The following is a 72089-nucleotide window of genomic DNA, read 5'->3' on the forward strand; positions in this document are numbered from 1 at the left end:
TTCTGAATTCATATTTCATTTTCTGATTTCATATTTTCATATTTCATTTTGTTTTCATTTCATCCCATTTAAATATATTTCATTTTGTGAAGTTGATTCCAATCAATACAGGGTTAATCTGTTTCCCCTAACAGAACAAACTGACACAACTTGTGTCCTCTTTTGGTGATGTATCTAAACATTTCAATTCAATTTCTATATATAAATACCTTATTGCCTTACATTATGGATTGATTTGTCCCTGTCTTTTCCCTTGTCTTACAGATAAAGATATTTTGAGATGATAATTGAGAATGAGTTGACAGACACATACTTCACTGCATGTCTGTCCAAAGTGGAAATGTCAAAAAGGATGAGTGAAAAATCCATATGTATTTCGTGAGTATGAAACTGCATCGCACACGTTTTCCCGCTGTAAAGTTTTCTTCCAGACCTTGACTCGGACAAAAGCCAGTAAGGAGGAATAGACAGTTGGCTTTAAGGCGGCTCCGGTTTGACACCTCACTATAAATGTCCCCAACCTGCAGGGACAATTAAGACCACTCATTACCTAAAGGTAACCTCGGAGGTGTACGAATTATGACCGCCAAACGGCTGATTTTCGGATGCTGTCTAAATACATTTTGAATGCTTTTGTCTTTAACCTAAATTATGGTAAAGAGTCAAGTTCGTCTTGTTTGGACTAAAATCGGCCCCAAATTGTAATAACCACCCGGGAGCGTGATGCTGATGTGTTTTTATCTTGCTTGACATGGATAATTTCCAATCAATCTTGGACACATTGAACCTTTGTAAAATACATATATATAATAATTAATAATTAAGACAATAAAAATCTTTTACCTCTACTTAAAAAACAAAAACAAAAACAAAGTTCAATTATGATATTCTGATTTAAATACCTTTGGAAATATACAGTTCTTTTGACTCTACTCTTCAAAAACTATCGAAATGTTTTTGACTTAAATTGTTCAATTATTATGTTCTGTTTCAAATACCTTAAAAAAAAGTTTAACCCATGTTTTCTTCCCTTGTTGTTTATGCTGCCTTGACATTTAACACTTCAAATGCTATCTCAGGAGGGAATTGATAGTACAATATGTTATTGTTGTTTAACATGGTATAGATATCATTCTCAGTGTTAAAAGTCAATGCCATGATGTTTTGATCTGATAACTAATGCACGAGACGAGAATCTGCCCCACTCCAGGGACAGAAAGATTGACCAGCGAAATGTCAAAGTGTCCCGGACACTGGATAATGAGAAACCAAAACATTCTACATCCTTGCTTCTGAGTTCACGAGACTCAGTCACAACACCATCTCATGATCCATTGTTATGTTTAATTGTCCAATCATAATGTGACTAATGTATTTTATGCTGTACACATTCAACTATATATGTGGAATCATTATGCTTTGTACTCAGAGAGCTTACGATGGGTGATTTTGCTATACTGTACTTGTACAGTACTTTGAACTCTGACTAAACTTCAACACAAAAACGCATATTCTCCGGTGTGGTCTCATTCATTGTGTGGAGTATTTTATTATGATTGGGGAAAACTGTTTATCCATATGGAATATGATCCAAAATTCCATCAGGCTTGGTGCACTGACAATGCCCGAATCGGTAGCTGTTCTATTCTAAAAACATTGAATATCTAATGGTCAAACGGGTCTTCAACAGGGGGTCCCTCAGAGATAATGCAGGCCCTTGCAGGGGTTCCACCAAATCAAGCTTGTAATTCGGCTATATATTTTGGCGAAGAGGTTTGGTGAACACTGTACAGCATAGAGTTATATAAAATCCCACCCAGTGGCAGGGAGCGGTGCCTTAGCCTAAACCATACCATAGTACACAGTATCACTACAAACTTGAAGATTGGACACCCAGCAATATTGCAGCTGTTGAAGCCGTAGGCTACTGATACGGACAGACATATAGACATATGGACAGACATGCCATCATTGTGCCGGTACCGAAACACTGCTCTGCTGTAAGTTTGAATGACTTCCTGTCACACTCACCTCCGTCATCATGAAGTGCTTTGAGAGGCAGGTCCTGGCTTATGTGAAATCCACCTTTTCACAAACATTGGACCAGTACTCTCATTGTTGGGTGGAAACCTTGTATGTCCAAAACCGTTTGTTTTGTATTTATCATTTTAAAAATGATTTAGTGAAAACAGCCGATCTACACGCACTTGTAGTGTGCTTGTAGATCTGCTGTTTTCACTACTTTTGTGCGACGGCCTTGTTTGATGAAGCAGGGCTTTGCTTTACGAAAAAATGTACAAATTTGAGGAGATACGAGGTTTCTGCCCGACAGTGACGAGTTCCAGTTTGCCTTTCGTGAGAACAGGAGCAGAGGATGCCAGGGGCCGTTACTGGGAAACATAGGGATGACCCTGGATGCCATTGCTACAGCCCTATATTTTACTCTTTCTCACCTGGACATTGACAACACCAGTGTGAGAATGATATTCATGGATTTTAGTTCAGAGTTCAACAACTGGATAAAACGCTTACTGACCCATGACATTGACCTGCTCCTATATATAACTGGATCCTTGACTGAAGTCAATAGACCCCAGCATGGCAACATCAACTCTTCAACATCACCCTGACCACAAGGTGTGTGCAGACAGCAGAGTCCTCTCACTTTCGACTGCACACCTGAACATGGCTCAAACTACATCATCAGACAACACTACAGTGATATGGAGGCCAGTTGAGGTGGTGCGCTGAAAACAACCTTGCCTGTTACACAATAAAGACAAAAGAACTGGTCATGGACTTCAGACTGAGCTGGAGAGGGCAGCATGCTCCTATCCTCATCGATGGGGTGGAGGTGGAGCGTGTCACCAGTCTCACATTTTTGGGGGAGTCCAGTCCATTTATCAGATCCACCCTGGAACCTCTGGAATACATCTTATGTGATAAAGAAGGCCCATTGCTTTTTCTTGAGGAGATTGAGGAAAGTCAAACTATTCCAAGTACCCTCACCTATTCACAGCTTGGTATGGAAATTGTTATATGCTTTGGAACGGAAATCACTGCAGAGGGTGGTGAAAACGGCTCAAAAAGTGGGGTGATGGCCAGGGGGCCAAGATGGCCAGAAACACCATACTGAGTGAGTCTAGCTATGAACATGTCAATGAGCTAACCCTCTTCTGTGGTGCAGCTAATTAAGCCTCCTCAAATGACCTCTGATATCAATGTATTGATATCTCCAGAGAAGGAGGTAGTTATCACTTCTCCCATAGACAGTGAGCACCCCCCCCCTACCTTAGCCCCACCCCCTTGTTTCCCCATCCTGTACATATAGTGTAGTGTTTTTATAACTGCAACATTATTGAATGTTTTCTTTGCTTGCTATTTATTATGTCCATGAATTAAATACAGAGGGCTTCCAACGTAAAAAAGACCGTAAAAGGTCTTATTTGGGATGTTCCTTTTAGGCAGGGTGTTCAACTGTACCTGTACTGTACTACATTTCAATTGTATTGTACTGTTCTCCATTTTTGTCTAATAAAATAATCAATCAAACAATCAATTACAATGAATTTACTTCCACTGTCCCCATATCACACACATACCAACAGTAGTGTTCTGTGTTTCTAACAGGGAAAAGGGCTTCAAGTAGACATTGAGCTCTGGCTGTTGCGATGCTATTGAATAATGGGTTGAGCTTGAATCATGTAATTCATCGTTATTGACTGATTTGAATTGAGCACAAGAAATATGATGCTGCTAATTTAGCTGCAAACAGAAAGAAGCAAACTCACACAGTCTGAATGAATGAATGAACAATAAGTAGGAGCAGTAAACTGCAAGTCTAAAATGTTACTTGAGAACCAAGAGCGCCCTCTTCAGTCTGTAGCAGGACAACACTGCTGCAGCCTTCAGGTGAAGTAACCAGTGTTGTATTGACTAAAACTATATGTCACCTACCTTTTTTCACTGGGGAAAACTAAATAAAAACTAAGACCTGATGGCTAAAACTAAGACTAAATATACAAATAAAAAGTAGACTAAAATGTTAGGGAGGGACTAGTGGAGAAGAGATCCTGTAGAACTAAAATACACTGTAATGTTTTGTTTGGTTGCCTTCGGGTGTCTGAAAATAGCAGATCTACAAGCTCAGAACGCATAGCAAGACACCATCAAGGCCTGCCAAAATACATAACGTCTTAATACAATTTAATAGCCAAGCATACTCAGTAGTCAAGCTGTGGTTTATTGCATGTATTTAATGTCCAAGTACCTTAAAATGATAATGACACTAGTTAGCAAAAAGAAACAGGTCCAGGGTACCACATGTGCTAGTTGGGCTGCTGGTTGATGACACAATAGTACATATTTACAAAGACAAGACTCACTATAGACAAACATTTAAACAGAATTTACTTTGCACATAATGAAAATAAGTACTGTGTAAAGCTAGTCCCTGGTAATTGATCTGACTGAAAATCCCTTATAGCAGACATCATTAAGATTGTAATAAAGGCACTCTGATGTTTATTATATACATTTTCAATGATCTTAAATAAGGGAAGATCACTTTTAGGGGATTTCACAGTAATCATTTCAGATTTGATACCCTCTGTTTGGAAAGGAATACTGAACAATAAATCAAATGATCAAACGAGAACAGATTATTGCTGGCCGATAGAAAACTTGTATCTCCATTTTTTAAATGTATTTTTTTCCCTCTTCATAAATTAATGCCCCATTTCATACTCGCATGACAGTGTTAGAGAAAATAGCTGATCTACAATCACGTTTGCATTGTGAGTTCGTAGATCAGCTATTTGCAAGAATTTCTTTTAATCTTTTAAACAAACAAACAATTTAGCCTATGATGTTCAAAATATGGACGCCAGGTTGAATGTGGTCACGTCTGTGTATTTTATAAATACAGAGTTATTTTTGCCATTTCTTGAAATGCAACCGTTTTAGACAAACAAGTTTTCCACCCGACACAGACAATAATGGTATCCACATTTAAAGGAACACTCCAAGTTCTCCAACCGTACATCATTAGACCTTATTAATGTCATTTTTTTTTTCTACTGGAATTTCAAAAAAGTTGCTAAAGATGCAACAACTGTGGCTACTGGTTTAGTGTGCTAACATCCCCGGACGAGAGAGGCTAGTGTAGTAACTGTAGTTTCCATTAGCTTGAAATCCTGACTGAAGTCATCAGCAGATCTACACTGCAGGGGTTCCCAAACCTTTTAGCTCAAGACCGTACTATTTTCACTAATTCTTTGAGAAAATGTACGATTTTTTAATTTTGAAAATCTTTTTAACCCATTTAGGCCTAGAATTATTGAATGCTTTAACCAGTGAAAAATAGCAGATATACAAGCTCACAGCGCGGCACCGAGTGCCGCGCTGCAAGCTTGTAGATCTTCTATTTTTTGAAAAAGTCGTGAAAATGTGTGCAAATCTTTGAATATGTATTTTCAAAGCGAACGTTTGTAACTCAAATTTTGCTTGCTTCTGGGGGGTCCCTGGAACTAAATATTTTGAGATGGGGGTCCGTGGCCAAATACATATCATTTTGGGGGTCCTTCACATGAAAAGGTTTGAGAACCACTGACATAGTAGTTTCTCAAGAACAGACTAACTGAGCTCCAGTTAAGTGAAAAGGACCTTTTCTTTGACGATGGCTGGCCAGATTGCTGACATAGAAACATAGGTTTCTTCAAAAAAATCTTAGAAGGATTAAAAAGACACTTATAGAATCTGGTCAAAATTCTAATTTTCATGATTTTTCAAAAATAGCAGATCTACAAGCTCACAGCGCGGCACTCGGTGCCGCGCTGTGAGCTTGTATATCTGCTATTTTTCAATAGTTAAAGCATGAAATAATGATAAACAATAATGTGTACCCGTTCTAAATGGAATTGGCCTATTTTAAAACATTTAAGAAAGATAAAAAAAAAATAATACATTTACTCGTGACCCACCCGCTGTTTGGGAACCACTGATCTACAGCATGCCTCTGAGATAATAGGGCAAGAACACTGAGAAACTGTACCGTGCTAATAGTGCGCATTAGTGGGGGGAAAAAAGGTGAAGTGTTCCTTTAAGGTCTCCTCTTACAATCAAACAAACAAGGTTTTCTTGCAATGAGAAGTGGATGATAATGCACTATACTGTATGTTAAAGTTATACAGATAAAGAAATGTGCTTCTAAATAAATACAAAAAGAAAAAAAAAAACAGCATCAGAAAAGGAGATATTCCTTACATTGGGTATCTATGCAACACAACACCCAACAATACAGCACTCTGATTTAAAGGTCCACTCCGCTCATAATACCTATTATTCCACTCTAATCACAAAGACAATTAACTACCACATTCCTCATTGCGGACTCCAGCACAATGGGTAAGGTGCATAAAATGGCAGCCTAGCGGATTGACATAATGTGGTCATCTAGGATCTATAAGCCCATCCTTGTGTTGAATTTGCAATCGGGATGCAATGTTATGAAAAGCTACCTACAATGCACCAGTGGTTCTCAACCTTTTCAGGCTGCGGCCCCCAAAATAATCATATTTTAACTGGGGACCCCCCCACCTGACGGTTCTATTGTGAAAATAGCAGATCTACAGCATGAGCATGTAGATCTGCTATTTTCACAATTTCTGCCTCTGGTATTTGACAATTTGGCCAATGTTTAATTTGTCATTTCAGAGGTATTAAAAAGTCCTTAAACTGTCACTTTAGAAATGTGATATACACTTAAACTTTATGTTGGTTTGTTTACTGCTGATTGAGAAAACAGTGTTGCACATAAAGGTAATCATCTGAGGACCCCCCAAAATAATTTGGGGACCCCCTTGGGGGTCCTGACCCACAGGTTGAGAACCACTGCAATACACCACCCATGTATGCAAAAAGCTATTCTATCCCTAACCCAGTGTTTCGGGAGGTTTCTAAATCGGGAAGAAAATTAAGTAAATCAGATATTAATGTGAATCCAATTTGCAGTGTTAGAACAGGTAACGACGTCCAAGCAGGAGGCCGTCATCTTATGCACCTGAACCATTCTTTAAAACATTCTGTCATTCTGTGCAAGAGCTTTGACTTTGACACAAGGATTTGGATAATCAAAGAGATCAAGACACAATTTTTATCACAAAATGAAGAGTGTACCCAGGTGACAGGGTAAATAAAGAGAAATAAGGAGACACGATTATTAATATCAACTAGCTTTTACTACTGTTTTCTCTTTGGTGTAATGTGACCTATTAAAACAAAAAAAGATTATTATTTTACACTAATAATCAAATCCTGCCAGGCACCAAATTTAGCTATGTTAAGCTAAAGGTTAAAGGCTAAACGTCACAAATTATTTTGCATTATGAATTTAGGGCTACACCCTCTCAATTGACCCATCAATCAATCCAATCTCAGTTGATTATCAATTTGTTTTTGCATTCTAGAACTCCCTTCTAAAGGGAGTATCTCCCCTCTTGCACCATTAAAGTAATATACATTACATATTGATATTTGATAAACCCAGGATCTTTTCATTGTGAATCATTGTGCATATAAGCATCAATTTACAAGGACAGTAACGTGGGAAAAGCCAATGTAAGAAAGGCGTTGGCTAATTGGCTTTTTAAGGTGGATGACAATTTTCTCTGGCTGGGATCAGCCATACAAAAACAGACAAACACAATTGCTGAGTTTCAGTGTCTGGTATACGCAATTAGTGAAGGAATTACTGTTTCTGACCGTCAGTGTATAACACTTGCTTACACTTCAAATGCTTACATTGCACAAGCATTTCACTTCTAAATAGCTTTTTGATGATACTTGCTGGCACACATGAACTCTCTATAATAAAAAATAAAATAAAACATTTTTGAGCATACTGTGCAGTGGTGGACAGTAACTAAGCACATGAATTAATCACGTTATAATGAAAATAGCTGATCTACAAGATCTGCTAATTTAACAATTTAAGATTTAAGATATTTAATTTTTTTAATTTTCTTTTGAGGGAAATGTTCTACTTTCCAATATAACAATGCACTTCATAATTTGTACCTTTGAATACTTGAGTATTTACTTGAGTATATACTTTGTCCACCACCACCACCACATGAACAATACTGAGCTTGGGGTAATCTGTATACAGTACATGAGTTCACATTCTGAACTTCAACTTGTGTCATCACCTGGCAAAACAGGGATTTAAAAAAAAAAAGAACCACAAAAAGTAAAAACAAAGCACTACACAGGCATGATCATTGAGTGGAGGGCATCCTCGAGAAGTCATTTATCATATCGTTGTTGTCGGGTGGAAACCTTGTATCTCCAAGTTTCAAATCTGTACGTTCTTTCGCAAAGTAAAGCCCTGCTTCATCATACAAGGCCGTCACTCTAAAGTAGTGAAAACAGCAGATCTATACTTGTAGATCAGCTGTTTTTACTAGTTTAAATCATTATTAAAATGATAAATGCAAAACGAACGATTTTGGACATACAAGGTTTTCACCCGACAACGACGATATAGTTCCATCGACGCTGACTATGCTTACATGCACCCGATTATAGTTTCACATGTGGACTTCAGTGCTTGCTGAATGAATGCCTCAAAAGAATGCAAATATGCTATGAACACCCATGGAGTAAAGACTGTATTAGTACTACACATTACACTTGTATTCTTTTTTGCAGAAGTAGCAATGTTTCAATATGAAATGTTTGGATGTTTTTCTTTCACACCTTATAGGCACGATTATGTCATTTTGATCAGGAGAAACCGTGACATTTCTAAAGCGCCAGACACATTTGTTCATTTGATGCACAGTTGATAAAATGTTTTCATGTTATACTTAAATGGGGAAAAAAAGAGAGCGAGAGAAAAAAAGAAAAGGTAACTTCCGATATAAAATGTATATAAGTCAAAAGTAAAATGGAAAGTGCATGCCCAGATTTTGGGCACAAATGTGCTTATATTATGTCAGTCACAATATGATTTTGTTGTACTCATTAACATACAATTTAACCACATGAACCCTAGCATCCACACTCATGGTTTTATCATAATAATGAGCGAACATTAGGCAAAAAGTGTAGATCTACAAGCTCACAATGCATGGCAAGGAGATTTGGAGAAGGGGAAAAAAGGAGAGACGATTAAGTATAGACCCCTTGGGGACGCCGGTTAACAAAATATATAGGGTTTAAGTGGTTATGATCATTTTCTTTCTGCTTCATGTGGATTGGGTACAGAGAATGGCATGGGACGTAATGGTGTTCATTGGATACATTTGCATACAACCTGTCGTGACCACCAGTCCTGATCCATCTGAAACCTCATAGCAATTGCAATGTTTTATATATATATATATATATATATATATATATATATATATATACATACACAGTATATATCTCGTCACTGTCCGAGAGAACCCTTGTATCTCCAAGTTTCAAATTTGTTTGTTTTTCCGTAAGTAAAGCCCTACTTCATCTTACAAGTGTCGTACACAAGTAGTGAAAATAGCAGATCTACAAGCGAACAACGCCTCGCGATGACAGGCATTGTGTGCTTGTAGATCGGCTATTTTCACTACTTTAACTTGTTTCTAAAATAATAATAAAGAAAGTAGCGGTTTTGGACATACAAGGCTTCCACTTTACAAAGACGATCCATATATATATATATATATATATATATATATATATATATATATATATATATATATATATTCATTGCAAAAACTTCTGATGACATTCCACTGGGAAAGGCAGATAATCCAATTGCAGGTTACATGTAAACATAGTCAGGGTTGTAGCCTATCATACAGTGAAAGTGCCACATGGCTGGATGCCACTTAACAGAGTACTGAAGTTGAGTGTTAAATGCACTTGGTATAGCACGGACAATATAGTTCCTGAAGGCCGTCACAAACTATATGAAAAACCATCCCTATCAAAGGTCGTGATCACGTTGAATTGGAACTGTGCCAGTGCTTTTATAAGATTGAAACTGACAGCTTTTTTAAATACTTAAATAGATATAAAACTTTGTTATTTTTTTAAACAGACAAACTGTACATATCTGGTACCAATACATATAAAAATTACAAGCGTGGTTACATTAGAAAGGATACCTTCTGATAAGTCATATAAAAAATATGCAGCTTTAGTAGCACTTTCGTAGTCCATTTTTATCTAGTCAAACTTTACATTGCTACATTACACTCCAGACGAAGAAGAGAATGAGGTATTTTCTTCTAGTCCAATGTCTTGTAGTACTCAGTATAATGCAACGGCACTGAGCATATTTAGAAAAAGACTACATACGTATGTCTTAAAAGTCACAAAGTCACCCACTGTGGCCACATGCAGGCCCTTTCTTATCCCGCTGTATTTCCTCTCCAGATCCTCTTCTACTTTAGCACTTCCTTTTCCTGCCACTGCCGGTATCCATTCTGAACACTTCCTCGTTTTCCATCCAACCGCTCCTCGATTCCACCCAAGACAGATTTCTCAGACCAAGTCTCCTTTCCTCTTCAACCAAACACGTCAATCTATTTTTTCAACTTTCCCGATAATCTTCTCCTCAAAGATGGGCAAGATGGCGTCATCTTCGCGTACCTCTTCGAACACCACTCCACAGTCAAACTCGTCACTTACCTTCTTGAAATAATACCTACAATCATTTACAAGAGGAAGAGTAAAGTTAAGATCCACTCTACATTAGAAAACCACTTTTATATTTATGTATTTATTTACCATGGTAATTATACTTTATCTCTTTTCCTGTCCACTCAATCAGTTTTATTCCTCAAAGTAATTCCCCCACCATTATGTCTCTGTCTTTCCTGTCTGATTTTCTTACCCGTACAGTATTGTAGGCCAAGTGACTGTTTACAAGGTTTTATCTTGTAGGAATGGAGATGTCTGTGTGGTTATATATGAAATATAATAATAATAATAATAATAGAAATCCATTTGTAATATGTGATCCAGACTTGTGACTTCTCTAACACCGTTATTGGATTGTTTTTGGACTACTGTAAGTATATTTAAAATTAAATAAATCCATTGCAATGACAAATTCCAAACGAAAGCCTGCACTATTCTAAACAGAATCGGTTAGATGGCATGCTTGGGAAAAGAAAACATTGAATGTGGTGTTAAACATTGCGCTCACCTGTAGCTCCCTTTCTTAGTTAGCAACTCTTTAAATTGGCCCAGTGTGACGATCCTCCCTTTGACAGATGTCCTGTATGGTATAGGTTCTCCACAGAAGTAGTAAGCCACTGTAATGTTCTCACAAGGGGACTTTTTAGTTGCTTTATGCCTGCCAAACAAAAAGACAAAGACATAAAACAAATAAATACACCTTTTAATATTTCATGTCCATAAAGTTAGCATAAGACATTTTTAGCTGTCTTCAACATCTCACTAGGAGTCCTTCTAAGGCTAAGCTTAGCTCAAACCAAAGATTTTAAGGCTGATTTGTACTTTGTGTTATGGAAAATGAAGCATGATGAAGTTGCAAAGACAAATCACAGTCTGAATTTCCCCAAAGACAATAATTCTTGAGTAGAGGATCACATCCAGGGGCGGAGCTATAGGCAAAGCAGCCAGGGGCCTGGGGGGAGGGGGCCCGCCACCGCTCCGGAGAAAAAAAAGAAACAAAAAGAAATAAAGCTTTTATTTTGAAATGCCTACCGGATTGAGAAGACACTCTATTGCCCCTCTTGACGAGTGCTACGATTGCCCAATGAGATCAGTTGCTTGAGGACAGCTGTTTCCTGTTTACTTTTAGCGGTAGGCATGAGAATCTTCTCTATGCCCTCTGTTTAGGGCTGTTATCGGTAGTTTTTTACAGCATGGCTCTGAAACTAATATCTGATTTCTTTGGTGGGCCCGCCACCCAATTAAAAAAGATAAAGAGTTGTAGGCTACAGAAGCAAGTAGGATATTGTTGATTAGTCCGTAACTCAGAGGAGGAGGATTAGGAACAGAATTTCCACTCAAAGGTAATTAATAGCATTTATACCAGGGGTCTTCACTCTTCAACAGGGGGTCCGGGACCCCTAGGGGGTCCTCAGACAGAGTTACTACAGGGGGTCCTCCAAATCTTCCAATCCTTTTTATATTAACCACTTGAACCCTAGTGTCCATATTCTGAGAACTGTAGCCAAAAATAGCAGATCTACAAGCTTGTGAGCTTGTAGATCGGCTATTTTTGGCAAAGAGGTTTGTTGTAGAGGGGAAAAGGACACACTAAGTACAGAGTAAAAGGTCAAGTTTATTAGGTATTGACGGCTCAAGTGGTTAAATACCCGAAACACAAATTGACATGAATCCAAAATACACTGATGATTGTGCTGTCAAACGATGAAACTATATGGAATCTCTGAAAAGGTTGTGGGGGTCCCTGCTTCATCTCTCTCTCAACTAAGGGGTTCTTGGCCTGAAAATATTGAAGGCCCCTGATTTATACTGTACCTATATTGTGTTCTGATGGCCGCTGTTGCCTACTGTATTGTATTGTGTTGGCAGCCGCTGTGATGCGCTGTTTCTGACCAATTTTGAAGGATCGGTCCGTCTGTGGCGGGGGGGGGGGGGGGGGGGGGGGGGCTGTGGTGAAAACCTCGCATTGTGGCCCTGCAGGGGGTCGCTACGCTACTGATCACATCTGTAGTATTTCCACAGTTTGTCAGGCATTAGTTCATCAAAATGCCATTTTGATCATGGCATCTTGAAATCATTTGACTGTAGGGGAAATATTGATGTTACATCTAAAGAAGAAGAAGAAGAAGAAGAAGAAACAACATAGAAATAAAAAAATAATTAAATCTAAGTATTGTTTGTTTTCCCTCTCGACCAAGCCGAGTAGAATTTGAGGTGAAACAGCATTTGTTTTAGACTATTTACTTCCAAGTCAAAGTAGCTGTGGCCTTAATAATTGAATATAATAGACTGTCAGAGAGAAGTGAGGAGATACTGTACATACGTTACAAACAAAACCGAGCAAAACTATGCATAACCATGAACTAATAAGACTTGACGTAAAAAAAAGAACTATAAAATAAAAAGTGAAGATTCAGCAAATAATAGATGTACAAGCTCACAATGCGTTGTAGACGATTGTAGATCAGCTATTTATTTTTGGCAAAAGTAATTGGTTTAAGTATAGAACCCTTGAGGGACATCGGTCAAAGTAGATATGGTTTAAGTGTGGTTAAAAGGTAAAGGAGCACAGTATGCTTGCACCCCAGTGAAGCGCAGACAGTTCAGGAAAGGGGTTAGTGTAGCCAGGTTCTATGGGCAATGTTGGGTAGAAAATAATATCATGAGAACAAATGATTATTCAAGATGTTCCTCCAGGCATCTATGGTGCCGGCACTAACACCTGCTCTCAGTTACCATTACACCTCATCAGCTCCGTGGAAAAAAGCAATAACAATTTCCTACAGCACTGTGTGTACCGTTATTTTCTACTAGCTCCCTGGCTTGTTTTGTATCCTCCGTAAAATTGCACTCTTTTGCCGCACATTATTTCCCTGTTTGAGACTATGTTTGACATGAAACCTTCCACTTGTTTTTTGAGCCCACTGTGAGGGGGATATGTCCAATTAGTGTGAACACCTATTACTTTCACCTACAGTACACGGCCGTAACCTCGACACCAAACAAACAATATGGCAAATGAACAGGGCATTTTGTTTAAGAATTAACAATTCACGACCCACACGTTTTCTATAATATCTCACAACTCTACAGAGTTCAGGTTATTCAGTTAACGGTGCCTCCCATTTCAAAAGCACTGCGATGTTCCTTGAGGGCTACATTAACTGAAGCCAACAGGGGGCCGATTGCAGTGTTCAAGAGGCATACAAAGTACTCAATCCCAATCCTCCTGGGTCTAATGGACTGATATATCCACGGGCAATGCGAGGGTATCCGCCTTTCATCTGCTCCTCAATGCAGCTCCCTTGTTCCCCTGCATCCCCAGACTACCCTTATGAAGAGGCATGGGAACATCAAACAGACACAATGTTCTGAAAGACGGCATCAAAACCTAGCCCACTCCCTAGACAATCTGCACCATGTCTCCATCAACCAGTACACACTCTACTGTGCAATCTTTACACTACTCTCTCTGCTCCCATCTCTCCACCGAAAACAACAACATAATAACTAAGACGCCTCAGGGCGACATGCGACCTCGCCCTTTCAGGACGGAATTAGCACAGGGCGGAATTCATTTGCAAGTGTGAATCGAGTTGCTATTGGTTGTTTAAGTTAGACAAAATGTGGACAAAATATTTTCCCAAATATGGATATGATTGACGTCTGTCATCATAGATGTCTTATAGACCACATGAGACTCACACATTCCAAGCTATGGGCTTAATACTGATGACATCAGGGATCTCCATGTATGGGCATACATGGGACATGTGATGTCACAATGCGATGTCACAACAATGTGATGTCATAGGTCAGCTATAGACATATATGGAGATCAGGGATCTCCATATATGGGCATACAATGGGCATACAAGGGACAAGGACGGAATGTGATGTCACAACGATGTTATGTCACAACAGGTCAGCAGCTACAGACATTGAGGCGTTACAGACAAGAAACAGACAATCATCATCATTATCATCATCACTCTAAGTGAGATGTATCAAGGAATACATACAGTTCTTTGACATTATTACATAATGGCTAAAAATCTATTTCCTTGCCCTGCAATGGGTAATGATTCAATGATTCGATGTAATGGACAAGCCACAGGGTTGAGGTGTTAAAGAAATCAAGATATGAATCTAATCCACACACATTCAGACATAACAGACACAACAATTGATTGCATTATTAAAAAAACAAACAGGGACTCTGCTTGGGACACTACAAGGGGATACCGACTACTTCCAACAAAGCACATTTAATTCACCAGCAGTAATTATGCATTATATTGACTACTAAATAATCTGGGGTTGTGTACACAACACATAAAAGCATACAGTGTCCGTTAGCCCATACGCACAAACACACGCATACAGCATTCTACTCTGCCAGAGATGGGCATGGGAGGGTAAGATGGGGTGACCTTTGACGTGTCTATGGGATGGGACTTGTGGGAGGTGGGAGGAGGGAGGAGGGGGGGCTGGTAGGACACAGTGGACATACTCAGACTCGGAGAGCTCACTGTCAGAGACGGCGGGCACCACGCTGAGCGGAGGGAATAGTGCAGGCCTGACGGCAGTGCGACCCCTCTGAATCACCTCCATCACATACCTGAGGGACCGGACAATCCCAGCAGTTAGACACATGGACTGCTCTGTTGGGGTGGGGGTCCGCAGACTAGATCTAATATACATATTGTCACTGTCGGGCAGAAACCTCCTATCCCCAAGTTTCACATTTTGTATGTTTTTTCGTAAAGTAAAGCCCTGCTTCATCATACAAGACTGTCACGGTGCGAGGCGTTGTGTGCGTGTTTTCACTATTTTAAATCATTTTCCACCCGACAACAACAATATCATAGATAAGTCCTGCGATTATATCCAGCAACTCAATAGTTTATTGACCAAAGAGTAAATGGAATTGAGGGACATTTGATGCCAATTAGACAGTGTCAAACTTCCCACCGTTTGTGTGTTTGTAGATGTCTCATGACACAGAACCCTTGTTAAAGTGAAACAACTTGCGTTGGAAAAATGTCACCGGCTGGAATGGAAGCCCTCACACATAAACCTTGAATAATGGAAAATGTCGGCCCTTGGCCCCAAGAAAGACCTCACCTTTGCTTGGGTTGCAAGGTTCCGGACTTCTTCTTCTCCTCTTCGAGACGTCGCCGTGCCTCCTCCAGCTGGGTGAGGGGGTTGGGGGCCGGGTTGGGGGGCATGGTGGGATCCTGGATGAAGGGGTGCGAAGGCTGCACGTTGTTCCGCAGCTGGGCGCTCACCCACGGGTGCACTCCTCCCGGTCTCTCCACCGAGCTGAGCCGGGACGTGTCGTGGCCCGGGGTCTTCTTGGACCCCGTGGTGCTCCTGAAAAGACAACAAAAACATATTTAAATTGGTCATTTTCAATGACGCAACAGAATCCAACAATTTAACTCAACAGGGACCGTTTGCATAACGTTTACTTACCCGTATGGACTCTTCTTATGGCGCCCGCTTTCTTTCTCTCCCTCCATCATCCACAGAAGGATCTTCTGGTTTCTCTCCATCTCATCCGGGGGCAGTGGCGTCTCGCCGGGCCGCGCCTCCTCGCCTTTCTTGAACGTTCTCTTACACGCCGTGCCACCTTTGCTGCTAAGCGGACAATGAAAATAAGTTACAGACAATTAGAGAAAAGAAAAGTATGTAATACAGTGTGCATTAATACAAGCGTTGCGCTGCGACACATTGTAGCTTGTAGATCCGCTATTTTCATCTATTTTTGCCAAAGGTTCTTGAGTGTTTTCCCAATGTTGATTATGACATGCGCAGAATAGGGATGCTAGGACTCATGTGGTTAACCAAAACGATTGAAAAAAGAAAAAAACAAGACCACAGTAGGCAGCGTGTTCATACCTGTAACCGGCGGGGTCCGCTGGGTTTGCGCGCAGGCCATCCGCATAATTACGAGACTGTGACCCATAATGGCTCTGCTCCGTTCCCCAGGGGAAGGCGCCGTGCACACGCATGGCAGCCTCCGCCTCCACCTGCTCTTTGGGCTTCCCTCCTCCCCCCGTGTGATGGATGTGGTGCACGTGCTTGTGGTGGTAGAGGTGGCTGGTGTCTCCTCCCTTCGGCCCGTGCCTGGCGGGATGTTTGCCCTGGCCCGAGTTGGACAGGGGCACTCCGTTCCCGGTCGCCTTGCCTCCGGGGAAGCCGTCCGGGGAGCGGGACTTGGGGGAATGGCGGCCCGTCCCCGGCGACTGGCAGCCGGGCGTCTTCATGACGCGCTGGACATGGTCGTCCAGGATGCTCTCGGGGTTCTCCTCGTGGGCGTCTCTCTGCAGAGGGCCGTTGTAGCTGAGTTCGGCGTAGCGTGAGCTGTAGTGCTGGGGGTACGCCGCGCCGGGAGGAAGCCGGTGATTGGACGACGACGTGGCCGCGGAGACGTCTAGATCGTCGCCATCCTCCTCCTGTTGACGGAAAAGTAGAACGTTTAGGGCGAGCTACCGACCATGTTTAGACATCATCGGAATGATATTGTCACTGTCGGGCAGAAACGAGTTTCAAAAATAGTATGTTCTTTCGTAAATTGACGCCCTGCTTCATCATACAAGAGTGTTGCACGAAAGTAGTGAAAATAGCAGATATACAAGCACACAACGCCTTTCACTAGTTTAAATCATTTCAAACTAGTGAAATACAAAACGAACCGTTTTGGACATACAAGGTTCCACCCCCGACAACAACAATATACATTTCAGAATAGTGAATTTATCACCCAGATTTTGGGGGGGGTAATAAGTTTTTCTTTTTTTTCTTCTCACAACTGCTCATTTGTTTGTTTGTTTTCAACTTGTTGGGGTTAAAATAAGGACACAAAAAGGTGTAATGTGTTATAGTCATTCCAACCTGCAGATGGCAGGTTTTAACCACATGCTAATGAGTTGCTATACTGCAGAGATTATGAGCTAGAGAACCGTTTTTTAATTATTATTATTATTTCAAAACATTAAAAAAAAACATTCCCAAAAAAGCAAAGTTTTTTTTGTCATTTCATGAAGAAATAAAAGAAAAATAGAAGAAATTCTATAAATAAAGAAGTAGATAAAATAGCCTCTAATCTAATGAAAATAGAAGATATACAAGCTCACAACACGGCGCGAAGCGAACTGCTATTTTCAGTAGTTTGTGTCCAGGGCAAATGTCTAATTTCTCTTTTGGGTTATGGGCTAACAAGTTTGGGAACCACTGAGGTAGAACATGAATAGGGTGGTCAGTCAAATTGGCAGATGGCATGTACTGTATGTACAGTATGTGCAGCATAAAATAACGTGTGGCATTTCAGCTATAAATATAGTCACTGTAATCATTTTTGAAAAGAGTGATGAAATACTGTTCTTTTCATTTTTCCCTTAGTTGAGAGGGGGGTTACAGATGTGATTTCATTGTTATACAGAGAGTGTGTGCGTGTGCGTGCGGGACAATGTACAGCTCATTCTTTGTACAAATGTGTTGCTCAACAACAGATTTTCAACAGAGAAACCATGGAGCGATTTGCCTATAAATCAGGCTTTAGAACATATTTCAATTAGGCTACTGTATTTAGGATTTAGTAATAATAGTGTAATGGTTACATTTGTACACTCTCACAGTTAGATTATCACTCAGGATCTTTGTGATCCACTATAATCTGCAGCTTCTCAATTCATGCAAATGTCCTTCAACATAACCCCTATTTCTGTGCATATCACTACCCTGTCTACGGACATCTCACATCTGTATTGGCTGAACGCATATCGCTGCCCCGGGTGTCTGTGGACATCTGTGTTAGCTGAATGCACTGAGAGCTATTCATGGAGCTATTACACCTTCATTTCTAAAGGCACATTTCAGCCCTGCTTGGCTTCTCAGCCGCCTCTCCCTTTCCAAATGCTTTTGATGGCATTTCAACATGGAAACCCTTGGCAAACCACATTGGACAATTTATGAGCGAGGCTTTGATGCTCTACAGGTAGCAGATTCCCGGGTGGTTTGGAACCCAGGACTTTCTGATGGGGATCTAGCAGAGATCTGCAGCATGCAACTGCCTTGTGTGCACTATGGTGTGCTCTCATTTGCCTCTTCTACTCTTCACCCAATGAGAAATAAACATTAAACTATGGCCCCAAAAGCAAGGTGAATACTCCGAGCCAAGACGGCAACATCGGTCGATGAAGACATTTTTGCCAATCCTAACTTGCTCCCAGCCTTCAACAGAAGACACCTCGAGTTCTGTGATGGCAACTTCTCTGCCTGCAGGGCCAAACACATAAATTATCCCTCTTGAGAATTAATACTTGGCTAGGTGCACTGACGGAGGTTTCATTAAACGGTACAGGCAAGCAGTTTCATCACTGTCCAACTGACATCAAAAAGGCATTTCACTGCTTCAGCCTCACAAGTGGCTCCAGTGTGCAGGTGTTCAGAATGATACTGGAGAAAAAAGGGATGTCAACAAAAGACCAAGTATGGAATTCTCCAAAGGATGCATGAAGCCATTTCCTACTTTTACTGCTGACCTAGTTAAATTAATTCAGCTCTGATGAATTAATAAATCACAAACTTTACTTTCCAAAGTTATTCATGGTCAGAAATATGAAGCTGTTGTATCCCATTGTAGACATAATATTAATATTTAACATTTGAAGTGCACAAAAGCAAGCCACATTGGAATACATTATTTTCTGTGATGAAACAAATGTGTGTGTATATTTTAAGTGAGGTTATGTTATCTATTTCATGAGCGACAAACCGCTCTCATCGGGAGAAGGAGGAGTTGGGAGTTGCTTCTCTGTGGAATAATACATAATTATTCAATTCATTCACAATTATTATATAGCTTCAGCACTTCTGGGTGGCTTTGAAACATCTTAAGTTTTAGTTCATCATTTTTGGGGGGGGTTTGCAAAAATGTAAGTTTTCGTTCTGGTGTTAACCGGGTAGCATTTTAAAGGATCGCCCAAAACACTTCCCACTCCTGTGCATAAGATATAAATCGTCGTTGTCGGATGGAAACCTTGTATGCCCAAAACCGTTGTTTTGTATTTATTATTTTAAAAATGATTTAAACTAGTGAAAATAGCCCATCTACAAGCACACAACGCCTCGCACCGCAAGGCGTTGTGTGCTTGCAGATCTGCTATTTTCACTAGTCTTGTGCGACAGTCTTGTATGATGAAGCAGGGCTTTACGTTACGAAAAAAAAATTGAAACTTGGAGATACAAGGTTTCTGCCCGTCAGTGACGAAACGTAGCCTCTGGAGGGCTTTGGAGATCAGTAAAAGATGGTTCAGAGATGAGATAGTTGCGTACCAGTCGTACTCTCTTCAGCCTCTCCTCTAGTTTCTCCTGGGCCTCCCTCTCCCGCAGCACTCCTTCCAGCCTGCTGATGAGCTCTGCTGCAAACTTCTCCGGCTCCACGTGTATATCCTTTGGTATCCGGTTTGTGCGCTGGGGAGAGATTACATACTGTAAGACCCACAGCATGGGCTCCCCAATGGATGGTGGTGACTGATTGTGTTATCATCACCATCTTATTTTATAGTGCCGACTCATGTCCTGTTGCTGCTATTAATAATGATAGGGTAACGCAGTGATGAAATGTTCGATTCCCGGCTCAGTATAGTACTAGGTTATCCTTCTGACCTTCTCTCTTTGATGTCGCTCTACAACACTGTCCTAACCTAATAAACTAATACCTTAACACAATTCTTCTTTGAACAGAAGAACATACTCTAGGATGAAAACTGCTACTACAAAAAATGTATTATTCTGATGATTTTATTGCATCTGAGAAATCTGTTTAAAAGGACCATACCGGTGGACTGGCATGACTAGCCAATTGACTCATGGAACAGTATAATTGAGAGACTACCAACCATTTTCCAAAACATGCTGCTGTTTGTTTGTTGGAATCAGGAATAATCCCACTTCAGAATTCTCTGCTTCTCCAGCTGAGAATGATGTGGGTGTACTAACTAGTGGACATTTGAATTTAATCTATAAATCAATATTGTTTTCCAGGCATTCTTTTTGGCTAGACATTTTGAATCAATCTGTGCTTTAAAAGGCAGCAATAACATAACTACGAACAGGAAACAACAACAATCCATTCGTTTCGTTGCATTACCCATTTACATTTAGCACATTTTAAGTCACAAGTTTATTTTCATTGTGTTCTGAATTATGGAATCAATCCAATGGATTCTTAAAAACACACAAGTTGCAATCAATAGGCTACAGACCACCACCATGGTCCTTTTAGGAACCTTCTGACAAACTCTAATTCTCCTTTTGAGAGTATTTGCTCATTTCATACCAGTCACAAGAGCAAAAATGAACAGCCTGCCAAAACACAGCAACGATGTCAAGTAGAGATTTGATAAGCATTAGCATTTATATTGTTGCAAGTGACTGAGCTTGAGTCATGGATCATTTGCTGGGGCAAGAAAAGGGGCAGGGTGACGCTTGGGAGATTTCACTGTAACAGACGTTCGATCCATGCATCCTAATAGGATGCAAAGTGTGTCATTTTAATTTGACTCCTGACTCCAAGGCCCCAATTAGGGCTGGGAGCTCTCCTTGCAAGACAGACAGCGAGCTGCAGCAGGAAGGCATGGGGGGCTGTCATGGAGGAACACTCATTTCTGCTAGGCTTCAGCACACACAGCTTAGAAAAGCATCAAGCAGCGTTTAGACAGGCCTCTCTTTCACACCATCAGCTATTCTTACGCTCCATCACAGGCCCTGAGACACCGAAGGTCTTAAACACACACTTCTGCAATGGTGGAAAGTGAGGAAAAATAAGGGGAAAGTAGAAGGACAGAGAGATATCGTCACTGTCAGGGCAGAAACCTTGTATCTCCAAGTTTCAAATTAGAACATTTTTTCGCACAATTTAAATCATTTTTAAAATGATAAATACAAAACAAACGGTTTTGGACATACATGGTTTCCACCCGACAACGACGATATAGAGGGTGTGTGAGAGAGAGAGAGAGGAGAGAGAGAGAGAGAGAGAGAGAGAGAGAGAGAGAGAGAGAGAGGGAGAGAGAGAGAGAGAGAGAGAGAGAGAGAGAGAGAGAGAGAGAGAGAGAGGAGAGAGAGAGAGAGAGAGAGAAGAGAGAGAGAGAGAGAGAGAGAGAGAGAGAGAGAGAGAGAGAGATGTAGGAGCAGAAATACTGAAAGGAGAGGGAAATAACGAGAGAGAGAGAGGGAGAGAGGGAGACATACTGAGATGATACTGAAAGAAGAGGGGAAATAACCCAAAATAACTTACCGGAATATGAGGTAGAGAGACTCGCCCATTAGCTTTGGCACTTTCGTGCATCTCCCGGCGATGCTGTTTGCGGTATCTGTAGGGTGGAACCCCATCTCTGCAATGAACAACAAAGACATTTTCATAAAACGTACTCCTCATGAATAAACAACATTAGCAGCTTTGAATTTATATTTCTTTTGGGGGGAGGTCTAAACCGAATACTTAACCCATTTAGAACGGGTACACATAATTGTGTACCATTATTTTATACTTTAACTATTGAAAAATAGCAGATATACAAGCTCACAGCGCTGCACTCGGTGCCGCGCTGCGAGCTTGTAGATCTGCTATTTTTGAAAAATCGTTAAAATTAGAATTTTGACCCGATTCTATAAGTGTCTTTTGAATCCTAAGATTTTTTGAAAAACCTATGTTTCTATGTCAGCAATCTGGCCAGCCATCGTCAAAGAAAAGGTCCTTTTCACTTCAAATGGAGCTCAGTTAGTCTGTTCTTGAGAGACTACTATGTCAGGGGTTCTCAAACCTTTTCATGTGAAGGACCCCCAAAATTATATGTATTTGGCCACGGACCCCCATCTCAAAATATTTCGTTCCAGGAACCACCCAGAAGCAAAATTTGAGTTACAAACGTTCGCTTTGAAAACACATACATTCAAAGATTTGCACACATTTTCACGACTTTTTCCAAAAATAGCAGATCTACAAGCTCGCAGCGCGGCACTCGGTGCCGCGCTGCGAGCTTGTAGATCTGCTATTTTTTCACTGGTTAAAGCGTTCAATAATTCTAAGCCTTAAATGGGTTAAGTGAAATGCGACATTCCCCCTGCAACGGCAGTGGTCTGGGCAGATTGTGCACGCGTGTTGACAACACAGTAGTCAAATGGCAGTGGTCATGCTGGGCGTGATTCTCCCGCGCTCGCAGCTCTGGAGCAATTAGCTGATAATGGCCTCTAATCCATTCCACTTCAAACGCGCTTCTCTGTGTGCAGGTTTTTTTGTGCAGTCGCGCCCGGCTTTGATGTTCCTTTAGCATGATTCCCCAATGCCATCCCTGAACTTGGAAAACAGATTTGTTATCTTCCGTTGCCAGAACATTTTTGAGTCTGCTCGCTCAACTGAAATTCTGAAGTCCTGCCAGCAAAGTAAATCCCGATGAAAAAGATTTCTTAAGCTTTTCATATCAAAACGTGTGGGGGGGGGGAGACACACACATTTATGTATAAAAAGAGACAAAGAAGCGATGCTTTCTTTGTTCCTAATGAACAGCTGAGACAAAAGAAAAACCTGAAAGGAATGTTAAACATTCTAAGCTCGACTGAGAAATCAATATAAAGCAGCTCAGGCTTTTCTAAATGACGATCATATAAACTGTACACCTCTTTATGTAGTGAAAAGAGACCGTTTTTTCCACGATGATGAATAAATATTAACGATAAAAACAATATGAATCTGGCTTTACGCTACTGAAGATATGGCCGTGGACGGGGTATGAGCAGGTGTAAACACAAGTGTACTGACGTGTGTGCAGTGCACAAGTGTGTGGAAAAGGAGATACGTACACACTGCTGTCAGTCAGGGAGAGAGTGTCTGCATCACTGGACATGCTCTGTTGCTCACTGTCGTTGGCACTGGTGGCTGGCGCTATAGCATAACCGGTGTTGACATAGTATGGGTTGACGGGCTCCCTCCATGGTGCATGCCTGCAACACACACACACACACACGCACACGCACACGCGCACGCGCACACACACACACACAAACACACACACACACACACACACACACAGAAAACCATTGAGGAACAACATTCACAGTGAAATCCAGAGTGTTCATTAAACTGTGAGTGAAGAAGAGCATTAACAACATAGCAACACATAGGGCTGTCACAATTATTACATAATCGCCTAATCGCAATTATTTGACATAATCGCGATTATTTTTCATAATCGTCATAATCGTTTCCATGTTGAAAAATGTTCTGATATTTTTTTTAAAGTCAAAAATAGTGGAAATAGCAGATCTACAAGTTCACAACGCGTCGCATCACGACGCGTTGTGAGCTTGTAGATCGGCTATTTCCACTATCAATGTTCTTTTTTAAGTATAAAGTTGTCAAATATGTAAATTTCTTTGTATATTTAGGTTATGTGTCATATATACCATGTGCAACTTCAAAGCCTAAAAGCCAAACAGAAATGTAATTGTCAACGACAAAAACACAATTAAATCGTTAATCGCAATTATTTGAGTGACAATTAATCGTCATGTAAAATGTCATAATCGTGACAGCCCTAGCAACACATGACTATGGTCAAGAAGAATTACCATTTAAGCTAAACACATCTTTTTTTTCTACCCAAGTAATGGGCAGGAATGATGATTCAACATAAAAAAATAAATAGAAAAACTAGAAAAATGTGCTCCTCGGAGCACAGGTCTCCTCTCCTCCAGGTAGGTGCCAATCAAGATGGAATGTGAAAAATCGGATACTTCTTGATCACATGACTACAGAGATAATGTGTACCAGTTTGTGTGATGTTTGGACAAAATCTGTAGGAGCAATATAAAGAAACGTGTTTTGCAAAAATCGGCCTGCTGGTGGCGCTATAATAGGCCAATGTGAAAAGGGTGGCATTTCTTCCTCAGCCTAGTAGTGGGAACATGCGTGCAAGGTCCAGTTATAGGCAAAAATGTGAATCAGACAGTTATAGCGCCACCAAGAGGAAGATTTGACAGATGGAGTAATATAAGAAAATGTGCACTCTAGGGACGGTGCTGGACTCTATAGGATCCATAGTTGACTCAGGCATTTCTTTTAGCTGCTCCCTGTACATGAATTATAGATCACAGGAGGTGTCTTCCTCACGTCTCTGGGGTCGTTACGACATGCTGCTCTTTCAGGTTCATATGATTAACCACATAAACTCTCTAGACCAGGGGTCTTCAACGTTTTCATGCCAAGGACCCCTTAGTTGAGAGAAAGATGAAGCAGGGACCCCCACAACCTGTTCATAGATTCCATATCGTTTCATTGTTTGACAACACAATCATCAGTGTATTTTGGATTCATGTCAATTTGTGTTTTCAGATATTTAACGACTTGAACTGTCAATACTTATTAAACTTGACCTTTCACTCTGTACCTAGTCTGCTCTTTTTCCCCTCTACACCAAAGCTCTTTGCCAAAAATAGCTCACAACGCCTCGCTGCGAGGCGTTGTGAGCTTGTAGATCTGCTGTTTTTGGCTAAAGTTCTCAGAATATGGACACTAGGGTTCAAGTGGTTCATATAGAAAAGGAGAAAAAAAGCTTGTATCACACAAAGATTTAAAAGGACCCCCTGTAGTAACTCTGAGGACCCCCTAGGGGTCCCGGACCCCCTGTTGAAGACCCCTGCTCTAGACTTATGAGTTGGCTCTGTACTTGGACCACTTTTTTCAGACGACACGAAATCGCTTCGATCTAAACGTTTGGTTAGATATTATATATACTCTAGATATAGTCAGATTATAATATTGATAGCCTGTAGATCTACTACTTTTGGCTCATATTCCCCCCAGGATATGGATTCTGCAGGGTTCAAATGGTTAATGCAGGAGGTACAAAACAAGCTCAAAACGAAACCTTTGCTTCTGACTGATGTGATGACCATTAGCCAGCAGGTTTCTACAGCAGCGAAGAATTAATTAAAGGACAACTTTGTTTTTTTACAACAAGGGTTCATATTTTAGATAGTCATTAGAGAAAATAAAAGATGAGTGTTAAAATGTTTTCATTTACTTCTTTCTAACGTTTTAGTGATTTTAACGATTTTGCTTTGCATGCATGCAAGTTGCTAAATATGTATTTTTAGACACAATGAGCCCATTCCCAAGATGCACTGCAATCTTTCATGGGCAGATGTGACTTATGGGGGCTGGTGTAAATAGTAACAAAGATATTGTCTGCTTATTGTGTCTAAAAAGACCATATTTAGCCACTTGTACGCATGAAAACAAAAAGAAACGAAAGAAAGCAGTACATGAAAATGTAATCTATCTATAAATGCGACAAATCTCTGTCTGTTTGTTTGTTTGTTTGTAATCTGCGTATCTCGAGAACCGTTCGTCCCACCGGCTTCAGATTCGGCACGCGCGTTCCCCGCTGCGGCGCGGAGTGCAGTGCCGGGCCTCGGCCCGACTCGGCATGCGGTTTTCCCGAAGCGGCGCGAAACGTTCGGAATCTCCTTATGCGGAGCTGATTGTTAACATCAGGCTGTTCCTGAGGAAATCGGCACAATCGCTGACTCATTGTGACATCACTTCATAAAAGGCTCTGACATCACGTACGCCAGGAGTCAACAAAAAATCTCTGTGAATGTGTATGTATGTATGTGAATCTCGAGAACCGTTCTTCCCACCGGCACGCGCGTTCTCCAGATATGGGCATAAAATGAATCCCCGAATGCGGAGCTGATGTCTGACATCAGAGTTTTCCGCAACCGGTACTGTGTGTGCAGAGATCTCCATATATTGGGGTTTGCATTAAAGGGTGGGGACAAAGGCTAACAGAAGGCAAACAGATGGTCAAAACGGGTCCTATGACAACATGACAACAGGTATATTGGGGTTTGCCTTAAAGGGTGGGGACAAAGGCTAACAGAAGGCAAACAGATGGTCAAAACGGGTCCTATGACAAAACGGGTCCTATGACAACATGACAACAGGTATATTGGGGTTTGCATTAAAGGGTGGGGACAAAGGCTAACAGAAGGCAAACAGATGGTCAAAACGGGTCCTATGACAACAGGTATATTGGGGTTTGCATTAAAGGGTGGGGACAAAGGCTAACAGATGGTCAAAACGGGTCCTATGACAACAGGTATATTGGGGTTTGCATTAAAGGGTGGGGCAGGCATAAAATGGACGCAAATAGACAGATATCTCCATATATGGGCATATGGGCATAAAATGGACCCAGAACTATATCTGCAGTGATCTCCATATATGGACATAAAATGGACGCCGACAGACAGACAGATACAGATATCTCCATATATGGGCATAAATGGACACAGGCAAACAGATGGTCAAAACGGGTCCTATGACAACAGGTATAATGGGGTTTGCATTAAAGGGCGGGGCATTCATTCTCTATTTACATCGTTCCCGAGTTGGCCAGGTCGCCGACTAGACGCTAAAGGGCGGCCCAGCTTCTAGTACTCATAAACAATCTTGCAACAATTCTCTAATTACAATCGAAAATATGAACCTTGTTGTAAAAAACTAAAGTTGTCCTTTAAAATCCCAAATCCTAACTTGGTAAATTAAAGACCCAATGAAATTACTATTTTGGGTATTTTATTTTGAAGTTTCAGTTTGAAAAGGAAGCCTGTGTGTTTCTGAACCTATCCGAGGGGACCAGCCCTTCAGGCGATGGGATTTAAAATCTGTGTAATGGGAGTAATGGGAGCCAGCAATGGGAAACAAACAGGTGAATGTAATCAAAGGTTCATTTATATTCAAAAACTCTATCTATGTCATCACTTTTTGAATTTCTGTTCACAGGAAGTAATTAAGAATAGCCTATTTAGGGACCTTTGATATAAATATACACACAAATTGTTTATTTTCTATTTTTTTGGCATCTAGTGTTAGGTATGGCCATATTATCACTACAGATATGCTCTAAAAGTGTGAAAAACATCTTTTTGATTTCACCCCGTCTTTAATTTGAATTTCAAATGGTTCTCAGTCTCTTTCAATCTCTCCCTCAAAATTCTTAGGTCTGAGGTAACCTTTTGGGAACGTCTTCTGATAGCAGATTTAAGGCTATATGCATACTATATACTCCCACAGAGTTTGTAGTGGGATACGGGCGGGGGCAGAGCCATCTGTACTTTGCAGACATTACTACTCAATACAGATAGGCTAGTGGGGTGATACTTTTAGCATGCAGTTTAGCATGTTAGGTGTGCAGACATAGCAATGGGCTCTTTTTGTTTTATTATTTCTTTCTCCAATAATTAAGAGTAGGCAATTCTTTTTACCCTTTTTGTCCCGTATTTAGTCATTAAGCCAGTGAATTCCTCCCCACACGCACATTTTTGTGTTGTCAACTGCTGTTGTACCGGTCCCTACTGGCTCACCTGCCAGCGAGGAGCCCCCACTGAGAGGACGTAGAGCTGAGCCTTCGTCCTACTCCTCCCGGCAAACACACCCCGCTGACAGGCACCGGGGTGACAGGCGGACGATCCCCATCCATACAGCGGTAACACCAATACATGGCACCAACGGGTGGTATTAAGCCTCTGAATTAATCTTGGTTGTGTCTGGTGTTACAAAAATTAAATCAATCCGAGTGTCTGCTGCCATTACATTAAAGAGCAAGGTTTGTGCCTGCTATGCTCAATGCTTTTTAGACGATTGATTGGAGGAGATGCAAACAAATCTTGTGATAGTGTGGGACCATCTAGCAGTAAACTCATCTGTGATATCTTGACATAACGACTTAATAAACAGCGTCTCATTCACAGTAATGTTCTACTTTATTTAAACCACCTACTAATGCATGACAAAGACGTGCGTCCTGTCCTGTGTGCCCTTGTGTCAAAGCTATATGGATATTGACGATCTTTAACTGCAGACCAAGAAAGCCAGGATGCAATGGGTTTATGACATTTTTACAAGATGAGAGGTATATGAAGATATTGTAAAAAGGTGTAGGTTACTACCAATTTAAATAAATTAATCAATTTCGATCCCTTTCTCTCACCAACACTCTCTTCACCACTGATCTTAATCGAAATAATACACTAAATAGTAAGGAAATGTCTGTGCTGTCACTGCAACAGAGTTACGACTAACTAAAAGCTGGTCTAAATGCAAAGCGTAGCCTCGTTCCCAGCCTTTTCTCATATCCGAAGAGAAAAGCCTGTTAACAACTTATTGTAGAGAACGTCTATAAGGCGGGACTTCTGTACTACATCCACTGGAGGCTGTCTTTTTCAATCAATCACAACACAGGTTTCATGCACAGGGAATCTAAACAGCTCTGTAAAGCCTCAACTTAAAGGAGATTTCTAGAGGAGTGCTTTTCTTTTTTTAAAGATATGTTTTGGGCCTTTTCTGCCTTTATTCATAGTATAGTAGGTAGACAGGAAACAGGGAGAGAGACGGTGAGTGACATGCAGCAAAGGTCCCCGGGAACAGGATTCGAACCTGCGACATGCTGTCATGCAGGTGCTTTTCTTATGGTAATAAATGTTATTCCATCCATTAACCAGTGGTAGAGAAGAAAACAAAAAAAGTCAATTTCTAGCGAGTTAGCTTTGACCGGAGAGGGTGGGATTTAACGACAGTTTGCCTCTTTACGGTAGTCCATTATTGACAACACTATGTGGATATATGTCCACCATATGTAAACAAGAAAAAGTAATTGTCGACCGATACAAATAAGTGATTTTGTGTAAAATCCCACCACTTGCGGAAGGAGCTGCAGAGGAAAAAACGTACAGATTGTTCTGGGATACCATAACATCAGATTAACGTGGTAAAACGGCTAGCCCGGAATTCTCCTTTTAACTTCCTCGGGCGGTACTTCTACTTCCACCAAATTACAGTACTTCCGTTTAGACACTCAACAGGCTACTGTGGGTCTTGCCCAGCGTGGGCACTAATTAGGCCCAAGATCATTTGTTATTTATAGAGCATGTGGGCGCTGGGTGAGAGAGGACATGCAGGTGGCAGGAGTCACCCAGGAAGACGCAGAAAACAGAAAACATGGCTATGCTGTTAACGCTCTTCTTCACTCTGAAAGAAGAAGAATGGCACTGGGTCTAGAAATGACGACTGCGTTGGTCAATGATATATGCTTCTCAAACTTGGGATCGGTGGGGTCCCCAAATTATTTTGTGGGGTCCCCAGATGATTAGCTTAATGTTATTGTTTTTTTCTCTCACTCAATGGTAAACAAACCAACACACAGTATAAGTGTATACAGGGTATCTGCACATTTATAAAGTGACTATTTAAGGACTTATATTAAGTAAGCAAGAGGCGAACATTGTGAAAATAGCCGATCTACATGCTCACAACGCCGTATCTCGGTTACCGTATCTGTAACCGAGTCACATCAAATGTAATAACTACAATTCCAAGTGCTTGTCATGGTGGGGGTCCCCAGTTCAAATATGTTTATTTTGGGGGGCACGGCCTAAAAAGAACCCCTCTGATATATGCGTTACTCGTTTGTGCCGACTAGCACCAGAGGAAGGTAAGGCCCAATGTCTCAATGGTTGTACAGAATGATAGGCTAGATGGCTGGATAGTCTGCACAAAGTATTGCCACTGCCCTCTGGTGAATGAATTGGTCAATGCTCTATATAGATGTAAAGTACATAAGGGAGTATGTGGGCAAATATCGAGAGCCCCCGCCTGTCTCCGTCAATGAACTATGAACTTTGTAAGAGTTTATTTAGGCCATGAATGGGATGAACACTTAAAGGGGAATACCACTCATTTTCAACATTGAACTATGTCATTAATAAACCTTGGAGTTGTTGTTGATATAAGAAATAAGTCCCCCCCCCCCCCTTCTGTGTTGCCTAGAACTGGAGGATTGATTGTGGGGTTTGGCTTGCAAAGTACACTTTGATGATGTCATCAAAGTGTACTTTGCAAGCCAATGTACTTTGCAAGCCAATTTCCAGAAAACGAGTGGTATTCCCTACTCATCTATGAATAAGCGAGCACTGTAATGATGTAGCCAAATTGCTCAATAAAGTAAGCCACTAATAATGCTAACTAAGGTCAAGACAACCAAACCACGCAGACTTGTTATAATGTCAATGAACAGCTAGAAACCACACATACTATGGGTGATTTCATTACATTACGTGTTCAAATGCAGCATTTGAACACATAATGATGAATGAATGATGATTAAATGACAGGACCCCCCCCCCCCCACACATACACACACAATAGGATAGGCCATATGCCATTGCGTCATCCAATCTTTTAAAAGTGATCTGAAAGACTATTTAATGTCCTCAGTTGTCTATCTCAGACACAACTAATGTAACATTTAGTTCAATAAAAGCCCAATGGGTAATGCTGAAAGGCAATTTAAAAATGAAGTGTGACTTTCTGCTATTCCAACCAAATGCTTGATTGATGAAATAATCATTTAAAAATAGCCTCAAGTGTGCTGCGCTCACTAATTACATTTCATCATGTCGAGGGCCATTAAGGGAGTAGTAGTACTTTGATAAGTGAGGTGCAGTTACGTATATGGGTTTTGGCAGCAGGAGAGAGAAACCCATGTCTTAAATGCTGTCACATATAGCGCCCAAAACGGCAACAGGCCAAACTCTTGATGAGAGGACTGAATTAAGTAACATGAAAGCCTTTGAAAGGCCCTATTAAATAGTCAGAGAATTGAAAAGCGGAGACTTGAAAGCTAGTTGTCCCTGATACCTGCTTTTCTGGGAGGGAAGGGAAAGAATTGCTGCATCTTAAAGTCAAGGTTTGTCTGACTGTTGTGTAAAAAGTAGGTCAACTTCTTGGGATAGAATAACTCAACTAAACTCACTGCACCATATATATATATATATATATATATATATATATATATATATATATATATATATATATATATATATATATATATATTAAGAGAAAAGCAATAACATACTTCAGCTATTTTAGATGCAAAATCTTTACCCCTATGCAAAACTCAAAATAATTTTGACATCTTCCACATTCCAAGTTCCAACACAACTGAAACTTATTTGGTGAACTAAATTACTAGAGAATTTGTGCATGCACTTTGAGAGAGGATTTTAGTTTTTTGCACAGGCAGCAAAGGAAGGATTTATAGCAGCTGGAGTGTTTTGGTTATCAAATCACACAGTCTGACTATTGGGTGAAACACCTCTTTGCACGGATCTATACGTACACACAGGTGTTTTTTTAGAAACGTTTCCATGTGGTTTGGGGTATTTTATCCACAGGTTTTTGGCCCCTGAAAACAGACTTTTTTGGAAAACTCCGACCACAATTTAGTTTTCGGGCTGCCCACGTCATAGTACTGTATGTACGTGTGCCGCAGTTTTTAGCTTGAGGTCATTTCTTTGTGCCGGGAACCCAGAGGGAAAAAAAAGGTAAAGAATGAGATAGAAAATGTTATACTTATAAAAGTAATGTTAGGCAAACCAGAGCCGTGATGGAATGCATTGGAATGCTGTGTGGAGTCGACTAGTGTATGAAACACTATATGAATGCAAACTTAGTCCAACTAGAGGTACATGTGGCAAGGCCTGTCACAATTATTACATAATCGTCTAATCGCAATTATTTGACATAATCACAATTACTTTGTCATAATCGTTTCCATGTTGAAGATTTTTCAAATATTTTCAAACATTTTCAAAAATAGTGGAAATACCAGATCTTCGCAATGCGACACGTTGTGAGCTTGTAGATCAGCTTATTTCCACTAATATATCAATGTTCTTTAAGTATAAAGTTATCAAATGTATGTAATGTGTATTTGGAACATCAAAGCCTACAAGCCAAACAGAAATGTAATTGTCAACAACATATCGCAATTATTTGAGTGACAATTAATCATCAACTTAAATTTGTAATCGTCACAGCCCTGCATGTGGCCTATATCTCTCCAATGTGGCTAAAAATCAAAACAAAAACTAAAAACGCCTCACTACAACTTATGAACAGTCACAACTGTGTACACCCTGCCTACACATCAACAGATCTTTGGCCACTGACGTTGTCCAACACATCAATGCTGATGTGGAGGGCCTTAGTTTATAAAGACATTTACTATAGGACACCACCACCGTTCAAATGTTCAACACTTAGGCTAACGACAAAACCTCAGCCGGTCTAGATGAATGAAGCATTGAAACGGTTCAAATGCACAGGTTTTACTGAACCAAAATCATTGAAAATTCAATAAAAAAAAAAGCCTTTTTCTGTACCAATGTACCAATTGAACACTTTTTGTGGAATTGGCAGGGAAGATAAGTTCCCTATAATGACTCATTGTTGGATTGATAAATCAGCCTACTGTCTATTGTCAGAGAGTAGCCTAACGTAAAGCCAAGAGAAGTCAGAGCAGCGTCTTCACTGAGATTATGCTGGGTGTATCAGTTCACATGAATGTACTGAGTTCAGTACAATTTGGTAGTGTCATGTGTTTTTGACATGGAAAGAGATGCCTTTCCATTTATAGTACATTTATATTTATAAATGTACCTTCTCGTTCGTTAATAGATTAGTTATTACATTCAATTACTTAACACGATTACCCATGACTCTGGATATTCATCCGACAACAGTGGATTTTCTTGATCTCCTAACTCCTTTAAACAGGTTATAGACTACTTTGTATTTAAATTTCAGGTGATTCAATAAATTGATCGTATTGCCTTGTGATACAGATATCAATGTTTAATGAATCTTACACAATGTTTGTTTTTGTTCCTCGGCGGACTCGAAACTTAAGTGTTTCCAAACCGCTGAATTGGTTTTACCTTTCTTGTTGACCAAAGGCTCTCTTTCCATCCTCTTGGCTGGAGTTGAACTAGACATGCCACTAACTGAAAGGGACTTTGGGCTAGTATCAGGGTGGGGCAACAAAAGTAGGGATGGGACAATATGAAAATTGCGATTTATGATATTATCGCGATAATCTAAATATCCCCAACAGCCATTATCCTGGGGCGGAATATTTTCTGAAGAAGCTGATCTACAAGCTGTCAGCTTGTAGATCGACTATTTTTTGGAAAAGAGATTTGATGTTTAAGTGGTACCAGATATGCAGCTCGGCAAATAAAAGGTGAATTGATCCCAGTGCATGATGTAGGACAGTTTCATGATAAATTTAAATCTCCACGATACAATTATTGTGTGTGTTTTTTTTATCACGATAAACGATAACAACGATTATTGTCCCATCCCTACTAGTATGGGAGGGGCGACAAATGTGCACCGCTGTGACGAAGGAGAGGTGTGATCTGGATTTAAACGAAAGCATCATTGTGAAACTGAATGCCATACAATAATAATGTTATCAATTATAATTGAGACTTTGAACGTTTACAATTATGTTTAGGGCTTTTTAGAGAAGCCCTTAACCAATATACACATACAGTACGTCAATAGAGTCTGATATCTGTGGCCATAAACAACATCCCCATCACTGCAGTGGTCTCCTTGGCTCTACCTGAATCAGCAGAATAAGGTATGGCCCTGAGGGCTGCAGAGTCCCTTTCATATTCCTGCACCTTGTTTTCACCATTTTGTACCGAATGTCACACTGGTGTCAAAGTCACATGTGTGTACCCTATCTTTGTTGAACAGACATCACACTAGTTTTATTCATGACTTCTTGTGCCTAACCATCACACTCATAATCTATAGATCAACTAGAGTGCTCCTATCGAGAATGTAGAAGGTTAAGAGCATTTCTGCCTCTGGCTGCTACAACTAAACTATTACTTAGCACTGGTGCTGCTGCTAGTTTGTTTTGCATGTTGCAGTGAAATGAGTTGAGTTGTCTTTCTCAGAGTAAAAAGGGGCTGTCTGGTTCACTTTTTTTCAATGTTGCCTCGTGAGTAATGTCAATTTTGGAATTGGAAACCTGAACACTGACTAAACATTATTCAAAATGCATAATGCTACACGCTGAAGCAACTTCCTCACACCCTGACAATGTCTTCTGCTTAAACATAGTCACAGGCTCGCAGCCAAGATGATCTAATAAAGTCTTTTTAACTTGTGTAACACCTGAACTGTGAGTGCCTTGTGCCTTGGACGTTTCCTCTCAGAACACAGTTGAAATAGTGAATAGTGAATGGTTAAAGAAAATACATATAATATTTTGCACCAAAGCATTGCGCACGTTCACAGCTGAGGTAGATATCCCTTCCAGTAAACAAGCACCATCAATAAAAAAAACTGTTCACTGCATTTTTCATTTGACTGCAAACTCTTCACTCTCTGATATCAAGAACAACTCCCAACCTATACACTAATGCACAGTAGAAATCCAACAGAAGACAACCAGTGGTATTTTTAAAGAAAATTAGTTTCCAGAAATGGATGAATTAATTGCTTTAATAGATTCTTTTTTTATGATTAAAAGAAAACTTTTATGTATGGTCTACATTTATAGGGAGTGCATACAGTATATTATATAGTACCATTAAATCAAGGCAAGATTGTCTTCCACCTTTTCTTCCTTACTTTTCTCAGTCATTTATAAAGAAAATCATCTTCAAAATCTTGCTCACCCACGGAAAGATATGCGTATAGCATGCATAGACATAATAATACACAGAGCCCCCTGCCTCTAACTTCTAAAAGCAAGCGAAGGAGTTCCTGTAACCTCTGACACTTTCTCACAGATACACAGCCACAGATACTTAAGAGTATCCTCCTGTGTTGCTTAAGCTGTCCGTTGTGCAACATCTATGCTCTTTTCATCTCAAACTTCAGGCAGCACTCATACAGAGGTTGGAAAGGAGGTGTGTGTGTGTGTGTGTGTGTGTGTGTGTGTGTGTGTGTGTGTGTGCGTGCGTGCGTGCGTGCGTGCGTGCGTGCGTGCGTGCGTGCGTGCGTGCGTGCGTGCGTGCGTGCGTGCGTGCGTGCGTGCGTGCGTGCGTGCGTGCGTGCGTGCGTGCGTGCGTGCGTGTTCATATCTAATTCAGCACTTGAAGAGAGTAGCTGGGTAGTTAGAGGCTGAAGGCTTTTAGATGGCCGGGAGGATTTACCTGTACTCTGGAGTGTCCGGGAATCTCTTCGTATTGGCAACGCGCTGGGGCGTCGTCTCCATTAGTAACTTCTGTGTGAGCCTGTTGCTAGGCGTCGGATCGCACTCGGGCAGCTCCTGCAGCTCTTGGTCGCACCTCCACTCCTCATCTTCATTTAATGTCGGTAGATAGCCCGACAGAACCTTTCCATTCCCAGAAACAGAGCTCTGGTCACTGTACAACTTAGGGCTCTCTCCGCCAGTCCTGGTGTATTCCAAATATATGTCAGACTTGAGAAATAAAGGGTAGGTGTTCTCCTCCATCATAGTCTGAATCTCAGTCTGAGCCTGGTCAAACATGGCCGGATCAATGTGTAGCTTCATCACGCAGTCTTTAATGAAGCACTTTGTGGGTGGCTTGATCTGTCTCGAGACAATTCCATTGTTATCCAAGATATATTTCTTATAAATTGCTTTTGCCAGTTTCAACTTCTTCTCCTCGTTACCTTCATTGGCCTCGAGTTTGCGGAAGCCGCTGCACGCAAACCAGAAGTCTAACATGTCTGCACACTCCTCTTGCTTGAGGAACGTCCTAAACAGATGGATGCCATCCTGATCATCCAGAAGTGAGTGCAGAGATTCTGCCCACTTCAAGTAGGGTGGCGTAGGGGAGGCACTACCCTCTGGCTCGTAGCCCAGGTCCAAGTCAGGCCGCCTGGGTGTAGCAACAGAGGCCTCACATTTGAGGCTCTCGTTCTTTGAGGAATAGACACCGCTGCCGTACTGGCGCCCATCGCTGCACACCAACACACCTTCTTCCCCGGGGACTGGGGGTCTGGGGGCATCCTCAGTAAAGCTGCCTCCCAGGTCCACTAGGTAGCCCCCCTTGTCGCTTACGCTCATAGTCACAGCGTCCATACGCCACGTCCCCGTGGAGCCCACACCGCACAACAATTAGATCCAGACCTCTACTTATGCCACTGCGAAAAAATGTCTCCTGCAAGGGGGGAAAAATACATAATGAGATGCAGCTTTGTTAAGTCATCAAAATGCAGCCCCACTCTTATAGCTTGTTTTCAATGTACCTAACATACAACCTACATACAGTGTTACGATAATACTGTCATAAACCATGTTAAAAGTGGAGTAATACCACCTGATATTGTGAATTAACTGGTTAGTGCAAGATCTTAGTAAACCACTGAAATGAATGTAATAATATGGGGCCAGCAGTAACACATGAGACTTTGTAAATGTAAGCTACACAATTAACAAGCAACAACAAGCTGCTAGAAAATACAGCCCTGGAGCAACAACATTCACCTCACTCTCTGCATCACAATAAATCTGATGTGTAATTCATGTGTAATTAGGCCGAACATTATGACGCTAACTGAATCAACACATACAAGCGTATCGTAACAATTATCCCCCATTAATCCATGTCACACAGCAGTGATAAAGTTATATTAGTCAAGATCAATAAAATCCACGAACGCAGTCATCCGCCACGTCCTGTTAGCTCTGATATGGTCAATAGTGCGCCTACTGTAGTCCCCATTGTGTATTGGGCTCTCTCGCTGAATTAAGAGTGACCTTTAACCCCAACTCCACACTGACCACATGAAAACTTCCTTTGGCGAGCACATACACCTATGGGGCACACAGTTGACAGGTGCATTGTGAATGATGCTGGGTAATTAACCACACCTGTCAGTTGTGTGCCTCTTGTGCTCACCAAAAGAGGTTTTCTTATGTTCAGTCCTGCAATCATTTTGGCGGTTGAAGCTCATCGAAAAGTGGAGATGTTTTACTAAACCCACATTTTCTGGCAGAACTTTCAAATGGATATGAAACTAGATGACCCCCAAGTCACAGCGATTGATTATTGGGTGAGTACACTACACACGCAGAGCTACAATCTTTAATGCTGCTGCGATAACTACCCGAGACAGGAGGGCAAAGGAGTATTCTGGCTGTGTATATCCATGAAATGTAGGCCTATGTAATATCACAACCATTCTAAGGCAGCCTACAAGCTCATAGGAGATGAGATCCCTGTCAGACATATAAATAATACAAAAAGTAGGTACAATATACTGCATACTTGTATGTAGGCTACTATAAATTCCCGTTTATCGCAAGGGGCGGAACAATCTGTTCTTGTCGAATTACTACCAGTTTTTGCTTTATTATTACAGGACAGAACAGTAAAGGACAGTGACCTTCAATTTCAATAACACTGAACTAGGGATATTGTGGTCATTGATGCTGTGTGACTATCTATTACACTATTGTAATAGTGTAATAGTTACATCAATCACTACATCAATCACTATGCTAAACAACATGCTAATGTGGGGGTTAAAACTGTTAATTTTTCTTCCTTTACCTTTTGAAATTATTCGCAACTATATGGCCTATGCCCAATGTAGAAATAATTTATAAATAATAAGTCACTTCCTATTTAGGCCACGCCCACTTACGCTATTGTCCAATATTACAGGTAGATATTTCCTAACTAAATTAAACCTATTAATATACCGCTACCTTTGCCTAACAATAACGCACGGGCCGCGCGGACACATGCACGCCACTGCATTTCCCAGTTGAGAGTTTCTGGGAATCTGTTTGCCCTTGAACTGGACCGTTTTGATCCCCCTCCCTTCCCATTTCCAGATTTTTTCCCCCCTCGTTGCAGTCAAAATGCTATGGGATAATCCCTCTGGTTGAGATATAGCACTAGCTTACTGTACACTGCATGGATTTCCTATTCAACATTCTTTTGCACGGCTAAAATGTAGCGCTGTGTACAGCGTACTGCCCACGAATATGGGAAACCCTGGCCGAAATCACTTCCAAATTGCAGCCTTGAAGTAGAACTGCAAATGACACTAAAGCCATGGGGACAACAGCGATCCCATGGCAGCATGCCCTCCTCCTCGGACTGTACCTTATGCTGTGTGTGTCTATTGTTTATTGTACGTGAGCAATGGTTGTGTTTCGCAGGGCGACCTGTGTGTGACTGTGCGAGGCGAGCAGGCTGTGTAAGTACAGCCCGTGTGTGTCTCCTTTGAAGTGAGCCTCACATCACATTCATGTCTTGGCCTCTCCAGAATGAGCAGCACAGCGGCGGTACGGTACGGGTGGGGGAGGGGAGCCAGAAACAAACTCCGTACACACACTACAGCCAGGCCCTTCAGCAGAGCCCACCGACAAGTGCACAACTTTGAAACACTATTTACCCGATCGTTCTCCTATTATCCGCGCGCACGGCCGTCCAACTAGACGAACAACAAGCACAACACACGTTTCCCCCTCCGTTACGAGGCGCAGAGAGGGAGAAAGATCACACTCCGATTTCGGATTTGACTTACATACAGCAAAAAAAAAAAAAACGATGGCACATATCTCCGACTATACCGCAATCCCAATCCCTGAGCTGGGTGGAAAAAAAGTGATCTATACTTCACCTGTGAAAATCTTCTTGCCGCTTTCGGGTGCATCGGGGATATGAACCGACACGGGTCACTATGAATGGTGTCATAGGTGCGATTTGCAAGAGTTTAAAAATAACAAAGAAAACAGTCCGCTCTCCACCTTTCCATGGCTGTCTCTCACTGTCTGTGTAGCAGAGGCTACAGAGCAGATGATGCACAGCGCCTCGCGTGTTCACAGCACACATTGCCAGTCTTTGAAAGAGGGAGAGGAAGGAAAATATATCCTTGTACTTGTATTTTCTGATTTATGAGGTCGACAAACGCACACAGCACAGGTAACGGTGGTATAGTCCGCCAAATGTATACTGTGTATAAATGCAATGGCTCTGACGCTGTTACCCAATTTAGCCCCGTGTCCTCATCGTGTGATTACAGTGGAAAATAGTTTCACGCGTCCTCAGGCCAGTTTGTGAGCAAACGGCGTGACATTGAATCATACAGCAATGCATTGAATGCTTTTGTCAGGAACACAATGGGCTACACATTGTGTTATAGACGCAGTCCCAGTGTAATGACTATGGTTGCTGTGCATGTAAACGGTCGATCATGTGGTAAATGAGTAATTACATATAATGTGTGGATCTATATTGGCTTTTGTGATTGTATTAAAAAACATGTGATTTTGATCGATCAGGTTTAGAGATTAGCCTATTTGAGAAAATAATGTAGGCTATCATACAAGATAATAAGTCTACTGAACATCACTTTATAAAAATGTAAATCATTACAAATAAGGTTATTTTTGGCTGTTAATTCTGTGGCTCGATCCACTAAAGATAAGAGCAACCATGGCTAAGCCTAAGATATTGCATTTAATTAGCCTATATTCATATGTTTTATTACATTAGAATCATTCAAAAATAAGAATTTGATCAAATCTAAGCACAGCTGTCACATTGCATTGATTACTCAACCCTACCCTACATAGGAAGGACCACACACACAAGCACGCACACACACACACACACACACACACACACACACTCTCTCTCTCTCTCTAGGCTATATATATTGTGTGTGTGTGTGTGTGTGTGTGTGTGTGTGTGTGTGTGTGTGTGTGTGTGTGTGTGTGTGTGTGTGTGTGTGTGTGTGTGTGTGTGTGTGTGTGGTATACACACATATACTAAGTATGCGTGCATGTATAATACAATAAGCCTATAGTCAACAAAAATGACAATTGAAATTCCTTCTTTACTGCATTATATTCCCATCTAATCTGTCTACTAACATTTTCTCATGATATGTTCCTTTCATTGTCCTATCAAAATAAGGTAGATGAATGAATGAATGAATGAATGAATGAATGAATGAGTGAAACGTGTGTATCGAGCAAATTGTCCACGCTAGAGATCTAACCTCTCACTAACAACAGGAGACGAGAACATGTGTTTATATCCATAACCCCAGTCAAGTGGGTCCGGGGGGGTCAGGCATATAGCTGACTACCACATAGGCTCTGATGCATGACAGCGTGTTGCTGGTTCGAGTCCCAATCCCGACGACCTTTGCTTCATGTCATTCCCCGTCTCTCTCCCTGTGTCCTGTCTACTATACAGAAAAGCCCCCAAAACATATCTTAAAAAAGAATTGCCCCTGGGCCATCTTTTCAATGCCCAACCTCAGATTGGAAACATACAGTAAAATCTTGCAGACACATAAATACCCTGTTACACACTAGCCTCATTCAGTTTGACCCATAGATTTAAATGTCTACTCTAAGCACGTAAGCACCCTACTTCCATGTTCATACTCACAGCCTTCTTTGTTGGGAAATTTTGATATGAATACCTACAGTAACCATCACAGCATCATACTGAACAAACAGAACAAACGAGAGTCTCCGTCATGGATTGAACATTGTTATCAATGGAAATATCCATGCAGTCACAAAACGACGTACTACAAGAACACTCTGAGCAGGAGGAGGAGGAGAAGAGGGGCGGGGGCCGGGGGGGCAGTGGTAGAAAAAAGTACTCAAATGTTTTATTTAAGTAAAAGTATCAATACAGCAATGTAGAAATTCTCTGTTAGGCTGCTCCCACACCAAAGTACCTGAGAGAGTGGATTCCCCATTCCTCCAATGCATTTCAATGAGAATGGAGCGTTTTTTTTTTTGTTGCAAAAATCCTCCAAGGAAGTTCCTAGGTAGTTTGGTGTGGGTGCCGCCTTACAAGTAAAAGTCTGGAATAAAACATTTACTTGTGTAAAAGTATGAAAGTGTCAAAATGTACTTAAAGGTGATACACCATGCATTTAAAAAGTATTTATGTCATATTGTTTATGTCCCAAAAACGTTTTTCAAAAGGTTTGAGGCTAAATTACCACTCCTGAATAGAGAGCCTCTCTCATTTTTGAATGGCTCTCAGAGCATTTCAGCTGCAGTACCACCTTTGGCCTGAACTGCGCCACCCCCCCAAAATCTTTTTGAAAAAAAAAATCTTTTTGAAAAAGATTTTTTTTTTTTTTTTTAAACATTTTTCTTTTTTTTTTGTGATGACGTCACAATCGGCAGATGACGTCACAATCGGCAGCAAATCTGGACAGCCTGTTTTGAGAACCCGTGGGATACTTTTAACCTTCGCCTTCTCAAATCCAGAGAAAGACACAACGGTCAGAAATGGGACTTTGTGAGGATAGAAGGTGCTAGTGGGACCCCAAAAAAAGGTTTAAAAATAGGAAAAGTGAAATTTCATGGTGTATCACCTTTAAAGTACAAAAAGTGGAAGTACAAAATGTTTGAAAATAGCCACAGTATAAAATAGGGCTAAAGTGGTCAATGTATGTTTTATAATATTATAATTGTATCTGCAAAGTAACTAGTAATAGTCAGAGGCCTTAGGGAGATAGAATGGTAATTTCGTACTAATCAGTCTAAAAGCACCAAATCTTGCACAAATGTAGCCCAGGGCATGCTCTAATAATTTAGCTAGGGTGCCCGAGTCTGCAACCTTCGTGGTCACCACAGCGGCCAAATCAAGTTGGGCTCCCATTGACTTTCTATACACTATACTCTCACAAAACTGTGAAAAGTGATGACTCATCACTAAACCATCGTTTTGTGGGGCCATTTATACCCCAAGGATTTTTTTTGTGCAAAACAAATGCTTGCAATGGATTCAGAATCATGACAAACCTCTAGTTAGACCCCTCACATCCTACTTAAAGCAGATGTTTTTCTGTGTATTTTCCTTCTGCATAGAAAGTTGATGGGAGCCCAACTTGATTTGGCCGCTGTGAGGTCGCCGACTCGGGCGCCCTAGCTAAATCATTAGAGCATGCCCTGGGATACATCTGTGCAAAACTTTGCGCTTTTAGACTGATTAGCACGAAAAAACCCTAAGGCCTCCGACTATACGTTTTAAATTAAATACATTTGAGTAAAGTACAAATACCTCAAAATTGTACTTACAGTAAGTAAAGTATTTAAGTAAATGTACTTTCCACCACTGGGGGGGGGGGGGGGCGTGTAGATCTATGTAAACAGACAGAATTTACCTTGATTATGACCTTCTGCCTCATGCATCCTCCAGTCCTTCCATTTAGTGAGGTTTCCATTGCAGGGTCATATAACAAGTCAGACTGCAGTAATGATAATATTCCTCTCAGTCCTCTCCACTGGGAGGTCCATGCCAATGGAGAACGCTGCCATGAAAATGTATCTTTTCCATCCATTTGGTCCTTAAAAGGGAAGCACAAGAAACATTTGTTTAGTGTCAAGCGTCATATTTCAGTGCATTATTAGACCTGTCCCCCCCCCCCCGGGGAACCGTTGAACTATACACACCGTGAAACAAAGCAAATCTGTATAATGGGTGATGTGATTTAACCATATGGACCCTAGCATCCTTCCTTATTCTGGTCTGGACGAACATTCAGTGACTATTGTACGGTAGATCTGCTGTTTTCGGGAAAGACATTTGGCGTAGATCTCTACACAAAAAGTGCAGACCCCTGGCGAACCCCAGTCAACTATCCCTATAAATTAAGTAATAATTGTAGAGATAATCACTACAACATACATGTATTTCAAAATGTTATATTTTTTACAGCAAGGCTCAGATGTATTTACATCAGTTGCTGCTCATAAACAAACTAGCAGAGTTCACAATATGGCCATCTCATTTTGTCATTCCTGTGCTTGTTGTTATATTTTCTGCAAAATGTGCAGTTTTTTATTTATTTATTTGCCCTAACCCATGCACTGTGAAGGTTACATATATTACTTATCTGCAGTGCACGTAACCATCCCCAACAGAAGCTGCCAAATTTCCTATTATGCCAGGAAGTCAAGGGATGAGCTTTATTTGGTATTGCTCTGATTTAAAGGTTTTTTACAGTGATAAATACAATTCTGTGAGGAAAAATTTAAAATAGCAAAAGCAACTGATCTACAAGATCACAACACATCATGTGTCATGTGCTTGTAGATGTAGATGTATTATTTTTCTATTTTCCTTTTTTCTATGTCTATTTTCAGAGGACTTTAAGAAGAAGATCAGCTACTACAGCAAACAATGAGCAGCATTATAAGTGACACAAGATCACGCTGAAGCATCCTATCAGCAGTTTGAATGAGAAGGTCATGGTCACCCATGCAAGACAAACGCTGCAATACAGTGAGTTGAGTCATCCTGACTATGGTCTCTGTGGCTGAAACTGAAGTGACAAGTCAGAGAAGGTGAAGAGTTCACAAGCAGGTTGTCACAACATGCTAGCCAGCAGCATCCAAACTGACAGAAATCAGTACATTTTAAGCAACTTGCAAAGGCTGACGTGGACTCCTACATTAGGAAATGTAACGGTGGGCATTGATTTGCATCATCTCCATGAGCTCTTTTATTTTTTTTTAATTATTGAACAATGTGCTTAACCATACTGTATCCCAACACTTGCAGATAAAACATTTAATCAATTACAACTATGAAAAAAATATGCCCCCAAAACAGTATTTAATGCTCTTGAAGGAAGCTCAATCCACACTAATAAGCTAACATTTCAATTATGGTCTTTTACCCAGCTAAAACTGTGCTGTGGTAGATTCATTTTATTTTTTATATTTTTACATGGTAACTTGTACATGAACTACTGTGCAACTTCAATCTGTTCACCACGGCCTGTTCTCTCTCTCTCTATCTCTCTCTCTCTCTCTCTCTCTCTCTCTCTCTCTCTCTCTCTCTCTCTCTCTCTGCTGCTGTCCCAAATGCTGTCATTAATTAGGTATTCCTGTTGTGCATCACTTCCACTTTTTATTTCCTGCATCTAATGAGAAGTGCATGTCATGGGCAGAGCTTTAATTTATGTTTCATTTATTTTTAATGAAAATCACACACACACACACACACACACACACACACACACACACACACACACACACACACACACACACACACACACACACACACACACACACGTACATAGAGAGAAAAATTCTCAAACTTCTCCCCTTACTAATAGCCTAACATTTGTGTGCGTGCGTGCATGCGTGCGAGCATGTGTGCGTTTGTGTGTGTGTGCGTATGTGTGTGTGTGTGTGTTACAAGTAGGTATCAGGAATGTCTTGGGAAGAAAGTTGCTATAATATGGGGTGGCAGTAGCCTAAAGGCTAAAGAAATGGGTTTGTGACCGAAAAGCCCCAAGACAAACTGGGAAAACCTAAGTGGAGTGAGAATGGCTAATGATCTCTCCCTCCTGAACTGCACAAGCACCTCTGTGATGCCCTTGAGCAATTCACTCCATGGAGCTGCTTGGAAAAACAGTAGGACAGCAAAGCCTAAATTATATAGGCAACTTTGTGGTACGAATGTGTCAGCCACTCAGTCCTACTTCGAAGCAGAAATGTGCCATATGGTTGTGCATTACAGCTCCTAAGAATGGCACTGCAAAAACAGTATTATCACCTAATAGGATTGTCAAAATAGTACAATAATTATAATGTAGTCTAGTGTTTTAGCTATGTTATTACTCTTGGTTATTAATGTTATTTATTTTATCTAATTAAAGAAAAAGGCATGATTCACCGATAACATATCGTCACTGTCGGGCAGAAACCTTGTATCTCCAAGTTTCAAAAATAGTATGTTCTTTCGTAAATTAAAGCCCTACTTTATCATACAAGAGTGTTGCACAAAAGTAGTGAAAATAGCAGATCTACAAGCACACAACACCTCATAGTGCGGTGCGGTGTGAGGTGTTGTGTGCTTGTAGATCGGCTATATTCACTAGTTTAAATAATTTTAAAACGATAACGTTTTGGACATACAAGGTCTCCACCCGACAATAACAATATAATTTGCTATAAGAGATATCAAAAGAAGTATTTAAAAGTGTAGCTTGTATTTAATAAATGCTTAACACTTAATGATGTGATCTAGTGACATCCTCCCAGTGGAAGACTTCATATTTCCCAGTTCATAGTGCGACGATTCGTAAGGATCAAAGCCAGTTCAGAGGGCGGTCCCAAGGGAGCGCGCGCGCGGAGGGGGGTGGGTCACTAGGTCCTGCCCCCCCCTTACCCATAGTTCTTAGGGAAGTCAGATGGTGGGACTCAGTCTTGTTGCATAGCACTGCTGCTGCTACCACGCTGCAGTACACACACAAGTGCCACACTTGTTGCTTGCAGGTAGCTGTGCTGCTGCCCACCGCTTGGACAGGGTGTCTAACTTGGCTGAGTATTTCTGGCTGTTTCTGCTATTTTACTATCGCTCAATTCATGTTCTTAGCTGCCAAACTAAGAAGCTGTGTTCTTGGCCAGGTGTATGGGAAGTTTGAGATTGTTATTCTGGTAATCGCTGAATTCTAAACTGCTGTTTCAAGGTTCAGATTTCTTGCTATCGTTGCTGGTGCCTAGCTGATTTCTGTACTTTCAGTTGTTTGTTGCTAAAGCTATTTCAAAGGTGCTACAGGCTTGCTAAAGTTGCAAAGGTAAACTCAGTATCATAGAAGTTGGCTGTGGCTACGGGCTAAATGCTAACTTATTTCGTGCCCTGGTGGGCCTTTACTGGGCTACCATGAGTTAAAGTAATCTCAGTCGTTGGGTTTGTCGATAACAATGTCAGTACTTTGCAACGGCGCGGGCCGTATCGGCTAGCGCGGAACAACAGGTTTAATATACAGTCAGCTAGGAGCTAGCTGGTGGCTATTGCTAGCCGGCTATTTCGGTAAGGATGCTGTTAGCTGGTAAATCAGTAGCAGGTAATGAATCACGCTAGGAGGATTCAGTTTGTAGGTTGCAGGTGTCTGTAAACGGCAGCGTTCACCTAGCTCCTGAGCTAGCCGAGTCACGTCAAGCGGTGATTTACGGCATGACGTTCGGCAGCAAATACTAAGCGCTGCGTGTGGGAAATGTAGTTCTCTATCATGCCAAGCCTCGGCGTCGTGCTAGTAGCAAGCTTCGCCCGCAGCGTGCTTAATCTAGTTAGTATGGGGCCTATATTGCTTCTGCCTCGCCTCGGGTTATGTGTATGTTTTCCTCTTTTTGCACTGTCTGGCCGTCTTAACAGCTGCTGCTTATGAGGTGCTAGTTGCTATAACATAGCAGCTAAATGGTTTCTGTCGCTTCTTGGACCACAGTAGGGCTGCTGCCAGTTACCGTGGCGTAGAAGCCCTCGCGGGATGAATTATTAAATACAGTAATCGCCTCTCTTTGAGAAGTCTATAAAGTTTGTCTGTCTGCATGGGCTCCTGAGAGGAGGAAACCAGCAAGCTCATAGGGCCACAGTTTACGTGCAAACAATGTTTTGCTTCCGCTAACGCAGGTCGTGCCTGTCTGTCCTGACGTCACCAGTTGAACTCGCTAGTGCATGCAGGGAATCGTAGTCTTCTCTAAATGCTCGGTAGCTCCAGCTAAATATTCTCTTCAGTTTCAGCATCCATCAGCTGCAGCTCATCAGCTTTCTTCGCACCGCAAGCTTTAAGTTAGGGTTTGATAAGTTCTAAGTTGTCAGTTGTTCTGCTTATTAAATGCTAAGTAAAATAGGCAAATTGTTGCCTATTTTGTGTCTCCGTGGTTTCGTCTGAGGCTAGCTCTACCCAAGCTTTGATTGATTGATTGAAGACTTTATTAGAAGTTTGCATAGGAAAAGGTACAGTTTCATGACGGTACAGTTCACTGGTACAAGGTCTACTAAAAGGAGATTCATGAAAAGACTAAGCTTATTTCCACTGGAAGCTGCTAATGCTGCGGTAATTGCTGCTCATAAATTAAAACTGATGCTACCGCTTGTAGGATGCTGACACCATGCTTATCTGGGCAGTGCATGCTCAGCTCCCACGCGTCTGTTACTAAACTAGAAATGTGCAATTTGGGAAATTGCGAGTGTGCTGCTACACCATCAAGCTATCGGTACTGCTGTATGTTAAAGCTGCTACCAGTGTATCAGAAGTAAAAGGGATGGTTATAGTATTGGGTCACATAGCACACTGTATTTCTAGTAGTGTTTCCTTAGCCGCCGCACTTGGCTTCAGTGCTGGTTACAGCTCACGCTTAAGCTGCTACATGTCCATTTGTAACATCATGTTCATATCCAGGATTTCTCCTTATCCGTTGTGCTGCTATCTTGTAGGCAAAAATGGTCACATTATGGTGCTAGTGGCTCTTGTTGCCGCTGCTACAGTCAGATACCACAATGTCTCCTATAGTTTCAGCTATTGTTAGCTCCACTCAACCTGCGGCTGCGTGCTAGCATAACTGCTAATAATTACAGCTAAGGCTGATGCTTGTAAAAATGCTGCATCATGTTTTCTTTCAGCTCATGCTAAAACTAATACTTGTTGGTTGCTAACATCTGTTTATTATTTCAGCTCCAGGCCGGAGTGGCTGCAGGCCCACATGTTCCACTAATCGTGTTTTACCCTATAGCTTCTTGCTGCGGCATGTCTAACTGCTAACACAATTTCTATCCTTTCAGCTCGTGCTGGAGATGCTGCATAGCTGCTACCAGAGCAGTATAATCAGAGAGTGGTGTCACCGCGGGGTCAGAAACAGCGCTGGTCACGTGGTTCATTGTCACTTTACACCTCATAGACTTCAATGCATTTTGTAAACTTCCGGTTGGCCGTTTGTCACCATACGCCAATAGATGTGTGCGTAGACGACCTGGCCCCACGAAGTGAACGGGAGTGACGCAACTCTCCATTCTAGGGCTCTGGCTGCTACTACAGCAGGTCGCCATAGCAGCATGGCGCTGCAGCTGCTGAGGTTTTCTGCTAACATATTTATCATTACAGCTCCAGGCCGGAGCTGCGGCATGCCCCCTGCCACGGCATCAGGTTAGCACTGCAGCTTCATGATAAAGCTGCTTCATGTTCCACTACATCGCGTTTTTCTTTATAGCTCGGGCCACGGCTGCTACATGTTGCTGCTAACATCATGTTTGTCCTTTCAGCTTCTTGCCGGAGCCGCTGCATAGCGGCTGCTACAGCATGCCATCATTGCAGCGTCGCGCTGCAGCGGCTGAGTGTTTTCTGCTAACATGTTTCTCTTTATAGTTTCGTCCACTACTGCATAATTCCATGAGACCAGTCAGGAGTCGGTTAGCACTGGAGAGGGCATTGCTACTACAGCTTCCGCTACTTCTGCCGCTACCATGAGCTGCCAGCCTGCCAGCCTGCCCGCCCGCCCTCCCGCCCGCCTGCCTGCCCGCCTGCACGCGCCATATTCAGCAGACGGAAGTGGCCTACCGCCAGCCCGCCGCCTGCCTTCCCGCCCGCCTGCCTTCCCACCTGCCTGTCGGCCCTCCCGTCCGGCTGCCCGCCCGCCCGCTACAGCATCAGTTAATGCTATTACTGCTGCTACCATGAGCATGAACCAGCGCTGCGTCGTGCTGGAAGCCTGTGGTGCCGGCCCATCTTCCGGAGGCGCTGTCAGGCTGCGACCGTCGTCGCCACCGCCAGGTCGCAAGGGAACATGGGAAGCTGCAGTTCCAGCACCAGCGGTGGGAACTCCATTCCTCGCGCCAGCTGCAGCTTTCCCAGATGCCCTGAGGAGCCTCACTCTAGCAGGTAAATAGCAACGCATTTGCTTGTTCGATTCTGTGAGCGTTCAGCCGCTCTCTAAGCTTGCTGATAATAGGCAACCATAGTTACATAGCAGCGACTTACTTGTACTGAATGTTGGGCTTTAGCCGCTCTCTAGGCTTGCATAGCTTGCCTTTAAAGGTCAAGACGGGTATCTCGTGGAGATTCTCATATGTGCAGCAGCAGACTCTGCAGCAGAGCGCTCCGTGGGCTGCGAAAATTTCTCTGATCTTAAAAGTCAGCGACCTTAGGCGTGGTTTCATTGTTATGGTCAGCTAAAGCTAAGATTGTAATTTCTGCGGCAAGCACATGCGGTCACCAAGGCCAGGCTTAAGATGCGACTAGCACATGGCCTCTGAAGATTGCAGCTCGCAGTTTAAGCAGGGAAGGTACACCAGTGTCAGTCGCAGAACTAACTCTCCCTTCTGTCCTTTCATGTCCATGCTGAACACCGGGCTGTCTGCCCGACGTCCTCGTCACACGACCCCCGGAGAGAGCTGCCAGATTTGCGGCCCGCCCCTCTTCACTCTGCATTCTCTCCGGATCGGAGCAGCCACACCACCAGCACTTCTGGTGCCCTCAGCTAACTCAAGATCCTGCACGCCAAGCTATCAAGCACACACAACACAGGACTGACCGAAGCGTAATGGTTCCAAGCTGGAGTTGGACGCGTTTCAGTTAACGCTTCTGCTGCTGATGCTAATAGTGCTGCAGGCACTATTGGCAGGGTTGTTCCATAGGGTTTCAATTTGCTGCTTCTGCTGCGTTACTCGGGGCACGCGCCCCTGATAGGTTGCGTGTTTTATTTGCTGCTTCTGTTGCGTTACTCGGGGCATGCGCCCCTGATAGGTTGCGGGCCACGCATTGCATTGCGTGGCCCGTTGCTGCGCGCTCCAATATTTCTATCATGCAAAAGCTAGGTGGTTGCTGGGGTGTTAGTTAGGTAGGATGTGAAGCTGTATGGCGCTGTAGTTATATGAATTAAAGGTTTCATCGCTGCTTCTGGTTCTGCTGTCTATATATATATACGTCCATGTTGCTGCTCCCGCTTTTCTCTAGGGTGTTTTAGTATGGCTTCAGTCAGATTGCAGTATATCGTTATAGTCAGCAGTACCACCTTCCTCACCGTTGGTTCGGTCTGCCAGCTGCTAACATTCTTAATTATTAAATTGCTTTAGCAGTACTTATAGCGTTTTTGGCAAGCTGCCAATATCATTGCTTAGTATTTTGCCTTAGTAATATTCGCTCTGCCAGATGCTAATATGCTTAATTATTATATTTTTGCGTTAGCAGGAAAGGCAGTTCATAGTTTGCCCCGCAGTAATGATAACTTAATCGCTAGAGTCACAGCAGAGCTGCCTTCCTCGCAGTTGGCTAGCACTGGCATGGGATTCTGAGATTTTGGCGTGCTTTGGGGGTTTGTAGTTTTGGGGGGTATCGGGCCAGGGCTCGCTGTAATTAAGTTATGCCCTCGATGCTCATGGTAACATGAGGATCGTGGGTTCAGCGAGCCATGGCCCGAGGCAGAACCCCATGCCAAACCATGCTAACTTAGGCTATAGATTCTATGCTGTCTTATAGTAGAGCTAAGGTAGGCTGCCAATACTATGCGCTTAGATATAGGCTTAGATTCTATGCTGTCTCTATAGTAGGGTGCTCAATATGCCATGCTGTGTGATGCTTGCTTTCTGCTTCATTCTGGTCAATAAAGTATATCTTAACCCAAGTGATCGTCTCCTGAAATAGTGCGACGATTCGTAAGGATCAAAGCCAGTTCAGAGGGCGGTCCCAAGGGAGCGCGCGCGCGGAGGGGGGTGGGTCACTAGGTCCTGCCCCCCCCTTACCCATAGTTCTTAGGGAAGTCAGATGGTGGGACTCAGTCTTGTTGCATAGCACTGCCCCGCCACCACCCCAGCGCCACCTTCAGGTTCTGCCTTAGATCCCCCTCGGGGGGTATCGGGCCAGGGCTCGCTGTAATTAAGTTATGCCCTCGATGCTCATGGTAACATGAGGATCGTGGGTTCAGCGAGCCATGGCCCGAGGCAGAACCCCATGCCAAACCATGCTAACTTAGGCTATAGATTCTATGCTGTCTTATAGTAGAGCTAAGGTAGGCTGCCAATACTATGCGCTTAGATATAGGCTTAGATTCTATGCTGTCTCTATAGTAGGGTGCTCAATATGCCATGCTGTGTGATGCTTGCTTTCTGCTTCATTCTGGTCAATAAAGTATATCTTAACCCAAGTGATCGTCTCCTGAAATTCCTTTCACTTGTCTATTTGTTACACCTGTCAGTGTGGATTTACACCCCCTTGTAGGCCTTGGTTGAACTAGGCTTATCTTTGTTGAGGACGCTACCATGAACAAAAGCCTATTAGGACAATTAAATGAATGCTTCTTTTCTGAATGGGCACAATAGAAATTTCTATTCTGCAAACTGGTTTTGCTAAAAGATGCTAAAATATAAATAAACAAAAACAAAAAAATTGTCTTTTCCCCCTGGAAAAAGGGAAAAATACAACATATAAATCACAGACCTACTAATGAAAAAAGAAAAGACAGATACAGCTAAAACGGATGATTTCAAAAACATGTGTACAAATAATCTAATTATCCAAATATAAGAAATTGAAATTAGATATTGTATTCACATGTTCAGGTTTAATCTCCGTTCTCGAACATTTTCAGAGAGCAATATCAAAAGATTGTCAGAAAATGTATTCTGGAGTCCTGCTGATGTCCTTTGTCCTGGCTGAATATATCATGACGAACAAGCCTAGGAATGGATTAGGCACAGAGGATTTAACAATTTGCAGACTTAAGTTTATATTGCTGGATCTTCTCATTTCTATAGTAACATGGGGAATCTTAATCTAAAGACAAAGCATTGCATACTGTGATGACATAACAGCAATGACATGTATGTAGCCATGCACCGAATGGCGAAAGTACCTCATCTTGCAGGATAGCAGGATGACTAAGAAATTCACTCAAAATTAAGCATGGAGACCTATTGTGATCTCCATTAATGTTGTCAAGGGCTGCACATCAAGCAGTCAAATAAATTGATGTGCTTTACTTTTGATAAGCGGGAGGTCATAACCGAGGCAGTACGTCGTCAAATTGAAAAACGAAAACCCCTCAACACACAAACAATCAAATGATAAACAACATGATTTAAAGTTTGTGGCAACAGCAGTCTCCATTCTCAATGATTCCGTCAAGTAGACATCATACGGTACCTAATAAGGCCATTTGGATTTACCTTGCTGTGTGGTTCTTGGTTTTGTTGTGCTGAATTGCAGACTACTCCCGCCGAGCATAGTCCTTCGCAGTCTGCAGTATGAACTGCCGCCATCTTTAATCACAACGGAGTCCATCTGTCGATGGTTCTTCCCTTTCTACCCTCTTTTCTCTGTTCCTGTCTCTCTGTTCCAGCCCTCTCTGTGTTGGTTATGAGAGGGGGGGGGGGTTCTTATTTTCCAACCAACATCAAACTGCCATATCGACAGGCTCATGGGCCGCCCAGCAGGGGGGCAGCGTGAACATGCTGCATTGGCTGTTGTCCTTTTTCTAAGCACACAGATTTACAGCCCACATTTACTTTACTCAAAATCATATGGAGAGCAAACAAAAGTCCATTTTAACCCTCAAGCCTTTGATCTGAATGAGGCTGGCCTCAAAGCTCAAGCTATGATGGCGGCTGAATATATCTTCCCCTCAGATGTTCCGTGTAATAAGATTTGGAGGACTCCGCTTGATTAAGGCCAATTTGGTATAAGGAATATCGCGGCATCGTCGTAAATACAATGCTATTTTATTCGCTTCTGTGAAACTTGGGACTAATGTATTGTGTTATTTCTCACGTTGTACGTATTATAAAGGAACACCAAGTAAACAAGTGTTCAACTGAAATTCTTTCATTAAAACCAATCAAAACAAATATGACCAGAGCAGGCTCAGCAGGTCTTTTTGTTTTAAGTGTGAGCTTTCTCTTCGCTTTCAACCAACAAATGCATTTTATCCAAACTGATACCATCTTTTTGTTAATCTCGGTTGGTCCCTTTTATATTCAGAGACTCAATGCTAAGGCGTATCTTGTTTACTGTCTCGGTTTTCTTCCGCCAAACACTTTCAATGAACAATAAGAGGAGTTGAGTTTCAAAATGGTAGATGCTCTCACCTGCCTCTCCTGCTGTGTGGGTCGTCGGATCTCATTTCTGTGTTCCGCCATGACTGGGCGCCGTCCCCTTCTTGCCAATATGCAATACTTTCTCATACTCATGAACCTGTTTCTGTTTCTTACTTGTGTGTTGCTGAAAGATGAGCATCTTTACTTTATATCGCAGCTTCAGCCCTGCAAGCCTATTGGAGGAAATAAGGACCAGATGATTGTCCGCAGAATCGGATTGTAACTATGGTAACAGACCCAACAGGCATGAGTGATATGCTCATAATTGCTGGGTAAACATTGGGCTGAGTCTAGATAATGAATTGATCACAGGGCATTGGGACTTAAAGGTGTCATGAAAAAAAGAACAAAGAACAAAAAAATAGGCTACAATTCCTAAATGAAAATGAACTTAACTGAAATTGCACCCTTAAGCTAAAAAGTCCTTTCAATGAGTTACTGGACCCGAGTCAATCTGCCTTTTTTCTTTGAATCGCTACATATTTAGCATACAAAGTTGTGGGAATCCCACTCCGGTTAATGAGTAGAAATGTGCAAAAAGAGGAGATAGAGGGGGTGAAAAGAAAACTTGGAGAGGGAGAGATGATATTGCCTTTGTTGCATAGCTTTATCAGCTGCTTACCTTTCAAACAGATTTCACACTGGCTTGTCTTGTTGGAGCCAGGGTCAGATCCAGCATACCCTTCTCACAATGACCAATTTTCTCCTCATAGTACTCCAGCAAGGACCCATGGTGTTGGCTGCCACTTGCATTTCCCTTGATGCTAACATTCTGAAACACTTTCATTAGCATTTTTAAAAAGACTTTACATTAACAGCCAGTTTACTAACATATATAAGCATCACATTCACATTTACACACACAGGCACGCACCCACACACATACAGTACATACTCGTACACGCATGCACGCACACGCATGCACTCACACACACGCACGTGTGTGTGTGTGTGTGTGTGTGTGTGTGTGTGTGTGTGTGTGTGTGTGTGTGTGTGTGTGTGTGTGTGTGTGTGTGTGTGTGTGTGTGTGAAAATCTACGCCCCATTTCTCTTTTCTCTTAATGGCCCCCTTTTAAAGCCCAGAAAGTAAATGCCCTCGGCTCCTTATCATAAAAAACATTAATGGTGCCAATCTCAGACTTTCGGAGCCAAAATGCAATACTCCTTTTATAGACTTGAAGCAAGCCATTCCTCAATCATTATGTTTCACCACTGCCTTCTGGTTCGAAGTACTTTATGTTTTTAAATATTTGTAATGCCCCACCTTTCTTACAGAAACATCTCAAACTCTCTCACTGTATCAGCCACATGGCATGATTGGTGCTGTTGCCTGTGCCTATTATTCAGGTGGGCTGTCACTACGGCTGTCATTCACAATGCCAGGCAGATAGCCTCACGTTGTGACTGAGTGTAAAACATATTTTTGGGTGTCAGTGAAAATGTGTGCATTTTAGAATTTGAGTCACTTCTCCAAAGTTTCTAGAAGCTCCAAATAAATGTAGCTATAGTTGTTGCTATGTGCTTACAAAAATAAAAAAAGAAGAAAGAAAAGGACATGATTATTATATGAAAAGTTAGAATCACTACTGACACTCCAATAATGAAGCTGTAGGACAGTGTCATCCAAGTACCATCCAAAAGTATATGTGTGCGAGGGTATAGCTCAGGTTGTGATGTGAAAGGTGTCTGGGAACACTAAACTAACAAATATGAGTTTTTGAGCGGTGGTTACACCGTCTCCTATACGTGGCCGTGTGTGTATGCGTGTGTGTGTGCGTGTGTGCGTGTGTGTGTGTCTGTATGTAGCCTGCAGGCCTGCAGTACCTTTTATGACCACACATGTTAAGGGAGGGGCGCTGTTGTTCAGGCCAGGCCAGACCAGGCACACACACACACACACGCACGCACACACACACACACACACACACACACACACACAGGGGGGGGGGGGGGTAAACCACCGCTCAGTTCACACGGGTGTGATTTTTTTTTAAAGATCTCAATGTGAGTGAACTGTACTGTCATGAAACTGAAATTGTCCCTCTTCCAACTATGAAGCTGATTCGATTGTTTTCTCAAAACAAACTGATTCGAATACTTCTCTGCCCGGGGCCCATGACCCACCTATTTCGAACACTTTTTGCTAGTCTGGGATGGATTGGTTTTCAAGATAGTCAAAGGGGCTCTGCCCTCAATACACTGATGTCTGACTAACTACCTCACCAAAGTGAGCGACACCCACAGCCACAACACTAGAGGGAGCGACAACAGGACCTGGTACCCAGTCCAATGGTTTCCAGTGGAAATAAGCTTAGTCTTTTCATGGATCTCCTTTTAGTAGACCTTGTACCAGTGAACTGTACCGTCATGAAACTGTACCTTTTCCTATGCAAACTTCTAATAAAGTCTTCAATCAATCAATCAATCAAACCACCCACCTATAGAACAAACATGGGTAAATTCTCTTTCCTGAAACGGTTTGCCTGTAATAACCAGTGGTGGAAAAAGTACTCGAATGTAAAAGTGTCAATACTGCAATATAAAAATATACTGTTACAAGTAAAAGTCTATAATCAGTCAAAATGTACCTGAGTAAGATTACAAAGGTACTGGCATCGAAATGTACTTAAAGTACCAAAAGCAAAAGTACCATCTAAAGTCTTCAATTGTATATACATTTATATATTATATTCAATGTGTGAGCTTGTAGAGCGGCTATTTTCAAATGGAAGAAATGCATATAAGGCTGAAGTTGGTAATGTATGTTTTGTAATAATAATCAAAATCTACAAATAAGTAACTAGTAACGAAAGTTTTCAAATTGAAACTAAGTATACAATATTTGGATAAGTACAAATACCTCAAGGTTTTACTTAAGTTCAGTAATTAGGTCAATGTACTTAGTTACTTTACACCACTGTTAATTACATGCCCAAAATAGGGACTCCATGGTTGACAGCGGTTAACAAATGTGAATTGCACCTAAAGCTGCTATACTAAAAAACTTCCAGAAGTTTGACTCTGTGAAAACGGGGCATAAGGCAGGGGTGAGCAATTATTTTCTCCACATGGGGCCACATGAACAACAGAAAATATTGTGGAGGGCTGGGCCAAAAGGCAGTGCTCCCCGCAAGATGTGATCTGCGCAAACTAAACACACGGTATGGCAATAAATGTCAATAAACGTCAACCTGCATTTCTGTGCTGGACATACAGTACACACGGACTAACATGGCTTTTAATAAGGAATTGTTAGACTAAAACAATGTACTGATCAGCAGGTACCCAATGGAGATAGTGTGATCAGGTGTCCCAATTTACTGTAAGTGGCAATGCACAGCATTGTTATCCCCCGCCCAATGTCCCACAGACCCACACATAGGCTAGAGATGATGTCCCACAATTGGATTAGCTCTATTTTTTAAAAGTTAAAACACTGCAGGAAGATGTCTTTCTAAAATCTGTCTTTTATCACAAGCAAATGAATGCAGGGATAGCTGTCATCACAGGACTATGTTTGTTGTATGCACACAGCGCACACGTGGGTCAAGTGCTAACCTGTCACCATCCTTGCTGCCTACGCTATGCACAACTGGGAAAATTCAAAGTAAACTCTGCAGATTTAGGCAGAATATGATGGGAAAAATGCGGTTCAGCTATTAGTTCTGCTGGAAAAGTCTGAATAACCTTCATGTTATTGTTTTTGGAAGGCACAATGTGTTCATATCTGTTGTTGGACAAAATATACATAGGCAGGGTCGCTTGTGTAGTTACTTAAATATAAACCTGTATGGCATAGGAAAGTTCTGTTATCTAAATCTATAATTTTTTGGATATTCGAGAAGTTAGATTAAAAATGTATATGTCTTAAGTACTTCACGTGCTATAGTAAAAAGCCTAACCTGTAAACTGCATAGTCTAATTATGTACTGAATCAATCAGAAGGCAAAGCATACAGTATAGAGATGATAGAAGCTATGGGGCAGAATATAAATTTGTATTTTGTAAGTTAGACCTTCAAAATGTTATGCTACCTCTCAGCAATGGTAACGTGTGATACATTGTCTCACACAAACATACTCTTCCCAGATTTTGGTTTGCTGGTATCTGGTCAGCCTAATTGGAGGTCAGTCATAGCCTACAAAAGCAGTGTTTTTTCTCTTCTCTGATGAAGTCTCATCTAATTAGCCAAAGAAAACTGACTTAAACATAGGTCATATTTTGAATTTCCAGAGCAATAAAAAGCAATACATAATTTGGCTCGGCTATAGCTACATGATTTAAGAGATAGGACAGAATGATTGCATATTTAATTATTTTTCATTTAATGCCTTCACAAGTACAGAGAACTCAAGCACGTCAAAAATAGCCAATCTACAAGCCCAAAATGTATCACAACGTGACACGTTGCGAGCTTGTAGATCTGCTATTTTTGGCATACGCCAACCGACAATTAATGAAGCTTTAACGTAACTGTGTTAGCCATGTTATCTGCTTGATGTATGTACTTTATATACAAACTAGGAACCAATATTTCTCTTGTTAAACACTATATGAAATGTTGTGTATTTACATAATGAAATACTCATTGAATTGTTCAACTTACATCTTCTAAAGTCTAGACCTAATGAACTGACTGAAGTAAACCTTTATTTATTTAGCATATAATGTATTTTTTCAGTAAACAGCAGATTATGATTCTCATGAGTTACAATATAATCCCATATACACACAAAGCTTTGTTTTTCAAGGAGAAGAAATGAATTATTTAAAAGATACTTTAACAATTGTCTAATGCTCCCAGGGAGTGAGTTATTTGGTGCTCACCACATGAATAAAAATACCCTAGAACAATATATGAACTCACACTGTCAGGTTTTGAATTGATTCATCATAATAAAACAGCAACAACAAGATAGAAAGAGAGGGACACACACACACACACACACGCACGCACGCACGCACGCACGCACGCACGCACAAAATTGGGAGTAACATCAAAATAATTGTTTTACAAAGATCGGTCTCCTGGTGGTGCTATAACAGGCAGATGTGAAAACATTTGGGCCTGATGTTCTGCTCTGGCCAGGGGCGTCACAAGGGGGGGACAAGTGGGACTGAGTTACTATGTCCCAAGGTGGAGGGAGGGCCTTAAGTTAATTATTTTATTTTTAATTACTTTAACTATTGAAAAATAGCAGATAGCAGATATGCAAGCTCACACTCACAGTGCGGCACAGACTGCCACGCTGCGAGCTTGTAGATCTGCTATTTTTGAATAGTCGTGAAAATGTGTGTGGGGGTCCTTCACATGAAAAGGTTTGAGCACCACTGACATAGAAACATTGTTTTTTCAAAAAAACTTTGGATTTGAAATATTCAAAGACTTGCACAAATTTTCACATTTTTTCAAAAATAGCAGATCTACAAGCTCGCAGCGCGGGACTCGGTGCCACGCTGTGAGTGTGTATAGGCCTATCTGCTATTTTTCAACAGTTAAAGCACAAAATGTGAGTGAATCTGAGGTTCTGCTCTGGCATCCAGAGGCATCCCTAAACCTTTTTGCCATTTTTTACTAATTTGAGAAACATTCTAAAATAGTTCAAATAGTCAATATACAATCTCACAACATTTTGATGTAGATCGGCTGGTTGAGCTATTTCAAAATGTTTTTCAAAATAGGAAATATGGCTAATAAGTTTAGGCAAAAGGGGTAACACACCTATATGGGTGTGCACAGTTTGACGTCTATCAGGCCAACGGTGCTGGAGATTAGCTGTTCACAGACAGATGGACAGGGTGCAAAACATAGTCTCCGACATGCCTTCGGCCTGCCGGAGACAATGATAATAATAATAGTGTTCCAATTAAGAAGTCGGGTCTCTTTGAAATTGACAGGTGTCGCGGACGTGGAGGGCATGTGGACTGCCTCTAGGCAAAACATACTCTGTGTATGGCCAAAACTGAACCCATACACACAAATTATATAATTTAATTTTAGATTATAAAGACATAAGATGGACTTCTTACTTGTTAAGAAAAAGGTATCATTTACATAAAGATTTTTCAGCCGTGGTCATATTTCATGCATATAGGGGAAACATGATATTTACACAGAGCCACTAATTTCTAGGTCACTGAATAATTTTGCTCTATTATATTCAACAACCTTTGAATTTGTAACATCACCTCAGCAATAAAGGCTCCAACCAAGTATAATATTCTGCTATTGTAGAGTAGGCCTATTGTTATCCGTGTAGATACGTATGCACGTCACGCGTGTAATTTTAGCTGAACAATAACATTTCAAGGTGCTCAATGTTTGCTGCAACAAATTGAATAGCCTGTTGTGTAACAGAAACCTTCAATTTGGTGCCCTCGCAGGTCAAGGCGAATAGCCACTCAACATGTGTGATTTGCAACTCCAAGGCATTCCCAATGGAAATGGACCTTATTCATTTTTCAAACAGCCTCTAGGATACCTGATCAAAAAGAGACGCCAACGGCGAGCACTATCTTTGATGTGTTGAAGCTTGGCCTCATGCATATTGTATAACTTAAGGAATTACAAACACCCAACTGGATCTCACAGAACGGCTATCAGCTATGCCAGCGGAGAGCACAGTTCACGTCTTACAGTACAATAAAGAATTGCTCGAATGACATCTAACCGCATTCAATCTGGTGCCCCTATTTTGGACGTGTCATTATACGCGAGAATGTTCAAAAATAGGAAGAAAATTGGATCTACAAACTTGTCTAGTTTTGCTATTCGTCATGTAAATTCACATAACCTCAGTTTTTGTGTCTGTTTAAAGGGGAAGACCACCCATTTTCAATATTGAACTATGTCATTAACTCATTCCCTGCCAGGCCCGATAGTCCCGAGATTATTCCAATGTCTTTCCCCGCCAGGCCCGATAGTCCCGAGAATTAAAAAAAAAAAAAAAAAAAAAAAAAAAAAATCAAAAAAATGTTTTGACCCCAAAAAATGGAGTAGGCATGATAGCAATCGCGAAATTGCATGTTTAACCCCCATAGCAACCCCATCTTTCAAGCATGGCAGCCATTTTGGCAGCCATCTTTGTTAAACATAGTGGCTGTTATCTCATGAATGCCTGAACGGATTTCCATTCGGATTTTTTTGTTTGAAAGCTGTGAGCAATGTGGACACACGTGGTGCATTATCTAGGCATGGGTGTGCATGATCCGTGCACACCCAATTACATGGAAGTCTATGGAGACGAATGGCAGGTGGGAGTACGGAGGTATGTTAAAATGGCGGTCAATGTGTTAATATACCTTAGAGGAGTTGTGTGGAAATAGAAAAAAAGTTCCCCCTCTTCTGTGTTGTCTAGAACTGGAGGATTGATTTTGGGGTTTGTATTGTAAAGTACAACTTGATGACATCACACATTGTACTTTACAATACAAACCCCCAAATCAATCTTCCAGTTCTAGACAACACAGAAGAGGGGGAACTTTTTTTCTATTTCCACACAACTCCTCTAAGGTATATTAATGACATAGTTCAATATTGAAAATGGGTGGTCTTCCCCTTTAACTTTACCCACATATCTCAAGAACTTTCCCACGGATAAACTTCAGACTTGCTGAGGATCCATAAATCCTATATTAAAATTGTCTTAAAGTAGTATTTCACCCAAAGAAATAATAATATAGCCTATGTTTCTATCAAACGATTGGCTCAGGAATGAAACAAAAACTAAATTCAAGGCTTCATGGGGTGTCTAATAGAAAAAGTGTCATTTCTTTGGGTGATGAATGTCACAGCTGGCTCAAGCAGTAACAAACGAAGGGGAGATGAGACGTTGTCAAAAGTATAACAATAGTATATTTATTAAAGTAAAGGCCTAGAACATGAACTAAGGAGCAAATCAGCAAACTTAACAATAAAGGATCCAATGGAGTGTGGAGTCAGTGATCAGTAGTGTAGGTGTGGATGTGTGAGACATGGTGTAGTGCGAGGTGTTGCATGGAAAGTAAAGTCAAACAGAACTCAGGATGCATAACAGGGGCATGGTGGAGAGTACACAAGAGCTGGAGGGAACACGTCTGCTTCCTCTGGACCTCACATGCAGACTGGAGAGGGGAGGCCTTTTATAGCCTCCCGGAGGCACCGGGCCCAGGTGCACTCCATAGGCCATCAGGCATTCAGCCAATGAGGCCCCCACCCTGCTCACCTGTTAGCTGTTAGGTGGCACCTCCCTAACCACCCAGACTATACCATCTCTATCCACGAGTTTCCTACGCCCCATAGTGCATTGCGCAAACGTCTGCATCGATCTTCCGCCGCCGATTTACAAGCACACAACGGGTTGCAACTGCGACGCGACGTGAGCTTGTATGTCTGCTGTTAAACCCGGAAGTTTGGTCCTGATAGTCTCCAGTAAACTCCCGCGGAAACTTGTGGATAGTGTGTGTGGGGCATCACAGTGAACTACTACTTTAAGGCTGTCGGCGGGCGGTCGGACGACTTTAATGTCACCCTCATGCTAGCCTCAGGCACCCACGCGTTTTTTTATGCTCATGTCACTCAGCCATAACCATACAGTATGGAGTTCCAAATGCAACTATGCCAATATATGGAGTGTATTGTCTAATCTTAATGTGTCATCAGGCATCAGGCACAAACAAATCAATACTTTCCATAAATGGCAGGCATTGACACTAAGGCTTGCCCACCTGCCCCCGGCAGGTAAATAAAACGTCAGGGCAGGTGAAGTTTGCTTTCAGGTTGCCCGACAGGGCAAGTGCTCATTTGAGAGGGGACACAAATGTCTATAAACACAACACAAGATATCTGTCTAAACACCTGAACGTGGCCAGTGGTCTTCTGGTCTGTGGAATGTAAAATAAGAGCACTATTTACCTATAATGTGCTGTTTTTACTGTTGCTACATTTAAAAATATAAAATAACAACTGTGAAACCATAGACATATTCAATCATAGCTAAAGTATTTGGTATTTGGATTTGGAGGTATTGAGGTTTGGAGGTATTGAGACATTTTATCGCACAGCCCCAGAAAGTAAAGAAATAAGTGTTAAATTGAGCGGTAATTAAAATCGTACCTATCATTTTATAATGGACGATTTACTTTTCGGCCAAGTGGCCATTACCTTCGGGCAAGTAGAACATGACCTGTACTTGCCCGATGGGCAAGTGCCTCTGAGACCTTAGTGTCAACCCCTGAATGGGCACAAAAGGGGACATGCCCATTGGTATTATGGAATGGGATTGCTATATATAGTCATAAAAGTCTGACTGACAATACAGAGATCTCCATATATGGGTATATCAGCATGCCCATATATATATTGTAGTCCTACACCAGCCATTTTGAGGACCAACACAGGTGTTTTGATTAACGTAGAACATTGGTTCTATGCCAATCAGACAAATTGAACACTTGTGTTGGTCCTCAATATGGCCGGTTTAGGACTACAAATGCAACCCATGAATACTGATGACATCAGGGATCTCCATATACTGTATGGGTCTCTGACTGTGTCCCTTTTACAGTGATGCTACTGCATCCTGAGTCCCTGAGTCCCTGACTCATACTTTAAAAAAAGGACTCATTAAACTAAGCATCACTGCATCCCCAGGATGTATACAACTCTATCCTTCCTGCTATCAGTCATTTCACTGCACTAGCTGAGCTGCATGTGGTGGTGTCGCCACAGCTGTGCGTTCTGGCATTATTAATGAGATGCTTGAGATTGTCTTGTAAATCCATGCTTCTGTCCTTTATTAACTACTTACAAGTAGCTATTTGCCACTATTTGTTTAATCAAAGTCCTTTGTGATGTTTTCACTGTTGATACATAATGCGTGTGTTGTCGTGGGACCCATACAATAATTCTGGGACCCATTTGAATGACCACCTGTGGGTCCCGTGACCCATTAAATTGAAAACCTAGCAACATCACTGCTTTTATAAATTATAACCACTAGCCCTTACCCGTTCAAAGATATGAGCTCCAAAATGATGTGCAGTGTGTGGGTTATGGGATGTGCACTGTGCACACAGTATATGAGGGATGGAAAGTAACTTTAACTGGTGCTTGCATGATGTAGGAGCATCAATGTAAGAAACCCGTTTCGTTTAATGGCTACAGAGATACTGTCCCCCCCCCAGCCCGCCCGCCCACCCACCCGCCAGCACACACACCCGCCTGCCTGCACACACACACACACACACACACACACACACACACACACACACACACACACACACACACACACACACACACACACACACACACACAGAGCTGGTTAAACATTTTGCCTCATGCTAGATGCAGAATAGATGTGCCTCATGCTAGATGCAGAAAGATAGTAGATACACCATAAAAATGCTAATATACAGCATATGATTTGTGAAAGTGACAAACGGGCTTCACAGTTATGTCAGGTGTGTTCATATGCTAATGGTGATGCGATTTCAGATCAATTGCTCCAGCCACTGAGGAGAAACGCTGTTTCAGACAGACAGACAGACAGACAGACACTCAGACATTCGCAAAATTATAGTATAGATGTTTGGACCTCCCTGAAATTGTCATAATGATGAGTACAACCTACAGACGGTCGCTTATCTCCTGATTAGGGAGTCTTACTGGTGATGACAATGGGTACAGCAGGCACTCTGATGAAAGTATAGGGCTAACAGGAAAGATAAACAATGGTGATTATTGTATAGCCCATAACAAAAGAGCCAACATTTTGTAACAAGAACTTCTTCACTTCAAACCAACGCCATTCAGCTCGAGGTTTATAAACAAATGAATGTCAAGACACCTTAACACACCATCTGCTGGGGTCCGAGGATGTCCCTGCCGAAGCGAGAGGTGGAGTTGAGGCCGTAAGTGGAACCCACCGTTTCACTGCAGCGTTACACTGTGTTGGAAAGGATCTGGAGAGGAAAACCACAGATCAGCTCTGTCCGTTTCTCGACAAATCATCAGAAGGATTTCAGGGGTTGACACTAAGGTCTCAGAGACACTTGCTCATCGGGAAAGTACAGGTCAGGTTCTAATTGCCCAAAGGTCATGCCCACTTGCCCGAAAAGTAAATCGAATTGGTCCGATGTTGTGTTTATAGACGGTTGCGTCCCCGCACAAACAAGCACTTGTCCGGTCGGGCAATCTGAAAGTAAACTCCACCTGCCCGAAAGTTTTATTTACCTGCCGGGGGCAGGTGGGCAAGCCTTAGTGTCAATGCCTGGATTTGTTGAGCGACTGTTCGAGGCCCTGGAGGAGAGCCGTTGTGCCCGCAGCAACCGAGGAGCCAGAGTCAAGAACCGCAAGACAGACTTTAAGGATGTTTTCTGAGACGATGCTCACCTGGGCTCCGTGAAGGAGGCCCCTGCAGAGGCCGGCGACCTGCCGGTGACCAAGAGGAAACGTTTCGAGGAGGTGGAGGAGCCGGAGGTCATCCCCGGACCCCCCACGGAGAGCCCCGGAATGCTCACCAAGATGCAGATCAAACAGATGATGGAAGAGGCGACCAAACAGATCGAAGAGAGGAAGAAACAGCTCAGCTTCCAGGCTCCTGCTCCTCCGCAGCGGCTGCCCCTGCCTACCCCGCATCCCATGATGGACACACCCCCGTCTCCCGACTCCTCCCTCGGGCGCCCGGGCCGAGGCTCCGTCCATCCCGCCGTTGCAGGGGGCTACGTTCATGAACGACGTCATCGAGAAGGCCCCCAGTTTTGCCAGCAGCTGAAGGAGAAGTCAGGAGAGGATCAGGAGTCAACGTCGTACTTTGACCTACAAGTCCTACAAGTTCCATGAGCAGGGGCACTTTGAGAAGATCGCACAGAGGATCCGAACCAAGGCCCAGTTCAAGAAGCTCCAGACAGAGATCGCTCAGGCTGCAAAGAAGACGGGGATCCAGGCCTCCACCAAACTGGCTCTGATTTCCCCAAAGAAGGAGCTGGGAGACGGGGAGGTCCCCCACATGGAGTGGTGAGACTTGTACACCGTGCCCTCCAATATAGAAATAAACACAGAGACTTTGTTTGATGACCTGGAGCTGCATGGAGTCACAAACCTGGTGAGACACGAGGCGCAGCCGAATGTCTCCAACCCTCTCAGCCGTTATAAAATACAGGTAACCACATGCCTCGCGTGGCTTATTGCTTTTCTAAAACGGTTACAATATGGCAACATGAAAAATCATAGACATGTACCAATTAAAACTGTTCTATTTCACTAATAATTCACTTCAAGTTCTGCAAGAAAGTTCCCAGGTACAAGAAAGTAGTTCCCAGCGTTTCTGACAACAACACAGGTGCAGATAATTGGAAAGAAATAACACACCTGGGTTTGATATAAACTGATTCAAGGTGTGGGTATAGTCTCATAGGCCTATATACCACAGCAATTAAGGGAAACCAGCCAATCAGAATCAAGAACTAGAAGAGTGATTTTTACCACATCAGCTCTCCTCTTAATCAACCTTGATTGATCGATTACTTTATTAACAATTATGCATGAAGCAATGCTAAAAGGATGGCTTGTTTGCATTGTGGTCCTCCAACTGAATTAACAAGTTTAATGCATATATGCTTCGTTGTTTGTGATTAATTGCCTTTTAGGTTGTGTTTGCAGTTACATGGAGGCTGGAGAGCGTGTACAAATGGAACCAAATGGGCCCTCACAGCCACAGGTCCATTTGGTTCTGGATCTGGACAATTTCCAATATACAGTAGGCCTATTAAAGAGGTCTTCATTCTGTCAGGCAAAACAGTGCAGTACAGTTTGTCCCTAATAAACACTTGCAGAAGAAGACAGAAACATTTTTACATAATTATTAAGAAAATATGATCCTTATTAAACCGCCAACTTGGGCCAAGCACACTCACCCATTGTGATATGACGTTTCAGATGGTGAGTGTGAGTCACTGGTGACGCCTTGCCTCTCTGTCAGAGCTGATTTCAGCCTCAAGCGTAGGGCCCGGGTCATCTCCGAGGAGAGGTATCTAACAGCTCTCTCTAGTGGCTGAGCCGAAGAGCTACATCAACTCGGTTGGTCCGTCAATAAATAACAGGCCCGTCAGGCCGTTTTGTGTAGCTCCTAGCTAGTTAGCAACATGTCCTTACGCGGTATATGGTTAATGTGTCTTCAATTCAGCGTGTTCGCACCCTATGGTTCGCACACTTACGATACCACTATCCACCAACATAGAATTGTTTCGTAGCGACATTGTTGATAAACTCACATGGCGAGCCGTAAGGCGCAGGCGCGGTGGCCAAGTGGTAAGGCGTCGGTCTCGTAAACCGAAGATCGCGGGTTCGAACCCCGTCCGTGCCTTTTGAAATTTGTAAATCATGAAATGAATGAAATGAAATGTGTGATGTTCTACCTTGGAAACCGCGAGGAAGATAATCCTCAGCGGCTGTGAAAATCCTTCCAGTTGATTACTATAGGCTACTGCATCAAAATATTATCTGATATAGACAAGTCGACTTATCATGACATGTAAACATGAAAACAGATTAGCCACAGGATTTAACAATCATTATCAATTAATTTAAAAAAGCTGTAGCCTACAGTTTCTTTTCCCAAATTCCCTCATCCATTTAGATTCATTTAAAATAAGGCTATTCCACCACTCCATGAGGTATAGGCTCTAGGCTACTTTAGACTTTAAATCCCTAAAAATTTGAGCTTTGGGAGACAACTCCCCTTCCCCCCTCCCCCCTGTCCCTCTGCATGTAGAAACCAATACTGAGGTATTTAGTTTACCATCTGAAAGCTGATGTGAGGATGAACTGGGAATAGCCTACTGGATCCAGATGAGCCGAAACTATGTCTATAGTCCTATAGTCCTACGTCACACATGTGACTGAATTTAAACAGCAACATTATTTCCGTCTTCTTTACATACTTTCGTTTTCACTTTGCTTTTGCACGACGACGACGACGAAACGACGTGATTCTTTGCTAAAGGTAAGACAATTACATTAGATTTTTGCAGAATGTTATGAGGAATCTGATGCATTCTATTTAACTTTAATCTATGGGGAATTCGTTTAACAATTTCAGATTTTTATGTTAAGATATTCTCATTTCTCTCTTGTTCAAACATGTTGGCAAACCGAAACGACATTGTTCTGCTTTGTTCTGAACTTTATTGTTAATAATTGCCAATTATTACCAATTTATGCATAATATAACAACAGACTGCCTTTGTAGAAATATGCATATGAATATAGCCTATTATTGTCTGTGAAAGTGTTCTTTGTACATCCTATAAAAGCTGCAAGAGAGTGAGACAAAGTTGAAAACACTTCTCTTGCTCGTTCAGTTGGTCTAAACATACAAAGCATTATCAGATTTTATTTTATTTGTTTAAGGTAGCCTATGTCCAGTTGTCCACTTTGATACCAGAATAGTCGCCGTAAAACACAATCGCCTGGGCTGATGGTTTATGCCTTTTGATTGATTGATTGATTGATTGATTGATTGATTGATTGAACATTTTGTTAGAGGTTTGCATAAAAGGTAGGCCTACGTGACAGTATTATTTGGGGTCCCACATAACACCCACAACTACACTACAACAAGAAAATGTTTGGCAAGTCTTGACAGGGTTTCGTAGTATATCTCTGTTATCAACTCGCTCCTACACTGACCTCCCAACGGCTCTTAGCCTACCATTGATCTCAAGGATGACAGAAAGCCTCCCAAAGCGCCAGAAATGATGGCGCAGTCTGCAGTTGTTCTTAAAGTGGGGTCCGGGGACCTTGAGGGGGTTCCATTCAGGGGGTGTCTATATGAGCCTGGCTGCAGGGGTATTCTTGGTGATACCTGCTAATTAGATACCACACCCACTTGACCTGCGTTTAGGTCAGGATACCAGTTTCATCCAAATTATTATTTTGAGCCAGAGACCCCCAAAAGAAAAAAAAAATGCCTTAACAATTTAAAACAATTAAAGGAGTAGTTCACCACTTTTCAACCTGTCTTCATATAATAGGTCCTCACTAATGTTCATGATAAAATATCACAATTTTTTTCTACTCAGGTCTCCTAGGAGAGCTGTGGGAAGTTCAGAATCCATCGTCTTGTGACATCATCATTTTCCAAAAAATCTTTTTTATCAATATTTTTGAAAAAAATATTTAGATTTTTATTATCGCGAGAACAATGGCTTCCACTTTAAAATTGCAACTTTTCATGAATAGAAAGCCTGCAGTTTCTACATCATTTTGTAGGCAGAGGACATCATTTTGTAGGCAGAGGAGAACTCTGCCCCCAGAGCATTTTCTGTCCCTCGCTATTTCAACAGATCCGAGACAAATGTGTAAATAGTAAAAATAGTCAAAAGATTCACGGAAACTGGGGGCAGAAATTCTCCTCTGCCTACAAAATGATGTCATACTTAACAGCCCCATAAGCTGGATTGGCAATCGATGATGTCACAAGACGATGGGTTTCTGACCTGCCCACAGCCCTCCTCTGAGAAAAAAAAAATATATATATATATATATATATATTTTTTTATTTTTTTTGAGTGAGGACCAATTCTATGAACATACGTTGAAAAGTGGTGGAGTGCCCCTTTAAGTGATTCATGTAAAAAAGAAGAAGAAAAAAAAAAGTTTTAGACTTTGAGAGATATGGATTTGAATCTAACATTTTCTTCTGACTTCTTTTCAGATCCTGAATCTTTACTCCAACACCGTATCCAGCGATGGCAGAAGCCCACAGAGATTGTCTATTAGATATTTTTGAGGATCTGGATGCTAAAGAATTCGGGAAATTCCAATGGCACCTGCGCAATGAGGGCGTTGTTAAAAAATCCAAGCTGGACAATGCAGACAGGGAGCAAACAATAGATGCAATGGTAGGAACATATGATGACGATAATGATGAAATTCTGGAGGTCACGAAGCGGATTCTGAAGAAGATCCATAAGAATGATCTAGTGCGAAAACTCGCCAAAAACACAGGGACAGATGTAGGATCCAAAGGTAATTTAATGTAATATTTAATTGTCATATCATGTATCATATCATATCATATGCGGGGTCCCTTTTTATAGGATGTTTCAATCTTTCTAGTTTCTTTTTTCTTTTTTTTATCAATTGCAATTCCAACACTATGGGAGTAATTTATAATTGGGAACACCTAGATTGTACTTATTAGTGTTCATGTCATGAAGTAATATGGATTGAATTAGGTGCTGTCCGTGCAGCAAATATATAATACAATGTTTTGTCTATATAGATGCACTAATACAATTAATCTTGTCTTCAAGGCTCTGCTGCAACTCTACCAAATGTGACAGTGCCAACTGAAGGTGCCCAGAAGCTGAAGGCTGTGAGGGATGGCTTCATTGACGGAATCTCAGAGGCCAACCTGCTTGCTCTACTGGACAAGCTTCTGACTAGGGATGTTATCAATGAGGATGAAATGGAGTATGTCAGAACCAAAATTGGCAAGAAAGAAAAAGCCCGTCAGATTATCGACATGGTGCGGGCAAAGGGAGACAAGACGAGTTCAGATATGATTGACATAGTTCGTAAGCTGGACCGAAACCTTTGTCAAACCATAGGTTTGTAGTGAGTCTATACCCATGTGAAAGAAAAGGGCGTTCTTCAATCACCAATCAATCAATCTTCAGTCAATCAATCAGGGAACTACAGCACAACAAAATAACAAACAACCAAACAAGTAATTCTGACAATATAATATAGAGTTAGTGAATTATTAAGAGAGAGAGAGAGAGAGAGAGAGAGAGACGGACGGACGGACGGACGGACGTCGGACGGACGGACGGACGGACGGACGGACGGACGTCGGACGGACGGACGGACGGACGGACGGACGGACGGACGGACGGACGGACGGACGTATAGACTACAATAATTTTGTGCATCATCTTTTGGAATTTCACATTTTTATACATATCATACAATGTAAATATGCATTTCCTGTTCTCTGACTTTAGTGCTGGTTTTGGGTCACTGCAGAGTAATTTGTTATAATAAAACGTTGTTATACTTTTGCTCTGTTTGCTATTTTTTATTGTTAAGGTAACAAAAAACGAATTGCTTGTTTTGCATTGAGATGGGTGCATTAGCATATAGGCCTACTATTTGACCAAATTTACCAAAATAGATTCACTTGAAACAAAAAGGAAATGTCCGCACACCCCCACTGTGCTACATGAAATGGAATCATTGGTAACACCTTTGAAGGAAGTTAGAAGAGACCCAACTTCTCTCCAATGGCTGCTGTGCATAGCCTATTGGGCTCAGAGCTGGGAGCTCCTTCCTGCAGACAACAGAATAATGTGAAAATATGTGATGCAACGCAATCAACACATTGTGGGCTTGCAGATCTGCAACTGAACAGTGAACACTTACAGTAGGTCTTAAAAAGGGGATGCAACCCTGTGTTTTTTGGTAAGGTTTATAAACTACAGCAGTGTAGAAACAGCACATAATGTCACATAATATTACAGTTATAAGCACTAAAGCACACTGGATATACAGAGTGGGCACCTCATGTTAAATGGGCTGTTTTTCCAAAAAGTAATTTGCAAAATGATCTTACGTAATGCAAAGTAGGCTACATGTCATCAGCATTAAATAAAATACATTCATTTGTTAGCATGCAGCACATGACAGGCTTCCCAATTAGTTGATGGGTCTGATGCTGACAATCCCACCCAAATCTGTGTCCTGTATAACCTGACTCCGCCAGATGGTGGCGTATTGATATGTATTGTTTATTGCGACCGTAGGTCGCATTTACTACCAAAACCTCCACAGGCTGTCTGTCCGTCAGTCAGTCAGTCCGTCACACTTTTGCCCTGCTCATATCTCCACAACCGTTGCCCCCATCCATGCCAAAGTTTGCACACACACTCCTTGACTGCCAAACTACAACCTCCAAGGACCCCCGGAGCCCCAGGGACCCCCAGGTCCCTGGGGGACCCCCAGATGTAAAAAATGACCAAATGTGCTCACACGTCACACTTTTTCCCTGCTTATATCTCCGCACCCGTTGACCCGATCCATGCCAGATTTTACACACACACTCCTTGCCTGCCAAACTACAACCTCCAAGGACCCCCGGAGCCCCGACCCCCAGATGTAAAAAATGACCAAATGTGCAAAAATGACCAAATGACCACCCCAACGGGGCTGCTCACGGGGAATTCCCGGGGACCACCGACTCCTGGTGCTCCAGAACGGATGCAAAAGTGGTGGCGCCCCCAGTGGAGGACCCCCTGCCACTGCAGCGCACATAAAATGCCGTAACTCGGGCTAGGAGCGTCCGGGAGAGCCGGGGCCGGTACCTATTCGTCCGCCAAGGCAACGCGGAGACCCCACCCCTCATTTCTCACATGGCCCTATTCTAGCGCCACCTTCAGGCCGATTTTTAAAACACATTTTTGGACACTGCTCCTACAGTTTTTGCCATAAAATCACGAATATCACTACACAGCATGTCTACACTCATGTCATCAACATGGATCAGGAAGATTTCGGAAAAACAAATTTTTGCCCTATTTGTGGAGATAAGCCACCTACGGTCGCTTATCTCCCGATTAGGGAGTCTTACTGGTAACATTGA

The 72089-nt window shown here is 41.8% G+C and overlaps 1 protein-coding gene across 1 annotated transcript; it reads right to left on the reverse strand.

The window, feature by feature from the left end:
* Positions 1 to 10242: 10242 nt before the first annotated feature.
* Positions 10243 to 39365, reverse strand: axin1 (axin 1). The gene is made up of 10 exons (XM_080723991.1): positions 39233 to 39365; positions 35782 to 36756; positions 23560 to 23700; positions 21998 to 22094; positions 20032 to 20169; positions 16594 to 17150; positions 16168 to 16332; positions 15817 to 16065; positions 11198 to 11347; positions 10243 to 10693 (listed from the first exon to the last, which is right to left on the reverse strand). The coding sequence occupies exons 2-10, from the start codon at positions 36675 to 36677 to the stop codon at positions 10567 to 10569; spliced, it is 2520 nt and encodes an 839-aa protein (XP_080580117.1). The 5' UTR covers positions 36678 to 36756; positions 39233 to 39365; the 3' UTR covers positions 10243 to 10566.
* Between the last annotated feature and the right edge of the window lie 32724 nt (positions 39366 to 72089).

This window comes from Nannobrachium achirus (genome assembly GCF_963921795.1).
Source record: "Nannobrachium achirus genome assembly, chromosome: 4".
NCBI lineage: Eukaryota > Metazoa > Chordata > Actinopteri > Myctophiformes > Myctophidae > Nannobrachium > Nannobrachium achirus.

What these genes read in the sequence shown, in the direction of transcription:
- axin1 (XM_080723991.1), bottom strand. Translation starts at nt 36,677, where the DNA reads ATGGACGCTGTGACTATGAGCGTAAGCGACAAGGGGGGCTACCTAGTG. An exon ending in TCCCTGACTGACAGCAGTGT is followed by an intron (nt 22,095 to 23,559) that starts GTACGTATCTCC and finishes TGTTCATTGCAG; the next exon opens with AGATGGGGTTCCACCCTACA. An exon ending in ACCTTGCAACCCAAGCAAAG is followed by an intron (nt 11,348 to 15,816) that starts GTGAGGTCTTTC and finishes TTTGTTTGGCAG; the next exon opens with GCATAAAGCAACTAAAAAGT.